This window comes from Petromyzon marinus, chromosome 22 (genome assembly GCF_048934315.1).
Source record: "Petromyzon marinus isolate PM22_M1 ecotype Great Lakes invasive population chromosome 22, UKy_Petmar_22M1.pri1.0, whole genome shotgun sequence".
NCBI lineage: Eukaryota > Metazoa > Chordata > Hyperoartia > Petromyzontiformes > Petromyzontidae > Petromyzon > Petromyzon marinus.
The window spans coordinates 1072280-1144368 of NC_133688.1; the positions used below are offsets into that span (position 1 = coordinate 1072280).

At 49.4% G+C, this 72089-nt stretch overlaps 1 pseudogene; it reads right to left on the reverse strand.

Annotated features, from left to right (window-relative positions):
• Positions 1 to 3421: 3421 nt before the first annotated feature.
• Positions 3422 to 35235, reverse strand: LOC142925652 (U3 small nucleolar ribonucleoprotein IMP4-like; annotated as a pseudogene).
• Positions 35236 to 72089: the final 36854 nt, after the last annotated feature.

The following is a 72089-nucleotide window of genomic DNA, read 5'->3' on the forward strand; positions in this document are numbered from 1 at the left end:
GGGACGTGAAAGACAACATGGAGAGACAAGAGGGCGCCACGTGTGTTCTTCCATGGCAGCAGCAGCATCATCGCAGGCAATGAGGTTCAAATGGGCACAGGAACTTTGAGGTGGACCCACGAGTGTTTGAGCCACAGCGGCGTGCAATCGGCGACCTCTATACGCTTGGCGCAATCCGCACCGTCATTTCACGGAGCCCTTGTCCACTCGACGAGTGCGACGACGCCGTCCCACCGTCATTCGGCGCCTCGTGGTGACATCACAACAGCAAAGCGACAGGTGTTGTTTATTCATTTCTTGAGGCAATTCGAGGGCCCGGTTACATCGCGTTGTGATACACGCACACACCGTCAACATATACTACACCGGTTATAAAAAAAAAGCAGGGGATAGAAAGGTGGGGGAGCGGACCCGACCACAGGTATTGTTTAAAAGACGTCAAGCGGACCGGGGGTTTTAAATGCAAGTCCATGCGGACACCAACATCCGAACGATTGTACCAATAAATCCTGAACCTTCTGGAAGATTTCAGCTCCCGCTGGTTTGGATCAGGGTGATGTTGGGGCAAATTCCATTAATTGGGAAAGGTGGCAATCTTGTGGGAATGTCCTCGCCAGAGAAGAAACTTGTCGCTTCCATGTTTTATTTTCATCCGACGTCCCATTAGCGAGATCCAGAGCGTGACGGACTCATATGGAGTCGGCCTCCTGTAATTTTTCTGGTCTCATTCTCACCACAGGTGAAGGCAGAGCCACACATCAACGTGCCAATGGGGCCACGGTTGAAGTGGTGGGGCCACGGTTGAAGTGGCGGTGGCCACGGGTCATGTGGCCTCTATGTATTTTCCATGTTGAAGGCCGATTGCCCCAAACATTGCCCGTCATATGCAGTGTCACTGAATAACGTGTGAAACATACTGTAGCATATACAAAATTGGATTTTCTTCATACATTAAATACAATAAACACAATAAACATGAAATGCGTATAGGACATTTATAACTCTCTCAATGACCAAACTTGTATTTTATGAACACACTTATACGAGCAAAATATGACAAAAGTGTTCCAGATTTCAGTTTCAATTGAGACTGAAATCCGGAATCATTACCCCCTACTGACAGACTAATAATACCCGCTCGCAGGCCAAGTGCTGATTCACCTTGGGGCCTCGCCTGGTATAGAGGTCGTGGGTTAAATCCCGACGCCTGTATATCTGGAGTTTGCATGTTCTCCCCGTGACCGCGTGGATTTTTCTCTGGGTCCTTCGGTTTTTCCCTCCACATTTAGAAACATGCGTTTAAAAGTATTTGGCTGCTATATATTTCTGCGTGACAAGCCACTTTATAGCGCTTTCATTTGTGGCCCGGTCGTTCCTGAAAGAGAGCTATACAGCTGAGTGGGCCTTACCTGGTAAAATAAAGAGATTAGTTTTGTTAGTTTATTTTGTGCCACAGGGGGACAGCTACAGGGGGGGGGGTGCCCATTAAAATGGTCGAGATGAGATGCAACTTAAGGTGCTTGTGACTTCCCAAAAATATTATTTATGGCAGGTTTTCACATCTAAACATCCCGGGTGGCATTGAAGCCAAGAGCTCCCACCCTAGGCGAGTAGCTACGAGAGCGGTGCTGTGCACGGCGACACGCCACTTTCTCCATCTGCCTGACTTGGTATTTTCTTTTTTGTTACTTAAATAAATGTTAATGTTTCGTTTTGTGTACGCGTGTATGTACACCGTTTGGGGAGCGGTGGTGCAGCAGTTAGCGCACTACGAACTCAGCCATCTGAGTACGTGGTGTGGGGTGTGTATAACATCGCAAAACTGGGGAGGACAAAGGCATCCAGACGTGGGGCTGGCCACACAACCACTTCTGTGCCATGCCGGCCATCATAGGTGCTACCCGTTAAGAGCACTTGCCCCAGCAATCTGTTAACGGCGATACGGAGTACCTTTGTCTTTTTGTGCAATTGTGTGCTTCTGTGTGCGACGCATGCGACGATGTGCATGTTTGTGTTTGATAAATGTACATCCGCAATGTGTGTGTGACGCGTATGATGCGCGTGTGTGACGACGGTTGGAACAGCGATTCACGCACTGCCCTATCCACGCGGCGACCTCTCCTCAACGTCTCGAGCCTCGGCGGAGAGCGCCGCGAGGTTCGACTCCAACTCCGGCTTTCCAGGGACAAACCCCCCCCCCAATGCCCCTCCCCCCAGGCCCATGGGGGGGGGGGAAGTCGCTCCCCTCCCTCACTCCACGCTCAGGAACTTCCTCTTCTTCGCCGTGTTCATGTACGGTCGCCAAGGCCACTCCACCTCGGCGGTGGCCGCGTTGTCCAGCGTGCCCAGTTTAATCTCATAGACTGCGCGACACACAAAAGCAAAGATCCCCCCCATGCAGCCTTTAACAGACGGCGTGGGAAAAGCGCTGTTCGTGTGTTAGCATGTAGGAAAGCCAGCACGGCACACCAAGGGGTGGGTGTGGGTGGCCAGCATTACGTCCGATCATCTTTGAATTTACACATCGCATCTGGGGTGGGGGAATGCGAGTCGGGTCACGGTACAGCGAATGCGACCAGAGCAGCGACCCCACCGACTCAAGTTCCGATCCGCTCTACAAGTCACCCGCGGGCCACCTAACCCGAGGCTAGACTCTTACATTCAGCCCATCATCCTCTCAGGGGTCGATAAAATTTACAACCACTTCGTAGGGAAGTCCACAAGGAATGTGGAATTTTCACCGCCTCTGCTGGGGTGTAAAGTGGAGACGAGTAACAATGTGTCAGGCAGACTTACGCTCCATCTCGAATCACGGTCCCACCTCCTTCAACTCGATGTCCTTGCCGTCGCGCTTGTAGACGTTGTGCCTGTTGGGAGGGGGGAAGGGGGGCACAGAAGTCACGGGAGGGGTCGCGGCAAGTCACACGGACGGCGCTGGACTCTCATTACGCGTCCTCGCAGACGTTTGCCAGTTAGAGGCCAGCGGCCACCCTGTTTAAAACTGCGGATGCATTAACAAATGAACAACATTACGCGCCTTCAGCTTCAGAGATGGCGTTAAATAAAAACTCTGTACTGTTGCTCGAAAACTAAAGTAAAACGAAACTATTTTTATTTTACCACTGAGCTATGTAGCTCTTTTTCACATAAAAATGTATAGCAGCAAAATACTCGAAATTCAAGTTTCTAAATGTGTAGGGAAAAACCCGGAGGACCCGGAGAAAAATCAAAGTGACCAGGAGGAGAACATGCAAACTCCGAATATACAGGCGGACACACAGCACCTGGCCCAAAAGTCTGCTCACTCTTTCCCATTCCGAGACATCTGCAAGTTGCCGGGTGGTAGGTGTCACGTTCACCGCTGAATCTCGGTACGCGCGAGCGGCTCGGCGTTAATTTTATTTATAGAGGCGTAGCGCTGCTGTTTTTAAAAGGCGTTGCCCTCACCGCAGAGAACCGTAGTGACACGACCGGCACTCTATGGAACAAAACTGTGCCACACGCCCTCCCGCATGGTCTTATGGGAGCCTCGGTATGTCTTCAGGTCAGAAGACGTACTTGAGTTTTTCTTACGGTTCCGTTTCGACGACGTATATGTACATCATGAAAATGAGAAAGGGTTATAGCCTATACGAGGGATCTTTGTGCTTTGGGGATGGGGGAGGAAGATGTGGGTGAGACTGGCACGGTGCCCGCACGCACCCTCTTTCCGAGTCGCGACGTGAAGTTGTGCATCACGAGGTGTGGGAATGCCTCGGACATCATGTCCACGTCCGGATGTCGTGCCGCATCACCACGCTCGAGAGTGTCAAGTACACCATGGCATCGTACCACGTGTCACATGAACAGCATGCCGGAAAGTTAGACACACCACAGGTGTCACACAGACTGTACTGGAGAGTTAAACACACTGCCCTTCCATCAGCGGCATCATACCATATCACACCACATACACAGTTAAGACACCACAATTCCCCGTCTGCAGCGTCATAATACACACCGCACATCGTACGCACAGCTAAATACACCTCCATCCCCCGTCTGTTGCACCGCATCACACACGTCACACCATGCATCACACCGGGGAGCGGAGTGGCTATCTCATTACACTACAAATCCGGTGACCTGACTTCGACTTCCGGTGTGTCCAAGCATCGACAGTGGGGAGACAAAAGGGGCCAGATGCGGTAATGACCACACCACCCACCCCGCCGTGTGCCCTGCCGGCCTTCGTAGGTCGCTCGACAAACAGCACTTGCCCTGACAGCCTGTTAAAGGCTACACGGGGGAGCTTTGTCGACTGCGGTGCGTGCGCGTGCCTGGCATACCGCGGTGCTCATGCAGGACGATGAAGTCGTTGACGGCGTTGGCGCAGCACGCCCACACCAGCGCCTGCAGCTTGTGGCCTCCGTGGTTCATCGGCTGAGCGTTCGGCAGGATCAGCTTCATCTCCTGCGGTGGTGGTGGGAGGGTGGTGGTGGTGTGGTAACATGACAGCAAGCGGTCACACGCCGAGTCCGCTCTTCCCACCGGCGTCCGTCCCGGCCACGCTGCTTTCGCCCCCCCCACTTCCCCGCCCCCCCACTGTATCCGACTCGGGTTGTGTTGTTTGTTTTTTCCATTGCGGAAGCCGAGCCGAGCCGTGCCGGTATACGGGGTAGCCAAACCCCGTGTTGGCACAACTGGGATGCACCATTGGAAAAACTTTACTATTTTTATTTTACCAGGTAAGGCCCACTGAGCTATGCAGCTCTTTTCCAGAAGCGACCTGGCCACAAATCATAGCTCAACTAAGTGGCTTATCGCCATGTGGAAATTTATAGCAGCCAAATACTCTTAAACGGACGTTGATTCTAAATGCGGAGGGAAAAACCGGAGGACCTGGAGAGAAATCCACGCGACTCCTCGGAAAGAGGCACGCAACTCCAAATATACAGCAGGCATCAGGGTCAGGATTGAACCTGCGACCTCCTGTATACCAGGTGAGGGAGTTAACATCTCGCCACAGTGGCGCCCCCAATGGTACATCTTTCCGTGACCACCGACCGTGCGTAGTGCTACAGTAGATACATTTTCGATGAATGGAAGGGATCGGTCATCGCGAAAATGCGGACTGAATCGCGAGGAATGAAGTTGACAAAAGCTGCATGCACCAAACCAAAGTGTCCAACGCTCCACCACTTACAACCCCCCCCCCCCACACAGCCTCCACCTTTCATCAACAACCAGATTTCTTCTGGTTAACTCAACGGATGCGAGTTGTCTCACACTGCACAAGCCCGATGATTGGTCGACACGACTCGTGTGAGGTGCAAGGAACTGATTCTAAAGCCGATAGAGAACACGTGTGTGTGTGCGGTAATTTAGCAGTTAGCATGCTGCCCCACAAACCTAGTGACCCGAGGTTTATTTCCGTTCATGGCCAACACCAGTGGCGATTATCTGAACTGGTCCTGGGCCTCCCCTAGATCAACTCAGCCTCAAACGAGTACCTAGTGCGGTGTTTAAACATCATTACCAGAGAGATAAAGGTGGCCAGTTGTGGTGCTAGCCACCTACACCCTCGCAAACAGCACCTGTCCCAAAAACCTGTTAAGGCTATATGGGGGACCTCTGTCTTTGCGCGCTTGTACACATGCAATACACGAGGACCCACATTCCTCGTGTGACCCCAAACCCTGTAGCCCCTGTGACCCCGTGCCCGCACCTTGATGAACTGCTTGAGGAGGGAGCTGGGGTCGCGTGAGGTCGTCGCCATGATGTGTGGGTCCTTCACGCCGGCTCAGCGGTACTCGTCATCCATGTGGCTGCTCACTCCTACTGACACGGGGGGGGGGGGGGGTGGATAGAAAGAGGTGGTAGATGGGGCAGGGGGGACGGAGAGGGTAGGTTATCATTTGCCATACTTCACCGTGCAGGTGAGTGAAGGTGTGTGTGTGGGTGGATGGATGGAAGGAGCGACCAGGAATGGTTGAGAATATCACTCTGCAGTGATCGCGTTGATTTTGTGTAGCGAGCTGAGCAATAATGAGACCTGGATGAGTCCCAATTGCAAGAGTGGGTGGGTGATATGGCAGGTGAGTGGGTAAATTGAGTAAAATGAGTGAGTGAATGAGTGCGTCAGTGCATGTTAAACCTCTTTGTTACAGCACGTAGCCAACCGTGGTAATCGGAAGTGTGACAAACTAACCACAAAAAGTAGTTCTCAAGAAATGAGTTTGTCAATCTAGACGATGATTTAAAAGTGCAAAGCTCCAGTGGCTTCCTAATATTGTAAGGAAGACCGCTCCAGAAGGAAGACTGCTCCAGAAGCACACGTTATGTGGTGACCACGGCCTTCATTTGACATTCCACCAAAATTTACGCCAGCCATCACACACACACGGCCGACTCTTTTTCCACGTTCACGCCACGGGATTTTTCAAAGTCCACTTGGGAAGCAATCGCCGTGCAGTATTTACGGTCAACGCAACTGCGGCATTAAACCCATTAAACCGGTGGGGGGGGGGGGGGGTTGAGGGCCCGCCGTTCTCGAACCGCGAACCTCCGCGGCAAAACACGGTGCCACCGCTTGGCAGGAAGGACCGACGGCGAGCCGGGGATGCGCGCCGACTCGGCGTGTCTAGCGGGCGGAGACGCGCGACGCTTATCCCTCTGCCTCGGGAGTCTCGCGGGAAGGAAGAGAGAGAGAGATGCGAGGAGACGTGATGGTGAGGGATGTGAGATCACCCTCCCCTCCCTGGTCGAACTCCACGGCCTTCTGGAGTTCAAGCGCCTCCCACCGCAGGTCCGTAGGCAGCACCAGGTTTTCTTCGGTGACGACGTCAGGGGGACAGGGGGCAGTGGGTGGGGGGCGGGCAGGGGAGAATTAACAAGGAAGAAAAATCATGCGCACGCATGGATTCATTCGGAAACGCTTTCCAACGCGCGGTTGTCTTCTCGCCTGTATTGTCAGACCGTCTTTTCCCATCTTAGTCCGTCTTGCGTGTCTCATTGTCTCTAGATCCGTCTCTAGTCTGTCTTGCGTGTCTCAACGTCTCTAGTCTGTCTCGCTGTCTCTCGTCTGTCTTGTCGTCGCGAGCCCATCTCTAGATCCGTCTCGCTGCCCGTTACCATCGAGCGCCCTCTTGAGCTGCGCCTTCTCCTCTACGAGGACCTTCTTGGCCTCCTGCGCCTTGCGGTAGAGGTACTCGCCGTGCAGTTGCGCCTCCTCAGCTGCACCACCAAACAAAGACAAAGATCCCCCATGTAGCCTTCGACAGGACTGTCGGGTGCAAGTGCTGTTAACGAGCAGCACCTTTGATACACGAAGGGGGGTAGGTGGCCAGCACCACATCCGGCCGCCTTAATTTCCCCAGTGGCGATGTTTACACAACGCACCAGGTACTCATTTGAGGCTGAGTTGACCAAGGGGAGGCCCAGGAACGGAATCGTCACCAGTGTTGGCCGTGAGCGGGAATTGAACTCGGGTCGCTGGGTTAGTAGTGCAGCGTAGTGCTAATCGCGAGACGACCATAAACAACAACCGCCATTCGCCACGAAGTGGTGGAGATGTCACCACGGCGCTCGTGCCAGGCTACGTGCAGGTTAAGGCCACATGAAGCGTCGAACGCCCGCTGGCAGCAGGAGGTCACAGACAGACAGACCCAGGTTGCCATTGGTTGCTTGACTGAGATGACTGGCCGATGCACCACCTGTGCCCCCTACTGTGCTACACTACCGCTCCAACCTACACAAACTCTCTTGTGCTATACTCTTTGGTTCTTTCGGTAAAGTCACATAGGCATAAAATATAAAATAAATTAAATCACGACGTTTCGGGCACAACACAAGCGTCCATCATCAGGTGGGACAAACCACAGCAAGAAACAATTGCCGACGTGGGCAAAAGAGCTGCTGTAAACAAGAGACTATATAGGTAAGAGAAGGGGGGAGGATCAGGGAGGAGAGATAGAGAGGGGGGGTATGAGGGGAGTGCTGAAGAGAGCGGGGCTGGGAGTGGGAAGCTTAAGAAATTAGAGATGCGGAAAGTTAAGGCAACACCATAAAGCAGTTAAGGTTTTACCTGGTTAATAACATTCTTCCAATGATTACTCAATTTGTATCCATCTTCTCGGTTGAAGTTATGTCTGTGTTTATATATCTGGATGGCTTGATGAACAAACCTTTGATAGTAGCCCGAAGGTTTGCAGAGCGGCACCACGATACTCCTAGCGACGTCGTTGATTAATGTCTGTAATTAATATCGATGGTGAATCTCTGTAATTAATATCGATGATTCGATTCCACGAGAACAGATTCCACAAGAATCGATTCCACAACTATTTTAGTAAAGCGAAGTACGCGATTCGATTCAAACGTGTTCGTTCCGGTCTCATCAGAATCGGTATTGATTCTGTGCTGGAGGAATCCAATGAGCTATAAAGCTCTTTGATCAAAGATGTGCCAGTAGGGGGCACGGGGTCATAACGTCACAACAAACAATACAAAAACGATAGGAGTGCAAAGGGAATGGTAGCAAACCACTAAAAATAGATGAAATAAACCATATAAGTTCATACTCTTTGGTTCTTTCGGTAAGAAGTCTCGCTCTCCGTTCCACCCACTACAACTGGCGTCAGAAGTAGCCAAATAGTAAGATGAATCGCTATAATGGAGACGCGAAGAAAAACTCGTACCAGGGCTCCAGTGGAAGAGGAGGACGACTCAACACCACTGGGGTTGGCAGCCCCGGAAGGGGGAGGAGAAGCGACGCCGGCCGAGCTGCTCACTGCCCGGCCGCCCGGCGGCTCACCACCGTCGGAGAGGGCGCTTCAGGTGGCTCACTCCCGCCTCGCCCAACTCCTGCACGCGGCGGCATCCATCCTCGACGAAATACATCGCGGGTTATAACCACAACAAATATAATCACAATCACTGCGACCATAATCGCCGTAACCACAAATATAATCATAACCACCAGCTACATAACCACAAGTATAAACACTACTGCCACAAATATAACCATAACCACCACAACCATAACAACCAACATAACCACCACAACAACCACAATGATGCTGATACACTCTCACACCATGTGGGTCCCCTTGTCTCCTTGTGTCTCCCTGTGGGTGAGTGGATGGGTTGGCGAGAGAGTCGGTGGGTTGGCAAGAGAGTCGGTGGGTTGGTGAGAGAGTGGGTGGGTGGCAGAGTGAGTGACCGGTGGCAGAGTGAGTGACCGGTGGCAGTGGGTGACCGGTGACTAAGTGGGTGGGTGGCAGTGGGTGACCGGTGACCAAGTGGGTGGGTGGCAGTGGGTGACCGGTGACGAAGTGGGTGAGAGAGTGGGTGGCCGAGTGGGTGGCTGAGTGAATTGGTGAGTGGATGAGTGCCAGAGTGGGTGGGTGAATGGCTGAGTGGGTGGGTGAGAATCAGTATGTTTTTGCTGGAGGAATCCGATGAGCTATGAAGCTCTTTTTCATAGATGCCCAGAGAGTGGCTGAGTGGGTGGCTGAGTGAGTGTCGGTGGGTGTGAGTGGGAATGAAATCTAACCTGCACCTCTGCATTGCAAATCCAGCGAGCTAACGCCCTGCGTGTGGTGGGGTAAAGTGTGGGCATGGCCACTTTGCTCCAACACGTCCGGACCAGCGTGGAAGAGTAGACCAAATACCTCTATATAGCGGCCTCTAGTGGATGCCTTTTCCAGCAGCAGGCGATTCGCCTCCACAACAAACCCGTCCCTCCAGGGATAAAAACACACGGCAGTCTGGGAGTGCCTCTCATCAGCTATGGCTCAACACGAGGGCCACTCTGGAGCCGGTTTCCACCGTCAGCGCCTCATCAGCAGCAGCAGCATGGCCGGGCTCTGCTTGAAGCAGCGCCGTGAACTCAGCAGGCGTCTAGGACGTGACGGCTGTGGGCCAGGCGCCTCCTCCTCTGTCTCCCCCCACCACCGCCGCCACTGCTGATGTGTGCACACCGCGCGAGGTTCTCACCTTCAGGCTGAGTCGACGTAGAGGAGGCCCAGCGAGCCGCCGCTTCAGAAGCTTTCGCGAGCCACTGACGGTGGCCGTGAGCGGGAAACCAAATCAGCCGCTCGCCACCCACAATCCACAGCGCGCGCCGCCTCCACTCGCCCCCTGCCTGACTGTAAGTAGCAGCGGGGGGAGGGGGGTGGGCAATGGGGGCGTGAGGGGGGGGGGTTTGAGGGGGAGCATGGGCGGGGGTTGCCAGGGGGGGCAAGGGGGGTCGCGAGGGGGGGGATGCTTGGGGGGGGGGGTTGTGAAGGGGGAGGGGCAGGGGGGGAAAGAGGGAGCATGGGGGAGGAGCTTAGGTGAGGGGGAGGAGCTAATGGCTATTACACCACGCCGCGTCTCGCGCCACGTGCTTCCCCTGGCAGTTTGGCCGTTATGCGTGGAACCGAGCTGTGGGTGAGTGGTGGCGGTGGTGGTGTGAGTCTTTCTACGTGAGTCTGTGTGTGAGTCTCTCTAAGTGAGTCTCTGTGTGAGTCTGTGTGCGTGTGTGTGGGTCTGTGTGAGTCTGTGTGTAGCAGTGACCCGGTCTCAAATGAGTACCTGGTGCGATGCGTAAACATCGCCACTGGGGAGACAAAGGCGGTCGGGCGTGGTGCTAACCACCCACCCCTTCGTTTACCGTGCCGGCCTTCATACGTACTGCTTGCTAACAGCACTTGCCCCTACAGCCTGTTAAGGCTCTATGAGGATCGTTGTCTTTGGTGTCCTGTATTAGCAGGAGGAGGAGTGGTGGTGTTAATGTTGGTGGTATTAGTGGTGGTGGTGTTAGTGATGGTGGTGTTAGTGGTGGTGTTTGTGGTCTTAATAATGGTGGTGTTGGTGTTAGTGATGGTGGTGTTAGTGGTGGTGGTTCGAGGTATTGTTGCTGGTGTTAGTGATGGTGGTGTTGGTGGTATTAGTGGTGGTCGTGTTAGTGATGGTGGTATTATTGGTGGTATTATTGGTGGTAGTGTTAGTGGTGGTGGTGTTAGTGGTGTTGGTGGTGGTGGAGTTGATGTTGGTGGTGGTGTTTTTAGGGTTCGTAGTGTTAGTGGTGGTGTTAGGAGTGGTGTTAGTGCTGGTGTTAGTTGTGGTGTTAGTTGAGGGGAGCGGTAGTGTAGCGGTTAACGTGCTGCGCTACAAACCTGGCGACCCGGGTTCGATTTCCGCTCACGGCCAACACCAGCAACGATTATCTGAACCGGTCCTGGGCCTCCCCTAGGTAAGCTCAGCCTCAAATGAATACCTGGTACGATGTGTAAACATCGCCGCTAGGGAGACAAAGGCGGCCAGGCGTGGTGTTAGCCACCCACCCCCTCGTGTGCCATGCCGACCTTTATAGGTGCTCGCTAGCAGAAATTGCCCCTACAGTATATTCAGGCTATACGGGGGATCTGTCTTTGTGAGTGATGGTGGTGTTAGTAGTGGTGTTAGTGGTGGTGCTAGTGGTGGTGTTTGTCGCGGTGTTGCTGGTGTCCGAACAAAGGAGCGACGCTCACAACAACGACCTTTGACCTGGGCGGCTGAAATGTAGCACGTTGGCAGTCATCTCAGTCAGTCAACTCTTGGCACCTGGGTCTGACCTGTGACCTGTCAGTGAGCCTTCAGCATTTCACGTGGTCTCAAAGTGCACCTGGCCTGGCATTTGCTGCTGCTTAGTGGCAAATGGCGGTCTTTGTTGTTTTTGTTGTGTTTCGTGTTGTGGGTGAGTGGTGAGGTTGTGAGTCTGTGATGATGATGATGTGAGTCCGTGTTGATGATGAGAGTCCGCATTGTGACATGACGCGTGTTTAGACATGAGTATTGTCGCACACCATCGGTTTTGTGTGACCCTCACCTGCGTCTCCCGCTCTCCACGCAGAGACCCGGACCGTGCGAGAAACGCAGTGAGCTCTGAGCACCCTACTCTGCAAGTTGCTGCCATGGAGGTACGTGTGGCTCTTCAACTCGTGTGGTAAAATATGGGTGGACGTGTGTTTTCCCCTCGACTTGTGCCTACCTGTCACCTACCTGTATACCTGGATGTGCTTCTCCTTGTCCGCCTGAGTATGTGTATGTCTATCAGAGTGTGTCTCCGAGATCCTGTTGGTGTGCCTGCCTGTCTACGCGTGAGCATTTACAGCACTATTATCTATCCACTGATGAATGAGAATGCCTTCCTCCCTGAGACCTTGCTACCCCTCAAATGCTGTGATGGAATAATCCGCCAAGCGCCGATTTTGTCGCACCATCTCTCTGGTGGCTCTCCTCTCCGATGTGTTTCCTTCCTTGGCTGCCGCTCCGTTATTATTCTTCACTATCAGCCATTGTTGTCCCTCCTTGCCATGGCTCGTCATGCCCGATCCCCAATCACTCTTTAACAATTTGAACAATCCCTGCGTGTGACCTCAAAATCCACGCATCTTTCATTGTTAATCCAAGCATGGCATCTGATATTGGCCAAATATTCCAATGCTGAGAAACGACAACATCTCGGCAGGACCCTCCTGAATGTGGAGCCCAGGATCTCAGAGATGCTGGCTCAGTGCTCGCCTTCTGCACTTGCTCCAACATCTTAATCAAGCCTATGTGGTGGACCTTTGTCTTTGTGTGTGTGTAGATGAGCCGAGCTGGAGAGGCTCGGAGTAACGACACGTCTTGCACCACGTGGAGTGCGCTGTCCTCAGACGGCACCGGCTCCATCTGTAGCAAATCGCCGAAAGGTAAGAACAGTAATGAGGGACGTCACAGTGGCCACGGTAAATAGTGGGACATCATGATGGCCATGTTGCATGGGGGACGTCACAGTGCCTTTGGTGTATGAGAGATTTTATGGTGATTGTATGGGTGATATCAAGATAGCAATGCTACATGGGGGACTTAATGGTAATCATGTTTTGATTTAAAGCTTTCGTGGCTGCAGGGATTCATATTCTTGGTTCTTTCGGTAAAATCACGTAGAAGGGCAACAATAAAATTATAAAAATATAAAACAATAAAAATCTCACAACGTTTCGACTGCAACACAAGTAATCATCATCAGGTGTGAAAACCACAGCAAGAACCACAGCAAGAAAAATTGAAATTTTCTTGCTGTGGTTTTCACACCTGATGATGATTGCTTGTGTTGCAGTCGAAACGTCGTGAGAATTGTATTATTTTATTATTTTATTGTTTCCCTTCTACGTGACTTTACCGAAAGAACCAAGAATATGGTAATCATGTTGCATTAGAGACTGCATCATGGTTGCCATGTTACATGGGGGACTTCATGGTGGCCATGTTGCATGGGGATAATTATCTGTGCTCTGGCCTCAGTACTGAAACAACATCAAACGCTTTCAGAATTGCTTCTGCGGCCATCTTGAATGCTCTTCCAATATTAGGAAACCACTGAAGCTATCCGCGTTTAAATCATCAAGTTTGACAACTAATATCTATACTCATTCGCTCTTTCGGTAATGTCACCTAGGTAGAAATAAAATAAAACAAATCACGACGTTTCTATCGCAACACAATCAATCTTCATCAGGTGGAACAACCACAGCAATAATAAAATGCTGAAGTAGGTGAGAGAGCTGCTGTGGCAAGAGGTTATCGGTAAGAAAGGGGGGAGGAGCAAGCGGGGGAGAGAGAGGGGAGCTGCGTGAGCGCTAGGGGGAGAAGAAGTGAGGCTGGGGGGGGACGTAGGCGGAGGTAGAAGTGGTAAGCTGAGTATGGGACATGGTGGGAAAGTAAATCTGAAAAATCTACTAGTACCTGGCGCGTGTGATGGAAACAACCACAACCAGTTAAGGCTTTACCTAGTTAATAACATCCATCGAATGATTGCTCAATTTGTATCCATCTTCTCGGTTGAAGTTATGTCTATGTTTGTATATCTGGATGGCTTCATGAAAAAACCTTTGATAGTTACCTGAAGGTTTGCAGAGTACCTTGGTCTCGGAAAAAAACAATATCACGCGAGCCCACAGCGTTATAACAATGGTCAGACACGGCAGAGGTATTGGTTCTGCGATGTTTCAGATCTGCCTTGTGTTCGCTAACACGGTCCGCGACATGTCAATTCGTTTTCCCAATGTAACTGCTACCGCAGGTACAACTCAGTTTGTCGACTCCAGGATATTGCATGTCAGGATGGGATTAGATCACGGATTTTGTGTACTGTATTGAATCGGACTTGGATCTTGTGTTTGTTTAAGATTTTGGAAATATTTTTGGTAACACCTGCTATGTATGGTAAAGTGATGGTCTTGATAGGCGTCTCAGTGGATTGTTTCTACATGGTTGGAGAAACAGCTTTGCGAATAATGCTGTCCCAGTACCCATTCATCTTAAGAGTCTGGTGTACGTGTTCCAGTTCACTGGCTTGGTGGTGTTGGTTGCAAATGCAGTGGCCCTATGGTGTAGTGGTTTGATGAGGGAATTCTTCTGCGCCGGATGGTGGTGGGAATTAGGTTTTAGATAGGTCTCTTCTCAAACAAAACATCCAGGAATTAGTAGCTTACCATCATTCTCCACTTCCATGGTGAATTTGATGGATGGGTGTATGGAATTTATGTTGTTGAGAAATTGATTCAATGTTGGCAGGCCATGTGGCCAAATGACGAAAGTGTGATCTACGTATCTCTTCCACAAGGAAGGACGTTGGGTGCATGTCTGGATGACATCAGTTTCAAATTTCTCCATGAAAACATTCGCTATCACTGGTGATAAGGGGGGACCCATGTGGGTACCTTCATTTTGTTTGTAGAAAGTACCATTCCTGGTGAAGTAAGTGCTGGTTCAGCGTTTCTACTGCTGCATGCATTTTTTTTCCGCCTGAGGACGACCGCTTGTGTTGCGATCGAAACGTCGTCATTTATTTTATTTTATCCATATGTGACTTTACCGAAAAAAACAAAGAGGAAGTGTTAGTAAGGCAGTTCCTAACCAAAGTTGGTACATCAGCATTCAGTCCATGTTGGACCAAGTCTTCAATTATTGCTAAGGTGTCAGGTACAGGAACCTTGGTGAACAGAAAGACTACATCAAAGCTGACGAGCAAATCATCTGGGGACAGTGAAATGCCTTTGATTAGAGAGATAAAGTGAGCTGAGTTTCATACTGCTGAGGTAGTCTTGCCCGTGAATGGAAGCAAGGTCTCAGACAGAAATTGGGCCAGTTTGTAGGGAGGTGAGTTGATAGTGGAAACGATGGGTCGAAGTGGAGTATCTTCTTTATGGATTTTTGGAAGACCATATAATCTGGGTGGTCTATTAGCAGAAGGTTTTAGGGAGAACTGCTTGAATGGTTCGATTAGAGAAGTCGAATTGGTAATGATATTGTTTGTTTTTAAAGCCAGGCAGTTGGTCGGATCTTTGTTGATTTTGGTGTAATTGCTATCATTAAGAAGGTCCTGGATTATGTTGCTGAATGTGGTTTTATCCATGACGACAGTAGCATTGCCCTTGTTGGCTGAGAGGATGACTTTGTCCTCTCTATTTTTTAATTTGGTGAGTTCAGAGCGCTCGTCCTTGCTGATGTTATTAATAGGATTCTTAGCATTTTTAAAGATGGTGGCAATTTTAAATCTTGCCACGTCTGTCGGGATGTGTCCCAAGCCTTTGAGGGCTACATCTACCTGGGTTTTTATATCATCCACTGGGATGTGTTTGAGGGTGACAGCAAAATTCAGCCCTCTAGCTAGTACCGATTTTAGGCTATCGGAGATTGTGCTGTTACTCTGATTAATAGCAGTCTTTTTTATGTGTGGATCTGGTTTCTTTTTTGACAAGTTATTGAATTTAGCAATAAGGTTAACCTTGCATTTGGAAGACATTGTTGTGGCAGAAGAAGCAGTCATGTTATCTACAAGGTTCCAATCAGATGCGGACATTTTATCTGTTAATGTTAAGTGTTATTGTAGGAGACATTTGTCTAAATTATCAAGTTCAAGCCGGAGTAGTTTTATCCTCTCTGAGATTAGAGAAAGGCTAGCTCTGAATAAGATCCGTTTAGAGTTGGGTTAAGTGACAGAAGCAGATGTGAGTTTAAATGTGGTCGGTATTATCTTGTTGTCACGGCATCTCTTCAGAAAGGTGAGTGACTCGATCATGTGAGCCTTCTTGTCTCGCAGTCTGTTAATGGTTCTAACAGATGTGTGGAACCTATTTGCGTGGTTAGTTTATTAACCTTCCCCCACACTGTTCATTAGCACCATTGGCTACATGCGGTGCAAAAGAATTTCAACATACATAGCTGGGATTGGCAAAAACATCCCAATCCTGAAATATTTACTCTATAAATTGCTCAAAAGTTTGGTTCACACACCTGTTGTTGTTATTCTCCTCGTGCCTACAGAAATCCTGGCTCACTTTGGCCCTCACTTGACCGACCGCGAAAAGCTGGAGCTCGCAGCCATGCAAGAAGTGTGGTACTTTGCACTCGACAACAAACCCAAGGGATGCAACAGGCATGGATATGATGACGACGAACGTAATTACATTCTGGTGAGGCTCACCACAAAACTACAGCCTTGGGGGCGGTCACAGGGCCCAGAGATAGCGGGGTTTGTGGCTTCTTATTATTGCACCTGAATTACCAACCAGGGCACACACCAACGCGCTTCAAAATCAGAATGTTTAATCCCGAGTAAAGCCCTTTTAGATAAGAAGCAATTTTTCAAGGGAATCTTCGCCAGCAGACAGTATCAAAGCATTCGACAATTACACCCACTCACACACTTACTCACCCACCCCCAGACGCACTCACTTGCTGACTCACTCACTCATTCACCCACTCAATCACTCACCGACCCACTCGCCCACTCACCAATGCACTCACCCGCACACATCTGAATCAGAAGTTTATTTCCCGAGTAAAGCCCATTGAGCTCAGAAGCTCTTTTTAAGGGTGACTCAGCCAGCAGACATCTGAGCATTCCAAATTATGGTTAAAATAACTTCATAATTCCAAGCAAATGTTTTTGTTAAAATTACATTCTCACTTCTTAAACGTTGTGATTTTAACAATAGTCAGTTTAAATGATTGTACCTTTTGTTCAGTTCCGACATGATCACCTCCACTACCGCTATGAGGTGCTCAAGATGATTGGGGAAGGAGGTCAAGGCCAGGTGATCCAGTGCCTTGACCACAAGAGGAACACCCTGGTAGCTGTAAAGATCCTGGTGTCACCGTCGAGGTAAGACTTCAGAGACGTGCCATCACGAGGCCGACGTTGTTAAGTCCATTGCCATGCAATGCGGTGGTGACACTCATGCTTCACAGCGAGAAGGGGGGCCTTGGTTCGGCTCCTGACTCGGGCACCATCGTGTGTGGAGTGTGTACCTTCTACCCCTGTTCTGCATCGGTTCCTTCTAGGTACTCTGGTTTTTCGTCTCTAAAGCTTAAAATACATACACACACAGTGTGAACTGGTATCGGCCAAAACATCCCATTGCTACAAGATTACCTCCACATTACAGTAAGTCATCATTTAATGCTGTAGATACATTCATGAAAAGTTCCGCGTTAAGCGAAAAAGCATTGAGCGAAAAGAATCTCTCCATAAATAATGTAACAATAAAGTTTGGCGAGATGCAATGTATGCATACACTGTGAGATGATGAGACCAATAACTGAGGCTATGCTATAGTAATAGGTTTTACCCTTTTAACTGGCACAAAAACTGACACCTTCTTTGGTTCTTTCGGTAATGTCACGTAGAATGAGAATAAAATAATAAAATAATACAATAAAATTCTCACGACGTTTCGGCCACAATGCAAGCGGCCGTCTTCAGGTGAAAGTTACAGACCTGTCGGGACGACAGAGCTCAACACACCCGAGACGGCTTTTCTTAGAGCTTAGTCTCCACTGGTGTTGGACCAGAAGAGTGGAGACTAGGCTCTAAGAAAAGCCGTCTCGGGTGTGGACCAATCAAATTCAAGGACAGTGCATATTATTATCAGAGTTGTCTCTTTTGTTTGCATTTTAACTGCTTGTGTTGTGGTTATTGCAAACATGATGCCTTGAATAAAGGTGTCAGTTTTTGTGCCAGTTAAAAGGGTAAAACCTATTACTATATCTTGTTACTGGCAAAGGAGGTCTCATAATGAGGCTATGCTGTCACGTTACTTTTATCATTCCGAGTACTGTATCATACCGCTCAACAGTGCAGCTCAAAAAAGTATTTTGTTGTCGACTACTCACAAACCACGTCATGATGGGCTTATTCCGTGTTATAATGGGTGCGTATCTTCTTAGAATGTGCGTGTTCCATGTTGTAATGGTCGCGTTTCTTGTTACAACGGACACATTCTGCATTGTGTAAAAAGTGTTGAAGAACCACGTTATAACGAAAACGCGTTGTTTTAACGGGCGTTTGCATTTAGTTTTCCCGAATGACCAATCCGATTTGAATGGCTCTTCACCTTCAAATCCTATTGGGTACCCTACGCCAGCTCCTGCGCCCCGTATGGTACCAATGAGAGTCGAGAACGCTACTCTAGCTCACAATGCCGTTAGACCTGGTGAAAGTATATTTAATTATTAATTCTGAATAGCATTTGCCTCTGGGTGTCCCTTAAGCAAGTGTAAGTTATTAATTTGTGGACTTCCTCTGCGCAGCTCCAAGGAAGAAACATTGCAGAGGATGGAGCTCCAGATAGCTCTGGAACTTCAGAGTGAGGACAGCAATGAAGATTACAACGTCATCAAAGTCCTAAACAGCTTTGATTTCAGGGGACACCACTGCCTTGTCCTGGAGCTGTTGAAGTATGTACCGCGTGTTCCATCTCCCCCTCCCTCCGCTAATAGCGTGGTTAACTGATTAACTAAACAAACTTTTTTTGTTTTCGTGGGAAAGTCCACTGACCTATTAGTTATTTTTTTGTTTAAGCGACCTGCCCACAAATGATAGCTTAACAAAGTAACTTATCACGTGGAAATGTATAGCAGCCAAATACTACGAATGCATGTCGATTCGAAATGTGGAGGGGAAAACCAGAGGACCTACAGAATAATCCACATGATCACAGGGAGAACATGCAAACTCCAAATGTACATGCGTCAGGTTCGGGATCAAACCCCACGACCTTACCAGGCGGAGTTGTTATCTTCTCCCCATGGATAACCCTCTACCACCTGGCAAAAATTCCAATGAAATCAAGTTGTCAAGTGGGCAAATGAGCCAACTAATTTGGTTTATCGACAAACCAACGACCTGAACCTACACTGAACTATGACTCTGAATATTGGTCGTGAACATGCACGAACAATATTAAGATTGTTGTTAGCAGAATCAGCACAGCATTTAAGGAGATGACACTGACACTGTGTTGGTGTTGTTTCTGCTTTTGTCTCTCTCACAGGGAGAGCCTTTATGATGTGATGAGAGAATCGGGGTTCCGGTTGGACATGGAAATGGTGAAAAGTTATACCAGGGGAATCCTCATGTTCCTGTCCCACATCTCTTCCAGGAACATAGTTCACGCGGACATCAAGCCAGTGAGTGGACACAGCATTCAGTATGATTTTGTTGCAGAGGCGTATTGTTAGTAGGGAATCGTTCCACGGAGAAAACCGGCCACATTAGTCACAAGGTCTATGCGTTCGCTGTTTCCATCTAACTGGAAGGAGGCAGGGTCATTGTACCCCTGGTGAAGATAATGCAGTATGAATTAAACTGTAGTGTAGAGTCGTGTCGGTATTGGGGACTCACCATAGACAAAACCGGCAACGTTGATCACAGCGTTGCCCCAGTCCTTCGGAGACAGAAACTGGAGCAAATAAAGACTATTTCCTAAGTGTGCCAAACGTGTATTTTGACCTGACAGCTGCCCGTTGTCGGCTTCCACACTGCGAATGGAAAACTTCCGAAGACAAACGCGCGGTGGATAGCGTCATGGAATACGCGAGCTCTCATGTGTAGCTTTTGGTCCGTAACCCGTTAAAGGGCACTCTTGCAGCTGTGAGCTCAATGCACTCTCCTGTCAGAGGAACCATGATCAGTTGTCAATAGAGCTGCCCTCCTTTACTTCGATGGTCCCTTAGAGTGCTTTGAACATGAGCCTCAAATCAAATCTCTTTTCTAGATGCAATTGAAAGGGGCAACCCCCAGTAATAGCTGTCAACAAACATCAAATGTTGCACTTGACTGACGCTCGTTGACGGCACTACGCCTCGTCTAGTTCCCCTGTTTAGCGTAGGTGGTGGTACGGTGATCGTTCCACTGCTGGCTGAATGTTATCGGCATAACCTCTGCATTTGAATTCATTCTGCCCCTTCTCCTGCAGGAAAATGTTCTCATCAAGGACACCGTGACCGGCACTGTGAGGGTCACGGACTTTGGCACGAGCTTTTTTGTGGAAAGTCAACGTGAGTGACCTCTCCTGGGTGTGTGAGCGTCTGCGTGTGGGTGTTTGTCTGATTGTGGATATGTGTGAGTATCTGCATCTCTGTACATGTGACTGTTCATGTGTGTGATGAAGATGCTGTTTAAGAAACAGTGAGTACACAAACACATATATGTGTTGTTCTTGTGATTGGTGTGCAGCTATGAATGTTGGTGGGACTCTGGAATACTCGGCTCCGGAGCTGCACTTGGGCTACAGCTTGACCTGTGGCGTAGACATGTGGGCGCTGGGTTGCACGGTGGCGGAGTTGGCGACGGGCAGGCAATTATTTCAGTCCGACAGTGACAAAGATTACCTCCCGCGCTGCATTGAGGTATTTCCCACTGGGCGTCCATCCGCTCGTGATGCCCCTCTCTTTCCTTGGAGTCGTGGGTTTTGGGGGTGGCAGGAGGGGAGGTGGCCACTTAGTGATCTGGCGAATAGCGGCCGTCGTATGTTGTGTATGAGTGTACACGTGTCCATCTTGTACGTGTGAGGGGAGCAGTAGTGTAGCGGTTAGCATGCTGCGCTCATGGCCCACACTAGTGATGATTATCTGAACCGGTCCTGGGCCTCCCTTAGTTAGACTCAGCCTTAAATGAGTACCTAGTGCAGTGTGTAAAATACCTGGGTCAATGTGGCCCACCACCCCCTGTCTCTATGTGCCATAATGCTTGCCCTCAACAAGCGCTGCTGCTGTTGTTACGCTATACTAACAGCACTTGCCCCTACAGTCAGCTGAGGATACACGGGTGACCTTTGTCTTTGTCTCAACCATGTGCAGATTCTGGGAATGCCTCCACGATACATGGTGAATTCAGCTCCCGACAGAAGGCAGTTTTTTGGTGAGTTAAAGGGTGGTGCGAGTGACGGACCGGATTCAGTTTTAAGAAGAGGCCTGCGGCTGTTGTTATTTTTTTGGTGGGAGGGGGGGGGGAATGGCCTCTTTTTATTTTAAATTCCTTGGGTGAGTGGGTGGGTAAGTCGGTGTGTGGGCAAGTAGGTTGTAGGGTAAGTGGGCGAATTGGTCAGTGGGTAAGCGGGTGGGCGGGTGAGTGGGAGGTGGTTCGGTGATTGGGTAGGTGAGTGAGTGATTGTGTAGGTGGAAGAGTGGGTGGGTGGGTGAGTAGGTTGATGGATGGGTCGGTAAGTGGGTAAGTAGGTGACGTGGTGGTTGGTGACTGCATCTGTCCCGCTGTGCATGGCTCCCGCAGACCGTCAAGGGAAGATGTTGTGCCCAGGCAAGAAAAGGGTACCGGGGAGCTTCCCACTTGAAAGTGTGCTCAAAAGCCACGACCCGGCGTTTGTGGAATTCGTCAGCTTCTGTCTGCGGTAAGACACACCCACCACCCCCTCCCAATGAGGATCCCCCCCCCTCCAATTGATCGGTGATCACTCTCCACCGATCGCCAGGAAAATGTGGAGCTGAGTGGGACTGCCGATGTGCAGTACCACCGGTGTCAAGATCGCCCTCTGTGGAGGATGGGGAGGTCCGTGCAAGATGCTGCTGGCCAATGCGATGCTCGGGGCATTTTTAGTCTACTGGGCATCAGAGGATTGCCACTGTTCCTGCTGCTTCCGCTGCTGCCGTGCATTCCTGACCTTGTAGGAGAAGGGAAGCAACTTCAATGCTCTCACCACACTTCTCTCACTACGTGTGGCGCGTGTGTCTCCCACGCGTCTCTCAACAGATGGGTTCCGGATTCTCGTATGACGCCAGCGCAGGCGCTGGATCACAGCTGGCTCCGGACCGCGGCCACCAGCACCACCAGCAATGCCACCACCACTGCTACTCCTGGCCGTGTCCAGTGCTTTGGAGCTGCTGAACGACGGTAACCCACATTCTGCTGACCAATTTTCAAGGCAGTCCATAGAGAGGTGTGGGGCCCAGGGCAAGTCACAACTCCCACATGGAGAAAGTGGCCCAAGTATGGGCATCAAACCCAGGTCCCTCTTTGGCTGTGAGTTCCAGCCCTGCCGCCCACAAACTAACACACGGAGAGTTCAAATCTCACCTGTACATTCGGTTATATACGGATGTATTTTTATAATTGCTTTCTGGGTGAGGACAAATAATGAAGTGGCCATATCTTTGCCATGTAGGTAACCCTTCATCCACTGTGACATCGCCAGCTCCCCCCCTCCCCCCCGATGGTGGGGGAGGGGATGGCTGCGATCTCTGCTGCAGCAGTAAGTTGGAACAATGTCGTGCGCATATCTTCACAGAGCGGAGCCGGCGCTGCCCCCATTCTCTTTGCTCGCCTGGGCCTCTGATTGGAGGCTGAAGGTTGTGGAGGAAGAGGAAACCCAGGTGGAGGAGCTGGTGTTGCAGGAGGAAGAGACCCTGGTGGAGGAGCTGGTGGTGCAAGAGGAGGAGACTCTGGTGGAAGAGCTGGTGGTGCAGGAGGAGGAGACCTTGGTTGAGGAGCTGGTTTTGCAGGAGGAGGAGGCCTTGGTGGAGGAGCTGGTTTTGCAGGAGGAGGAGACCTTAGTGGAGGAGCTGGTTTTGCCAGAGGAGGAGACTCTGGTGGAGGAGCTGGTGGTGCAGGAGGAGGACACCCTGGTGGAGGAGATCGTTGTGGAAGAGATGGTGGTGGAGGAGAAGGAGAAAACAAGGAAAGAGGATCAAGTGATGGTGATGCAGGAGAAGAGGAAGCCAGGGGGCCTGGCCCGCATGGGGAGAGTCATCCGCTCACTCCTCCGACGCGTGCTGCTGTGTGGTGGCCGGTCCACCGCACAGTAGAGATGGAGGTGGTCGTTGATCGGTCTGATCCATGACCACTATCACCACACCTACCACACACACCCTGTACCCACCCACCCCGTGACACCCACCACACTCCACACACACCCTGCACCCACCCACCCCGTGACACCCACCATCCACCACACTCCACACACACCCTGCACCCACCCCATGACACCCGCCACACTCCACACACACCCTGCACCTACCCACACTGTGACACCCACCACCCACCACACTCCACACACACCCTGCACCCACCCACCCCGTGACACCCACCATCCACCACACTCCACACACACACCCTGCACCCACCCACCCCGTGACACCCGCCACCCACCACACTCCACACACACACCCTGCACCCACCCACCCCGTGGCACCAACCACCCATCACACACCACACACACCCTGCACCCATCCACCCCGTGACACCCACCATCCACCACATTCCACACACACCCTGCACCCACCCACACCGTGACACCCATCACCCACCACACACCCTGCACCCACCCACCCCGTGACACCCACCACACTCCACACACCCTGCAACCACCCACACCGTTACACCCACCACACACCACACTCCACACACCCTGCACCCACCCACCCCGTGACACCCACCACACTCCACACACCACACACCCTGCACCCACCCACCCCGTGACACCCGCCACCCACCACACTCCACACACACACCCTGCACCCACCCACCCCGTGGCACCAACCACCCATCACACACCACTCACACCCTGCACCCATCCACCCCGTGACACCCACCATCCACCACATTCCACACACACCCTGCACCCACCCACCCCGTGACACCCATCACCCACCACACACCCTGCACCCACCCACCCCGTGACACCCACCACACTCCACACACCCTGTACCCACCCACGCCGTGACACCCACCACACACCACACTCCAAACACCCTGCACCCACCCACCCCGTGACACCCACCACACTCCACACACCACACACCCTGCAACCACCCACCCCGTGACACCCACCACACACCACACACCCTGCACCCACCCACCCCATGACACCCACCACCCACCACACTCCACACACACCCTGCACCCACCCACCCCGTGACACCCATCACCCACCACATACCCTGCACCCACCCACCCCGTGACACGCACCACCCACCACACTCCACACACCCTGCACCCACTCACCCTGTGACACCAACCACACTCCACACACACCCTGCACCCACCCCGTGACACCCACCAGCCACCACACTCCACACACCCCCTGCACCCACCCACTCCGTGACACCCACCACCCACCACACTCCACACACACCCTGCACCCACCTACCCCGTGACAACCACCACACACCACACTCCACACAAAGGGTTAAGGGTTTTGAGGGTTACGTGTTTAAAGGATTAGGGGTGGAGAGATCTAGGGGTTTATAGAATTATGGTTTTAACAGTAAAGGGGTATAGAGTGTTAGGGGGTTTGGGATTTTTTGTTGTATTTGGGTTATCGTTTCAAAAGGTGAGGAGTTTAGATGGATAGGGTTTTATGGGTAAATCGGTTTAAAGGGTTAGGGATTTAGAGGATTATAAGTTAAGGGTTTAGAGGTTTACAGGGTGATGGGTTTAGGGGTTTAGAGGGTTAGGTATTTAGAGGGTGTGTGGTTTAGAGGTTTAGGGGTTTAGAGGCTGAGGGTTTTAAGGGTAAAATGTTTTAGAGGTTTAGCGGTTTAGAAGGTGATTAGCTTAGAGGGTTAGGGTTTTAGAGGGGTACAGTTTAGAAGGTTATGGGTTTATAGGGTTATAATTGTAAGGAGTTTGGTGTCCTGAGGTTTAGACGGTTTATGGGTTTCGATTGTTAAAGGGTTAGTGGTTTAGAGGGCTTGGAGTTTATAAGGTTACGTGTTAAGGGTTTAGAGGTTTTTTAGGGGATAAGCGTCTTCGATGTTAAGGGGGTTTCTAGGGTTATGGTGTTTAGGGGTTGAGCGTTTTAGGGGTTGAGGATTTTAAGGGTTAGGGGTTTAGAGGGTTGGTGTTTAGAGGGTTAGGGGTGCAGAGATCTAGGGCTTTTGAGAATTCGGATTTTAACGGTAAAGCGGTTTAGAGTGTTAGGGGGTTTGGGGTTTCAGGGTATTTGGGTTCTGGTTTCAAAGGGTGAGGAGTTTAGAAAGGATTTGATTTAATGGGTAAAGGCGTTTAGAGGGTTTGGAATTTAGAGGATTATAAGTTGAGCCGTTTAGAGGTTTACAGGGTTATGGGTTTAGGGGTTTAGAGGTTTAGGGGGTTAGAGGGTGAAGGTTTTAAGGATAAAGGGGTTTAGAGTGTTATGGGTTTCGAGAAGTAGCTGTTTAATGGGTTTATGGGTTTCGATTGTTATAGGTTAAGTGGTTTAGAGGGTTAGGAGCTTAGAAGTTTCGGGGTGTTTCGGTGATAAGGGGTTTCGTGGTTTATAGACTTCGAGGGTTTAGGGGTTGAGAGTGTTAGCGCTTGAGGGGATTCAAGGGTTAGGGGTTTAGAGGGTTAGGGTTTTAAGGTTAAAGGGCTTTATAGTGTTAGGTGTTTAGAGGATTGGGCTATTAGTGGTGTAGGAGTTTAGAGGGTGAGGGGTTTAGCAGGTTAGGTGCCGAGAGGGTTACGGTTTTAGGGGTTGCGGAGTTTAGAGGGTTTGGTGTTTAGACAGTTAGAGTTTTGGGGGTTTATGGGTGGGGTTTTCGAGGGAGAGGTTTTTAGACAGTTAGGGTTTTAAGGGTAAGGTCGTTTAGAGGATTAGGTGTTTAGAATGTTAGAGTTTAGAAGATTTTGGGGTAAAGAGGGTTGGGGGTTTAGAGAGTTAGGTGTTTAGAGATGTATGGGTTTCGATTGTTAGAGGTTGAATGGTTTAGATGGTTAGGAGTTTAGGAGGTTATAATTGTATGTGTTTAGGGGTTTAGAGGTATGGGGGTTTTGAGGGTTAGGGGTTTATAGGGTAATGGGGTTTAGCGGTTTAGAGGGTTATGGGTTTTGGGATTTGGGAGTTTAGAGGGTTTAACACCAAGACTTTGACAACTAATATTATCCATACTAAAGGTGTTTTGGATTTCTCTCCGACACTTAATGGCACTTTTTTATTGTCATGACAAACTTTACTAATTGGCTGTGTCGGGTGGTGTCTGGTTTAACGACACATTTATATTTACACGATCTAACCCGAAAATATATTTATTATGGATTTAGAGGGTTAGGGGCTTAGAGTGTTATGTGTTTAGAGGGTTAGCGTTTTAGGGGTATAGGTGTTTTAAGGGTTAGGTGTCTTGAGGGTTAGTTCTTTAGAGGGTATGGGTGTTAAATGTAGATTTGAAGTTTTCGTGACTGCAGGGATCCATATTCTTTGGTTCTTTCGGTAAAGTGACATAGATAGAAATAAAATAAAACAAATCGCGACGTTTTCATCGCAACACAAGCGATCTTCATCAGGTGGGACAAAACACAAGCGATCTTCATCAGGTGGGACAACCACAGCAAGAAATGCTGAAGTCGGCGGGAGAGCTGCCATGGCAAGAGGTTATATAGTTAAGAGAGAGGGGAAGAGGCAAGGGGACAGAGAGAAAAGGGGGGGGTGTGGGGTAGGAAAAGGGGGGGGGCACGTAAGCGCTAGGGGAAGAGGACGTTAGGCTGGTGGGGGGACATGGGCGGGGCAGCAGTAAAACCGGCAGGTAATGATGGAAACAACAACACAAGTTAAGGCATTACCTGATTGATAACATCCTTCCAGTGATTGTTTAATTTGTATCCATCTTCTCGGTTGAAGTTTTGTCTATACCCTGGAGTCTACAAACTGAGTTGTAACTTCGGCCGCAGTTACGTTGGAGAAATAAAACGACACGTCTCGGACCGTGTTCGCGAACACAAGGCGGATCTGAAACATGGCAAACCAATACCTCTGCCGTAGTGGCCATTGTTATAACGCTGTGGGCTCGCATGATATTGTTATTTTCGGAGGCCAAGGACAAAACTTCAATCGAGAAGATGGATACAAATTAAACAATCACTGGAAGGATGTTATCAACCAGGTAATGCCTTAACTTGTGTTGTTGTTTCCATCGTTACCTGCCGATTACTGCTAGCCCCGCCCACGTCCCCCCACCCCAGCCTCACGTCCTCTTCTCCTAGCGCTCACGCGGCCCCCCTTCCTCTCCCTACCCCACACTCTCCCCTCTCTCTCTCCCCCCTTGCCTCCGCCCCCATCTCATACCTGTATAACCTCTTGCCACGGCAGCTCTCCCGCCGACTTCAGCATTTTCTTGCTGTGGTTGTCCCACCTGAAAATATCACTTATGTTGCGATCGAAACGTCGTGATTTGTTTAATTTTATTTAATTTATACCTACGTGACTTTACTGAAAGAACCAAAGAGTATGGATTCCTGCAGTCACGAAAGCTTCAAATAAAGATTAAAATAGTTTAGTTTAATTTGTTTATTTTTGAACAGTTTGTCTTTCCTGTCATTTTTTGTATTTTTTTAGTTATGTTCTGACCTGCCCGATTGGACAGCTGTGAAAACAGATCTTTGTAGCTCATCGATTTCATCCAGTGTAAATAAATATTCAGATTTAAATTTTATTGACCTCTGTGCGAGTCTATGGATTTCTGAGTTTGTGGGCCTCTGTGAGTGTATGGGTCTCTGTCTGAGTCTATGGATCCCTGTGTCAGTATATAGGGTCGCCGTATGAGTCTGAGTGTCTGAAGGAATGTATGGGTCTCTGTTGGAGTCTATGGGTTTCTGGTTCTGGGTCTGAGTGGGAATCTATGGTTCTCTGAGTATGGTTGTTTGTGCGAGTCTTAAGTGCACAAACTGAACTTAAAAAGGGCATTGAGGGGTGCGGAATCCAAGTTGACTATTAAGCTCCCCGCAGTGCAAGCCAGCTCTCTAGTCGTGTCATCATACAGCCCCTGTAATTCTTTATAATAATAATTAGACTTACTCCAGGAAAGCCACGCTGAGTCATAGTAAGGTCCTGAATTTGTTTTTTATTGTAAGATCTTTTCAATCAATGAATAACGAATTCTTACACAAGTGGGGGGAAACCGGAGCACCCGGAGAAAACAAACGTATGTGAAGGGGCAGCAGGCAGCATTTTAAACCGTACAAGTGACGATGGCGATGATCCCACTTGCTATAATGCCTTCTCCTGGCCAGTCAGATGCTTTCTCCTGGCCAGCCAGGAGAAGGCACCTCAATGTCCACGGGAAGGGGGTTTCACAATATTTACTGTGTGATCCACCAACCCTTGCTGACTTCTACAGTGCTGGATCGCAGGCTTGCGTCACCACCTTCTGGCGAGTATTTGTAGTTATTATTTAAAGCTATATAGCACTCACAAGAACGACTCAAGAGGCGCGAGGAGCCACAGACATGCAGGAAGGAAGCCACGTGGTGAGCCAGCACCAACGATTGTCCAGGCTCTACGGTACTCTATGTATGGAGGCATTATTGGCTAATTAATAACGAGTGTTTGTACAAGTGGGGGAAATCGGATCACCCAGAGAAAAGCCACGTGTGTGAAGGGCAGCATTTTAAACCGTACAGGTGACGATGGCGATGAGTCCACTTGCTGTACTGCCTTCTCCTGGCGAGGCAGGTTATGCACCTCGACGCCCACGGGAAGAGGATTTCACAACATCATTGTGCGGTGATTTACGAACCCTCGCTGCCTTCCCCAGTGCTGGATTTGAGACGTGCACCACTAACACCAGGCGAATGATAACAACAACAACAATAACTATACTTATTACTTGGTAGCAACAGGCGAAAGAAAACAACAGGCAAATTATAACAGTCCAATTAAAACAGGCGAATGATAACAGGCAAATGAAAACAGGCGAATGATAACAGGTGAATGATAACAACAGGCGTATGTTTAGAACAGGCGAGTAGTAACAACAACAATTATTATTTACACTTAGAACTTGATAACAACAATATTTATACTTATAACGTGATCAAGCATGCCTCAGAGGTGCGAGGAACCACAGACAATCAGGAAAGAAGCCACTTGGTAAGCTGGCACCAACGATTGCCCAAGCTCTGTGACCCTATTGATACGTTTTTATCGACCAGATAGGGAGCGTTACGTGTGGGGGGGAAACCGCCCCCTTCGGTGCCTCCATGGTCCAATAGCTGGTCTTCTTGGCGCCACGGTCCCGAGCCCCCTAAAAGTTCCTCATGGAGCAAATCAACGGGTGGGCCATTGCCTTGTCAGGGCTCATTCATTGCTCCGGATCCCACCTGAAAATGCCAGGCGCAGATCCCCACATCATTAAAGCCACGGGTGCATTTATCCCAGATATAAACAATCGCAAACTATTTGACTATTTTTTTTTACTTTAACCAGGCAAGGCCCACTGAGCTATACAGCTCTCTTTCAGAAGCGGCCACACAACTACAGCTCAACAAATTGGCTTATTACGTGGACATTAGTAGCCAAATACTCTAAACATGTGTTAATAAATGTGGAGGGAAAACCCGGAGGATCCGGAGAAAAATACACGCGACCACGGGGAGATAACATACAAACTCCAAATACAAAGGTGTCAGGGTAAGGATTGAATACACGACCTCCTGTATACCCTACAAAATAGTTAACATCTCGCCACCGTGGCGCCCAATTCTGATCACATGACATAGCAAAACGAACGTCGCGGTGCATAGCAATAATTCAATTGGGCAATTACTGAGCGTTCATAAACGTGAGGGGATACAGGAGTACCCAGAGAAAACCCACTCGTGCAAGGGGGCAACCCTCTATCCCATGCAGACAGAGATGGTGCTTATCCCACTTGCTGTACTGCCTTCTCCTGGCCAGCCAGGATATGCCACCTCAACACCCACTACACCATGAACTTTGTGAACCGAGTTCAATGATAGTGATGGTGTCACCATCGCTATCATTGAAGACCTGGTTCATCAAGGACTGCATACTGATGTACCCCCCCTGGTGAGACATTGCTTAACCAACACTTACTTCACCTGGAATGGAACTTTCTACAAACAAACTGAGGGCACCCCAATGGTCTCCCCCCTATCTCCGGTTGTAGCCAACGTATTCATGGAAAAATTTGAAACTGACGCCATCCAGACTGCCACTCTACGCCCGACCTTATGGAAGAGGTACGTTGATGACACCTTTGTCATCTGGCCACATGGCCAGCCTGCTCTAGACCAATTCCGCGACCACATCAATTCCATACACCCAGCCATCAGATTTACCATGGAGGTCGAAAAAGATGGCAAACTACCCTTTTTGGATGTCTTAATTAAAAGAAGACATGATGGTTCAATGAGCCACTCTGTCTACAGGAAAGCTACCCATACAGATGCTTACTTGAAACCGGATTCCCACCACCATCCATCCCAAAAAAACTCCCTCATCAAGACTCTATACCATAGAGCCCAATGCATTTCCGACCAGGAACACATTACCAGTGAACTCAAGCACGTACACCAGGCTCTCAGGGCTAATGGCTACTCCGACTACACAATCCGCAAAGCCATCACTCCAGTCATGAAGAAGGATCCTCTTTTGGAGCCACTCAAAACCATCACCTTACCCTACATTGCAGGGGTCACTAAAAAGATCTCCAAAATCCTGAACAAACACAAGATCCAGGTCCGATTCAACACAGTACATAAAATCCGTGATTTAGTTCCATCTGTAAAAGATGCTGTTCCAGACATACAGTACCCAGGCGTTTACAAACTAAAGTGCCTCTGTGGTAGTAGCTACATTGGAGAAACCAAAAGACATATCTCGGACCGCATCCGCGAACACAAAGCAGACTTGAAACACGGTAGGACGAACTCCTCTGCCGTGGCAGATCACTGTTATAATTCAGTGGGCTCACATGACATTGACTTCTCCAAGACGGAGGTTCTTTGCAAACCAACCGGCTACCATGAGAGATTCGTTCATGAGGCCATTCACATATACAAGCACAGAGACAATTTCAACCGAGAAGATGGATTCAGGCTTAGTAACCACTGGAAAGATGTTTTAAATCATTTCTGTTCTTAATTAATTGTATTTTTACGATGACCTTCAGACCGCAGCTCTTTCGCCAGCATTGCCTCTTAATACCTCTCACACCACGGTTAATGGTATAGTTTTACAATATGGAGCATACTAGGGCCTCGCAGCTGTCTCTCTCCCCCTCCTCTGTTCCGACCATGGACGAACTCGTCCGTCTGAACGGGACCCGTAGCTATCCGTGGGGCTGAAATTTGAGGGTAAGAATCCACCCATTTTTTCGCCATATAGCATTGTGATATATAACGACTTATTGTTGGTAGCTTAGCTGATTGGAGAATATAGAGTTTATTGATAACATGAAGGTAATTTATATTTTAGTTTTTATTGGTTCACTATATAGTACTGTGAATAGCTCAGATGTGTAGTCATTTCTGTGACCAGTCACTAGCTAATCACTCAGTTGTTTCAATGCTGGATTCGCCTAGTTATTTCAATGCTAAATTCTCCTGTTTGATTTGTACTAAGGGCCTCGGTGAATGTGTATGCTCTGACTTTAACGTAGCTATTTCTGCAGCAGGTACAAGCTAACCACTCAGCTATCTCAATGCTAAATTCTATGCTAATTCCATTGTCAAGATGTGTATGCCTTAACTTAGCTATTTCAATGCTAAATTCTATGCTAATCCCTTTAACAATGGGTGCCTCTGCGGGTGTGTATGCTTTAACTTTTAACATAGCTATTTCTGTGACCAGTCACAAGCTAATCATTCAGCCATTTCAATGCTAAAATCTATGCTAATTCCTTTGTCAAGGCGCTTTGTTCCTCTCACACAGCTTAAAGGCCGTATCTGAACGTGGCTCTTTCACTCCAGCGCTGTCATACCAGACAGTCTCGCTCCCTTCACCTGATGAAAGCCGCTTGTGTTGTGGCCGAAACGTCGTGAGAATATTATTGTGTTATTTTATTTTATCAATTTATTATTTTATTATCATTCTACGTGACTTTACCGAAAGAACCAAAGAAGATGAATCATTGCAGTCACGAAAGCTTTAAATCGAAACTCTAAACATGTGTTAATAAATGTGGAGGGAAAACCCGGAGGATCTGGAGAAAAATACACGCGACCACGGGGAGATAACATACAAACTCCAAATACAAAGGTGTCAGGGTAAGGATTGAATACACGACCTCCTGTATACCCTACAAAATAGTTAACATCTCGCCACCGTGGCGCCCAATTCTGATCACATGACATAGCAAAACGAACGTCGCGGTGCATAGCAATAATTCAATTGGGCAATTACTGAGCGTTCATAAACGTGAGGGGATACAGGAGTACCCAGAGAAAACCCACTCGTGCAAGGGGGCAACCCTCTATCCCATGCAGACAGAGATGGTGCTTATCCCACTTGCTGTACTGCCTTCTCCTGGCCAGCCAGGATATGCCACCTCAACACCCACTACACCATGAACTTTGTGAACCGAGTTTAAATTTCTGGCCACGGCGAACATCAGTGGCTATCTCCCTCTTCCTCTCTCGTCCCTGCTATTATCTCCCTCTTCTTCCCGCGTCCCTCCCACTATCTACCTCTCCAATCCGTCCCACCATCTTCCTCCCTCGTCCCTCCCACCATCTCCCACTTCCTCCCCAGTACCTTCCACTATCTCCCTCTTCCTCCCACTTGGCTCTACTATCTCCCTCTTCTCCCGTCCCTCGCACCATCTCCCTTTTCTTCCCCCATCCTTCCCACTATCTCCCTCTGCATCTCCAATCCCTCGCACTCTCTCCCTCTTCCTTCCCCTTCCTTCCCACTATCACCTTCTTACTCTAACCGATCTGCCTAATTCTCCCAAATCACTCCCACTATCTCCCTCTACTTCCCCAGTCGCTCCAACTATCTCCCTCTTCATTCCCCTTTCCTGCCACTATCTCCCTCTTCCACTCCCTTCCCTCCCACTATCTCCCTCTTCCTCTGCCGTCCCCCCCGCTATCTCCTTCTTTCTCTCCCATCCCTCCCACTTTCTTCCTCCCCCGTCCCTCCCACTATCTTCTCATCCTCCCCCATCCATCCCACGATCTTCCTCATCCTCTCCCGTACCTTCCGCACCTTCCTTATTTAACACCATCAGGTTCACAGACTCGCCCTCGCGTCTCCCAAGTCAAATAGCCTAGCTTAGACACAACCCTCACCATGTTACACTGACGGCATCGACCGAGACAGCCAACAACTATCCGGCCGCCCAATTATCTAGTGAAGACGGCAGCGACCAAGTCGGCAAAGACAGTGCCAACGAGACGACTCCACTTCCCAGAACCTGCAACCACGAGCTCTCGCTCTCCGCTGCTTTTATCCGACTCGGCGCGGCCTGGCTCCGCCCTGGCCGCGCCTCCCTTCTCCAACCCACGAGCGGGTTCCAGGGTCTTCCAGACAGGGTCTCTGTGATCCTTGCCCCAGTGCCTCCGCCCTGCTGACAAACACGCGTGAGGCTCACTGGCGTGTGTACTCCCCGTCCACCGCAGTTGCCGCTGCTGGACAACAACTATTACTCTACAGTTGTACTGCCCTTCTGTACCGTGCCCCCGAGCCATCAACACGGACTCACAGCATCAACACAGACTCACATGATCAACAGACTCCCACGATCAACACTCACAGCATCAATACGGACTCACACCATCAACACGGAAACACAGGGTCAGTGAGCGAGATGGCGGATGGTTTGGATCAGGGTGATGTTGGGGCAAATTCCATTAATTGGGAAAGGTGGCAATCTTGTGGGAATGTCCTCGCCAGAGAAGAAACTTGTCGCTTCCATGTTTTATTTTCATCCAACGTCCCATTAGCGAGATCCAGAGCGTGACGGACTCATATGGTGTCGGCCTCCTGTAATTTTTCTGGTCTCATTCTCACCACAGGTGAAAGCAGAGCCACACATCAACGTGCCAATGGGGCCACGGTTGAAGTGGTGGGGCCACGGTTGAAGTGGCGGTGGCCACGGGTCATGTGGCCTCGATGTATTTTCCATGTTGAAGGCCGATTGCCCCAAACATTGCCCGTCATATGCAGTGTCACTGAATAACGTGTGAAACATACTGTAGCATATACAAAATTTTATTTTCTTCATACATTAAATACAATAAACACAATAAACATGAAATGCATATAGGACATTTATAACTCTCTCAATGACCAAACTTGTATTTTATGAACACACTTATACAAGCAAAATATGACAAAAGTGTTCCAGATTACAGTTTCAATTGAGACTGAAATCCGGAATCATTACCCCCTACTGACAGACTAATAATACCCGCTCGCAGGCCAAGTGCTGATTCACCTTGGGGCCTCGCCTGGTATAGAGGTCGTGGGTTAAATCCCAACGCCTGTATATCTGGAGTTTGCATGTTCTCCCCGTGACCACGTGGATTTTTCTCTGGGTCCTTCGGTTTTTCCCTCCACATTTAGAAACATGCGTTTAAAAGTATTTGGCTGCTATATATTTCTGCGTGACAAGCCACTTTATAGCACTTTCATTTGTGGCCCGGTCGTTCCTGAAAGAGAGCTATACAGCTGAGTGGGCCTTACCTGGTAAAATAAAAATAGATTAGTTTTGTTAGTTTATTTTGTGCCACAGGGGGACAGCTACAGGGGGGGGGGTGCCCATTAAAATGGTCGAGATGAGATGCAACTTAAGGCGCTTGTGACTTCCCAAAAATATTATTTATGGCAGGTTTTCACATCTAAACATCCCGGGTGGCATTGAAGCCAAGAGCTCCCACCCTAGGCGAGTAGCTACGAGAGCGGTGCTGTGCACGGCGACACGCCACTTTCTCCATCTGCCTGACTTGGTATTTTCTTTTTTGTTACTTAAATAAATGTTAATGTTTCGTTTTGTGTATGCATGTATGTACACCGTTTGGGGAGCGGTGGTGCAGCAGTTAGCGCACTACGAACTCAGACATCTGAGTACATCGTGTGGTGTGTATAACATCGCAAAACTGGGGAGGACAAAGGCAGCCAGACGTGGGGCTGGCCACACAACCACTTCTGTGCCATGCCGGCCATCATAGGTGCTACCCGTTAAAAGCACTTGCCCCAGCAATCTGTTAACGGCGATACGGAGTACCATTGTCTTTTTGGGGCAATTGTGTGCTTCTGTGTGCCACGCATGCGACGATGTAAATGTTTGTGTTTGATAAATGTACATCCGCAATGTGTGTGTGACGCGTATAATGCACGTGTGTGACGACGGTTGGAACAGCGATTCACGCACTGCCCTATCCACGCGGCGACCTCTCCTCAACGTCTCGAGCCTCGGCGGAGAGCGCCGCGAGGTTCGACTCCAACTCCGGCTTTCCAGGGACAAACCCCCCCCCCCAATGCCCCACCCCCCAGGCCCATGGGGGGGGGGGGAAGTCGCTCCCCTCCCTCACTCCACGCTCAGGAACTTCCTCTTCTTCGCCGTGTTCATGTACGGTCGCCAAGGCCACTCCACCTCGGCGGTGGCCGCGTTGTCCAGCGTGCCCAGTTTAATCTCATAGACTGCGCGACACACAAAAGCAAAGATCCCCCCCATGCAGCCTTTAACAGACGGCGTGGGAAAAGCGCTGTTCGTGTGTTAGCATGTAGGAAAGCCAGCACGGCACACCAAGGGGTGGGTGTGGGTGGCCAGCATTACGTCCGATCATCTTTGAATTTACACATCGCATCTGGGGTGGGGGAATGCGAGTCGGGTCACGGTACAGCGAATGCGACCAGAGCAGCGACCCCACCGACTCAAGTTCCGATCCGCTCTACAAGTCACCCGCGGGCCACCTAGCCCGAGGTTAGACTCTTACATTCAGCCCATCATCCTCTCAGGGGTCGATAAAATTTACAACCACTTCGTAGGGAAGTCCACAAGGAATGTGGAATTTCCACCGCCTCTGCTGGGGTGTAAAGTGGAGACGAGTAACAATGTGTCAGGCAGACTTACGCTCCATCTCGAATCACGGTCCCACCTCCTTCAACTCGATGTCCTTGCCGTCGCGCTTGTAGACGTTGTGCCTGTTGGGAGGGGGGAAGGGGGGCACAGAAGTCACGGGAGGGGTCGCGGCAAGTCACACGGACGGCGCTGGACTCTCATTACGCGTCCTCGCAGACGTTTGCCAGTTAGAGGCCAGCGGCCACCCTGTTTAAAACTGCGGATGCATTAACAAATGAACAACATTACGCGCCTTCAGCTTCAGAGATGGCGTTAAATAAAAACTCTGTACTGTTGCTCAAAAACTAAAGTAAAACGAAACTATTTTTATTTTACCACTGAGCTATGTAGCTCTTTTTCACATAAAAATGTATAGCAGCAAAATACTCGAAATTCAAGATTCTAAATGTGTAGGGAAAAACCCGGAGGACCCGGAGAAAAATCAAAGTGACCAGGAGGAGAACATGCAAACTCCGAATATACAGGCGGACACACAGCACCTGGCCCAAAAGTCTGCTCACTCTTTCCCATTCCGAGACATCTGCAAGTTGCCGGGTGGTAGGTGTCACGTTCACCGCTGAATCTCGGTACGCGCGAGCGGCTCGGCGTTAATTTTATTTATAGAGGCGTAGCGCTGCTGTTTTTAAAAGGCGTTGCCCTCACCGCAGAGAACCGTAGTGACACGACCGGCACTCTATGGAACAAAACTGTGCCACACGCCCTCCCGCATGGTCTTATGGGAGCCTCGGTATGTCTTCAGGTCAGAAGACGTACTTGAGTTTTTCTTACGGTTCCGTTTCGACGACGTATATGTACATCATGAAAATGAGAAAGGGTTATAGCCTATACGAGGGATCTTTGTGCTTTGGGGATGGGGGAGGAAGATGTGGGTGAGACTGGCACGGTGCCCGCACGCACCCTCTTTCCGAGTCGCGACGTGAAGTTGTGCATCACGAGGTGTGGGAATGCATCGGACATCATGTCCACGTCCGGATGTCGTGCCGCATCACCACGCTCGAGAGTGTCAAGTACACCGTGGCATCGTACCACGTGTCACATGAACAGCATGCCGGAAAGTTAGACACACCACAGGTGTCACACAGACTGTACTGGAGAGTTAAACACACTGCCCTTCCATCAGCGGCATCATACCATATCACACCACATACACAGTTAAGACACCACAATTCCATGTCTGCAGCGTCATACTACACACCGCACATCGTACGCACAGCTAAATACACCTCCATCCCCCGTCTGTTGCACCGCATCACACACGTCACACCATGCATCACACCGGGGAGCGGAGTGGCTATCTCATTACACTACAAATCCGGTGACCTGACTTCGACTTCCGGTGTGTCCAAGCATCGACAGTGGGGAGACAAAAGGGGCGAGATGCGGTAATGACCACACCACCCACCCCGCCGTGTGCCCTGCCGGCCTTCGTAGGTCGCTCGACAAACAGCACTTGCCCTGACAGCCTGTTAAAGGCTACACGGGGGAGCTTTGTCGACTGTGGTGCATGCGCGTGCCTGGCATACCGCGGTGCTCATGCAGGACGATGAAGTCGTTGACGGCGTTGGCGCAGCACGCCCACACCAGCGCCTGCAGCTTGTGGCCTCCGTGGTTCATCGGCTGAGCGTTCGGCAGGATCAGCTTCATCTCCTGCGGTGGTGGTGGGATGGTGGTGGTGGTGTGGTAACATGACAGCAACCGGTCACACGCCAAGTCCGCTCTTCCCACCGGCGTCCGTCCCGGCCACGCTGCGTTCGCCCCCCCACCTCCCCGCCCTCCCACTGTATCCGACTCGGGTTGTGTTGTTTGTTTTTTCCATTGCGGAAGCCGAGCCGAGCCGTACCGGTATACGGGGTCGCCAAACCCCGTGTTGGCACAACTGGGATGCACCATTGGAAAAACTTTACTATTTTTATTTTACCAGGTAAGGCCCACTGAGCTATGCAGCTCTTTTCCAGAAGCAACCTGGCCACAAATCATAGCTCAACTAAGTGGCTTATCGTCATGTGGAAATTTATAGCAGCCAAATACTCTTAAACGGACGTCGATTCTAAATGCGGAGGGAAAAACCGGAGGACCTGGAGAGAAATCCACGCGACTCCTCGGAAAGAGGCACGCAACTCCAAATATACAGCAGGCATCAGGGTCAGGATTGAACCTGCGACCTCCTGGATACCAGGTGAGGGAGTTAACATCTCGCCACAGTGGCGCCCCCAATGGTACATCTTTCCGTGACCACCGACCGTGCGTAGTGCTACAGTAGATACATTTTCGATGAATGGAAGGGATCGGTCATCGGGAAAAGGCGGACTGAATCGCGAGGAATGAAGTTGGCAAAAGCTGCATGCACCAAACCAAAGTGTCCAACGCTCCACCACTTACGACCCCCCCCCCCCACACAGCCTCCACGTTTCATCAACAACCAGATTTCTTCTGGTTAACTCAACGGATGCGAGTTGTCTCACACCGCACAAGCCCGATGATTGGTCGACACGGCTCGTGTGAGGTGAAAGGAACTGATTCTAAAGCCGATAGAGAACACGTGTGTGTGTGCGGTAATTTAGCAGTTAGCATGCTGCCCCACAAACCTAGTGACCCGAGGTTGATTTCCGTTCATGGCCAACACCAGTGGCGATTATCTGAACTGGTCCTGGGCCTCCCCTAGATCAACTCAGCCTCAAATGAGTACCTAGTGCGGTGTGTAAACATCATTACCAGAGAGATAAAGGTGGCCAGTTGTGGTGCTAGCCACCTACACCCTCGCAAACAGCACCTGTCCCAAAAGCCTGTTAAGGCTATATGGGGGACCTCTGTCTTTGCGCGCTTGTACACATGCAATACACGAGGACCCACATTCCTCGTGTGACCCCAAACCCTGTAGCCCCTGTGACCCCGTGCCCGCACCTTGATGAACTGCTTGAGGAGGGAGCTGGGGTCGCGTGAGGTCATCGCCATGATGTGTGGGTCCTTCACGCCGGCTCAGCGGTACTCGTCATCCATGTGGCTGCTCACTCCTACTGACACGGGGGGGGGGGGGGTGGATAGAAAGAGGTGGTAGATGGGGCAGGGGGGACGGAGAGGGTAGGTTATCATTTGCCATACTTCCCCGTGCAGGTGAGTGAAGGTGTGTGTGTGGGTGGATGGAAGGAAGGAGCGACCAGGAATGGTTGAGAATATCACTCTGCAGTGATCGCGTTGATTTTGTGTAGCGAGCTGAGCAATAATGAGACCTGGATGAGTCCCAATTGCAAGAGTGGGTGGGTGATATGGCAGGTGAGTGGGTAAATTGAGTAAAATGATGAGTGAGTGAATGAGTGCGTCAGTGCATGTTAAACCTCTTTGTTACAGCACGTAGCCAACCGTGGTAATCGGAAGTGTGACAAACTAACCACAAAAAGTAGTTCTCAAGAAATGAGTTTGTCAATCTAGACGATGATTTAAAAGTGCAAAGCTCCAGTGGCTTCCTAATATTGTAAGGAAGACCGCTCCAGAAGGAAGACTGCTCCAGAAGCACACGTTATGTGGTGACCACGGCCTTCATTTGACATTCCACCAAAATTTACGCCAGCCATCACACACACACGGCCGACTCTTTTTCCACGTTCACGCCACGGGATTTTTCAAAGTCCACTTGGGAAGCAATCGCCGTGCAGTATTTACGGTCAACGCAACTGCGGCATTAAACCCATTAAACCGGTGGGGGGGGGGGGGGGTTGAGGGCCCGCCGTTCTCGAACCGCGAACCTCCGCGGCAAAACACGGTGCCACCGCTTGGCAGGAAGGACCGACGGCGAGCCGGGGATGCGCGCCGACTCGGCGTGTCTAGCGGGCGGAGACGCGCGACGCTTATCCCTCTGCCTCGGGAGTCTCGCGGGAAGGAAGAGAGAGAGAGATGCGAGGAGACGTGATGGTGAGGGATGTGAGATCACCCTCCCCTCCCTGGTCGAACTCCACGGCCTTCTGGAGTTCAAGCGCCTCCCACCGCAGGTCCGTAGGCAGCACCAGGTTTTCTTCGGTGACGACGTCAGGGGGACAGGGGGCAGTGGGTGGGGGGCGGGCAGGGGAGAATTAACAAGGAAGAAAAATCATGCGCACGCATGGATTCATTCGGAAACGCTTTCCAACGCGCGGTTGTCTTCTCGCCTGTATTGTCAGACCGTCTTTTCCCATCTTAGTCCGTCTTGCGTGTCTCATTGTCTCTAGATCCGTCTCTAGTCTGTCTTGCGTGTCTCAACGTCTCTAGTCTGTCTCGCTGTCTCTCGTCTGTCTTGTCGTCGCGAGCCCATCTCTAGATCCGTCTCGCTGCCCGTTACCATCGAGCGCCCTCTTGAGCTGCGCCTTCTCCTCTACGAGGACCTTCTTGGCCTCCTGCGCCTTGCGGTAGAGGTACTCGCCGTGCAGTTGCGCCTCCTCAGCTGCACCACCAAACAAAGACAAAGATCCCCCATGTAGCCTTCGACAGGACTGTCGGGTGCAAGTGCTGTTAACGAGCAGCACCTTTGATACACGAAGGGGGGTAGGTGGCCAGCACCACATCCGGCCGCCTTAATTTCCCCAGTGGCGATGTTTACACAACGCACCAGGTACTCATTTGAGGCTGAGTTGACCAAGGGGAGGCCCAGGAACGGAATCGTCACCAGTGTTGGCCGTGAGCGGGAATTGAACTCGGGTCGCTGGGTTAGTAGTGCAGCGTAGTGCTAATCGCGAGACGACCATAAACAACAACCGCCATTCGCCACGAAGTGGTGGAGATGTCACCACGGCGCTCGTGCCAGGCTACGTGCAGGTTAAGGCCACATGAAGCGTCGAACGCCCGCTGGCAGCAGGAGGTCACAGACAGACAGACCCAGGTTGCCATTGGTTGCTTGACTGAGATGACTGGCCGATGCACCACCTGTGCCCCCTACTGTGCTACACTACCGCTCCAACCTACACAAACTCTCTTGTGCTATACTCTTTGGTTCTTTCGGTAAAGTCACATAGGCATAAAATATAAAATAAATTAAATCACGACGTTTCGGGCACAACACAAGCGTCCATCATCAGGTGGGACAAACCACAGCAAGAAACAATTGCCGACGTGGGCAAAAGAGCTGCTGTAAACAAGAGACTATATAGGTAAGAGAAGGGGGGAGGATCAGGGAGGAGAGATAGAGAGGGGGGGTATGAGGGGAGTGCTGAAGAGAGCGGGGCTGGGAGTGGGAAGCTTAAGAAATTAGAGATGCGGAAAGTTAAGGCAACACCATAAAGCAGTTAAGGTTTTACCTGGTTAATAACATTCTTCCAATGATTACTCAATTTGTATCCATCTTCTCGGTTGAAGTTATGTCTGTGTTTATATATCTGGATGGCTTGATGAACAAACCTTTGATAGTAGCCCGAAGGTTTGCAGAGCGGCACCACGATACTCCTAGCGACGTCGTTGATTAATGTCTGTAATTAATATCGATGGTGAATCTCTGTAATTAATATCGATGATTCGATTCCACGAGAACAGATTCCACAAGAATCGATTCCACAACTATTTTAGTAAAGCGAAGTACGCGATTCGATTCAAACGTGTTCGTTCCGGTCTCATCAGAATCGGTATTGATTCTGTGCTGGAGGAATCCAATGAGCTATAAAGCTCTTTGATCAAAGATGTGCCAGTAGGGGGCACGGGGTCATAACGTCACAACAAACAATACAAAAACGATAGGAGTGCAAAGGGAATGGTAGCAAACCACTAAAAATAGATGAAATAAACCATATAAGTTCATACTCTTTGGTTCTTTCGGTAAGAAGTCTCGCTCTCCGTTCCACCCACTACAACTGGCGTCAGAAGTAGCCAAATAGTAAGATGAATCGCTATAATGGAGACGCGAAGAAAAACTCGTACCAGGGCTCCAGTGGAAGAGGAGGACGACTCAACACCACTGGGGTTGGCAGCCCCGGAAGGGGGAGGAGAAGCGACGCCGGCCGAGCTGCTCACTGCCCGGCCGCCCGGCGGCTCACCACCGTCGGAGAGGGCGCTTCAGGTGGCTCACTCCCGCCTCGCCCAACTCCTGCACGCGGCGGCATCCATCCTCGACGAAATACATCGCGGGTTATAACCACAACAAATATAATCACAATCACTGCGACCATAATCGCCGTAACCACAAATATAATCATAACCACCAGCTACATAACCACAAGTATAAACACTACTGCCACAAATATAACCATAACCACCACAACCATAACAACCAACATAACCACCACAACAACCACAATGATGCTGATACACTCTCACACCATGTGGGTCCCCTTGTCTCCTTGTGTCTCCCTGTGGGTGAGTGGATGGGTTGGCGAGAGAGTCGGTGGGTTGGCAAGAGAGTCGGTGGGTTGGTGAGAGAGTGGGTGGGTGGCAGAGTGAGTGACCGGTGGCAGAGTGAGTGACCGGTGGCAGTGGGTGACCGGTGACTAAGTGGGTGGGTGGCAGTGGGTGACCGGTGACCAAGTGGGTGGGTGGCAGTGGGTGACCGGTGACGAAGTGGGTGAGAGAGTGGGTGGCCGAGTGGGTGGCTGAGTGAATTGGTGAGTGGATGAGTGCCAGAGTGGGTGGGTGAATGGCTGAGTGGGTGGGTGAGAATCAGTATGTTTTTGCTGGAGGAATCCGATGAGCTATGAAGCTCTTTTTCATAGATGCCCAGAGAGTGGCTGAGTGGGTGGCTGAGTGAGTGTCGGTGGGTGTGAGTGGGAATGAAATCTAACCTGCACCTCTGCATTGCAAATCCAGCGAGCTAACGCCCTGCGTGTGGTGGGGTAAAGTGTGGGCATGGCCACTTTGCTCCAACACGTCCGGACCAGCGTGGAAGAGTAGACCAAATACCTCTATATAGCGGCCTCTAGTGGATGCCTTTTCCAGCAGCAGGCGATTCGCCTCCACAACAAACCCGTCCCTCCAGGGATAAAAACACACGGCAGTCTGGGAGTGCCTCTCATCAGCTATGGCTCAACACGAGGGCCACTCTGGAGCCGGTTTCCACCGTCAGCGCCTCATCAGCAGCAGCAGCATGGCCGGGCTCTGCTTGAAGCAGCGCCGTGAACTCAGCAGGCGTCTAGGACGTGACGGCTGTGGGCCAGGCGCCTCCTCCTCTGTCTCCCCCCACCACCGCCGCCACTGCTGATGTGTGCACACCGCGCGAGGTTCTCACCTTCAGGCTGAGTCGACGTAGAGGAGGCCCAGCGAGCCGCCGCTTCAGAAGCTTTCGCGAGCCACTGACGGTGGCCGTGAGCGGGAAACCAAATCAGCCGCTCGCCACCCACAATCCACAGCGCGCGCCGCCTCCACTCGCCCCCTGCCTGACTGTAAGTAGCAGCGGGGGGAGGGGGGTGGGCAATGGGGGCGTGAGGGGGGGGGGTTTGAGGGGGAGCATGGGCGGGGGTTGCCAGGGGGGGCAAGGGGGGTCGCGAGGGGGGGGATGCTTGGGGGGGGGGTTGTGAAGGGGGAGGGGCAGGGGGGGAAAGAGGGAGCATGGGGGAGGAGCTTAGGTGAGGGGGAGGAGCTAATGGCTATTACACCACGCCGCGTCTCGCGCCACGTGCTTCCCCTGGCAGTTTGGCCGTTAGGCGTGGAACCGAGCTGTGGGTGAGTGGTGGCGGTGGTGGTGTGAGTCTTTCTATGTGAGTCTGTGTGTGAGTCTCTCTAAGTGAGTCTCTGTGTGAGTCTGTGTGCGTGTGTGTGGGTCTGTGTGAGTCTGTGTGTAGCAGTGACCCGGTCTCAAATGAGTACCTGGTGCGATGCGTAAACATCGCCACTGGGGAGACAAAGGCGGTCGGGCGTGGTGCTAACCACCCACCCCTTCGTTTACCGTGCCGGCCTTCATACGTACTGCTTGCTAACAGCACTTGCCCCTACAGCCTGTTAAGGCTCTATGAGGATCGTTGTCTTTGGTGTCCTGTATTAGCAGGAGGAGGAGTGGTGGTGTTAATGTTGGTGGTATTAGTGGTGGTGGTGTTAGTGATGGTGGTGTTAGTGGTGGTGTTTGTGGTCTTAATAATGGTGGTGTTGGTGTTAGTGATGGTGGTGTTAGTGGTGGTGGTTCGAGGTATTGTTGCTGGTGTTAGTGATGGTGGTGTTGGTGGTATTAGTGGTGGTCGTGTTAGTGATGGTGGTATTATTGGTGGTATTATTGGTGGTAGTGTTAGTGGTGGTGGTGTTAGTGGTGTTGGTGGTGGTGGAGTTGATGTTGGTGGTGGTGTTTTTAGGGTTCGTAGTGTTAGTGGTGGTGTTAGGAGTGGTGTTAGTGCTGGTGTTAGTTGTGGTGTTAGTTGAGGGGAGCGGTAGTGTAGCGGTTAACGTGCTGCGCTACAAACCTGGCGACCCGGGTTCGATTTCCGCTCACGGCCAACACCAGCAACGATTATCTGAACCGGTCCTGGGCCTCCCCTAGGTAAGCTCAGCCTCAAATGAATACCTGGTACGATGTGTAAACATCGCCGCTAGGGAGACAAAGGCGGCCAGGCGTGGTGTTAGCCACCCACCCCCTCGTGTGCCATGCCGACCTTTATAGGTGCTCGCTAGCAGAAATTGCCCCTACAGTATATTCAGGCTATACGGGGGATCTGTCTTTGTGAGTGATGGTGGTGTTAGTAGTGGTGTTAGTGGTGGTGCTAGTGGTGGTGTTTGTCGCGGTGTTGCTGGTGTCCGAACAAAGGAGCGACGCTCACAACAACGACCTTTGACCTGGGCGGCTGAAATGTAGCACGTTGGCAGTCATCTCAGTCAGTCAACTCTTGGCACCTGGGTCTGACCTGTGACCTGTCAGTGAGCCTTCAGCATTTCACGTGGTCTCAAAGTGCACCTGGCCTGGCATTTGCTGCTGCTTAGTGGCAAATGGCGGTCTTTGTTGTTTTTGTTGTGTTTCGTGTTGTGGGTGAGTGGTGAGGTTGTGAGTCTGTGATGATGATGATGTGAGTCCGTGTTGATGATGAGAGTCCGCATTGTGACATGACGCGTGTTTAGACATGAGTATTGTCGCACACCATCGGTTTTGTGTGACCCTCACCTGCGTCTCCCGCTCTCCACGCAGAGACCCGGACCGTGCGAGAAACGCAGTGAGCTCTGAGCACCCTACTCTGCAAGTTGCTGCCATGGAGGTACGTGTGGCTCTTCAACTCGTGTGGTAAAATATGGGTGGACGTGTGTTTTCCCCTCGACTTGTGCCTACCTGTCACCTACCTGTATACCTGGATGTGCTTCTCCTTGTCCGCCTGAGTATGTGTATGTCTATCAGAGTGTGTCTCCGAGATCCTGTTGGTGTGCCTGCCTGTCTACGCGTGAGCATTTACAGCACTATTATCTATCCACTGATGAATGAGAATGCCTTCCTCCCTGAGACCTTGCTACCCCTCAAATGCTGTGATGGAATAATCCGCCAAGCGCCGATTTTGTCGCACCATCTCTCTGGTGGCTCTCCTCTCCGATGTGTTTCCTTCCTTGGCTGCCGCTCCGTTATTATTCTTCACTATCAGCCATTGTTGTCCCTCCTTGCCATGGCTCGTCATGCCCGATCCCCAATCACTCTTTAACAATTTGAACAATCCCTGCGTGTGACCTCAAAATCCACGCATCTTTCATTGTTAATCCAAGCATGGCATCTGATATTGGCCAAATATTCCAATGCTGAGAAACGACAACATCTCGGCAGGACCCTCCTGAATGTGGAGCCCAGGATCTCAGAGATGCTGGCTCAGTGCTCGCCTTCTGCACTTGCTCCAACATCTTAATCAAGCCTATGTGGTGGACCTTTGTCTTTGTGTGTGTGTAGATGAGCCGAGCTGGAGAGGCTCGGAGTAACGACACGTCTTGCACCACGTGGAGTGCGCTGTCCTCAGACGGCACCGGCTCCATCTGTAGCAAATCGCCGAAAGGTAAGAACAGTAATGAGGGACGTCACAGTGGCCACGGTAAATAGTGGGACATCATGATGGCCATGTTGCATGGGGGACGTCACAGTGCCTTTGGTGTATGAGAGATTTTATGGTGATTGTATGGGTGATATCAAGATAGCAATGCTACATGGGGGACTTAATGGTAATCATGTTTTGATTTAAAGCTTTCGTGGCTGCAGGGATTCATATTCTTGGTTCTTTCGGTAAAATCACGTAGAAGGGCAACAATAAAATTATAAAAATATAAAACAATAAAAATCTCACAACGTTTCGACTGCAACACAAGTAATCATCATCAGGTGTGAAAACCACAGCAAGAACCACAGCAAGAAAAATTGAAATTTTCTTGCTGTGGTTTTCACACCTGATGATGATTGCTTGTGTTGCAGTCGAAACGTCGTGAGAATTGTATTATTTTATTATTTTATTGTTTCCCTTCTACGTGACTTTACCGAAAGAACCAAGAATATGGTAATCATGTTGCATTAGAGACTGCATCATGGTTGCCATGTTACATGGGGGACTTCATGGTGGCCATGTTGCATGGGGATAATTATCTGTGCTCTGGCCTCAGTACTGAAACAACATCAAACGCTTTCAGAATTGCTTCTGCGGCCATCTTGAATGCTCTTCCAATATTAGGAAACCACTGAAGCTATCCGCGTTTAAATCATCAAGTTTGACAACTAATATCTATACTCATTCGCTCTTTCGGTAATGTCACCTAGGTAGAAATAAAATAAAACAAATCACGACGTTTCTATCGCAACACAATCAATCTTCATCAGGTGGAACAACCACAGCAATAATAAAATGCTGAAGTAGGTGAGAGAGCTGCTGTGGCAAGAGGTTATCGGTAAGAAAGGGGGGAGGAGCAAGCGGGGGAGAGAGAGGGGAGCTGCGTGAGCGCTAGGGGGAGAAGAAGTGAGGCTGGGGGGGGACGTAGGCGGAGGTAGAAGTGGTAAGCTGAGTATGGGACATGGTGGGAAAGTAAATCTGAAAAATCTACTAGTACCTGGCGCGTGTGATGGAAACAACCACAACCAGTTAAGGCTTTACCTAGTTAATAACATCCATCGAATGATTGCTCAATTTGTATCCATCTTCTCGGTTGAAGTTATGTCTATGTTTGTATATCTGGATGGCTTCATGAAAAAACCTTTGATAGTTACCTGAAGGTTTGCAGAGTACCTTGGTCTCGGAAAAAAACAATATCACGCGAGCCCACAGCGTTATAACAATGGTCAGACACGGCAGAGGTATTGGTTCTGCGATGTTTCAGATCTGCCTTGTGTTCGCTAACACGGTCCGCGACATGTCAATTCGTTTTCCCAATGTAACTGCTACCGCAGGTACAACTCAGTTTGTCGACTCCAGGATATTGCATGTCAGGATGGGATTAGATCACGGATTTTGTGTACTGTATTGAATCGGACTTGGATCTTGTGTTTGTTTAAGATTTTGGAAATATTTTTGGTAACACCTGCTATGTATGGTAAAGTGATGGTCTTGATAGGCGTCTCAGTGGATTGTTTCTACATGGTTGGAGAAACAGCTTTGCGAATAATGCTGTCCCAGTACCCATTCATCTTAAGAGTCTGGTGTACGTGTTCCAGTTCACTGGCTTGGTGGTGTTGGTTGCAAATGCAGTGGCCCTATGGTGTAGTGGTTTGATGAGGGAATTCTTCTGCGCCGGATGGTGGTGGGAATTAGGTTTTAGATAGGTCTCTTCTCAAACAAAACATCCAGGAATTAGTAGCTTACCATCATTCTCCACTTCCATGGTGAATTTGATGGATGCGTGTATGGAATTTATGTTGTTGAGAAATTGATTCAATGTTGGCAGGCCATGTGGCCAAATGACGAAAGTGTGATCTACGTATCTCTTCCACAAGGAAGGACGTTGGGTGCATGTCTGGATGACATCAGTTTCAAATTTCTCCATGAAAACATTCGCTATCACTGGTGATAAGGGGGGACCCATGTGGGCACCTTCATTTTGTTTGTAGAAAGTACCATTCCTGGTGAAGTAAGTGCTGGTTCAGCGTTTCTACTGCTGCATGCATTTTTTTTCCGCCTGAGGACGACCGCTTGTGTTGCGATCGAAACGTCGTCATTTATTTTATTTTATCCATATGTGACTTTACCGAAAAAAACAAAGAGGAAGTGTTAGTAAGGCAGTTCCTAACCAAAGTTGGTACATCAGCATTCAGTCCATGTTGGACCAAGTCTTCAATTATTGCTAAGGTGTCAGGTACAGGAACCTTGGTGAACAGAAAGACTACATCAAAGCTGACGAGCAAATCATCTGGGGACAGTGAAATGCCTTTGATTAGAGAGATAAAGTGAGCTGAGTTTCATACTGCTGAGGTAGTCTTGCCCGTGAATGGAAGCAAGGTCTCAGACAGAAATTGGGCCAGTTTGTAGGGAGGTGAGTTGATAGTGGAAACGATGGGTCGAAGTGGAGTATCTTCTTTATGGATTTTTGGAAGACCATATAATCTGGGTGGTCTATTAGCAGAAGGTTTTAGGGAGAACTGCTTGAATGGTTCGATTAGAGAAGTCGAATTGGTAATGATATTGTTTGTTTTTAAAGCCAGGCAGTTGGTCGGATCTTTGTTGATTTTGGTGTAATTGCTATCATTAAGAAGGTCCTGGATTATGTTGCTGAATGTGGTTTTATCCATGACGACAGTAGCATTGCCCTTGTTGGCTGAGAGGATGACTTTGTCCTCTCTATTTTTTAATTTGGTGAGTTCAGAGCGCTCGTCCTTGCTGATGTTATTAATAGGATTCTTAGCATTTTTAAAGATGGTGGCAATTTTAAATCTTGCCACGTCTGTCGGGATGTGTCCCAAGCCTTTGAGGGCTACATCTACCTGGGTTTTTATATCATCCACTGGGATGTGTTTGAGGGTGACAGCAAAATTCAGCCCTCTAGCTAGTACCGATTTTAGGCTATCGGAGATTGTGCTGTTACTCTGATTAATAGCAGTCTTTTTTATGTGTGGATCTGGTTTCTTTTTTGACAAGTTATTGAATTTAGCAATAAGGTTAACCTTGCATTTGGAAGACATTGTTGTGGCAGAAGAAGCAGTCATGTTATCTACAAGGTTCCAATCAGATGCGGACATTTTATCTGTTAATGTTAAGTGTTATTGTAGGAGACATTTGTCTAAATTATCAAGTTCAAGCCGGAGTAGTTTTATCCTCTCTGAGATTAGAGAAAGGCTAGCTCTGAATAAGATCCGTTTAGAGTTGGGTTAAGTGACAGAAGCAGATGTGAGTTTAAATGTGGTCGGTATTATCTTGTTGTCGCGGCATCTCTTCAGAAAGGTGAGTGACTCGATCATGTGAGCCTTCTTGTCTCGCAGTCTGTTAATGGTTCTAACAGATGTGTGGAACCTATTTGCGTGGTTAGTTTATTAACCTTCCCCCACACTGTTCATTAGCACCATTGGCTACATGCGGTGCAAAAGAATTTCAACATACATAGCTGGGATTGGCAAAAACATCCCAATCCTGAAATATTTACTCTATAAATTGCTCAAAAGTTTGGTTCACACACCTGTTGTTGTTATTCTCCTCGTGCCTACAGAAATCCTGGCTCACTTTGGCCCTCACTTGACCGACCGCGAAAAGCTGGAGCTCGCAGCCATGCAAGAAGTGTGGTACTTTGCACTCGACAACAAACCCAAGGGATGCAACAGGCATGGATATGATGACGACGAACGTAATTACATTCTGGTGAGGCTCACCACAAAACTACAGCCTTGGGGGCGGTCACAGGGCCCAGAGATAGCGGGGTTTGTGGCTTCTTATTATTGCACCTGAATTACCAACCAGGGCACACACCAACGCGCTTCAAAATCAGAATGTTTAATCCCGAGTAAAGCCCTTTTAGATAAGAAGCAATTTTTCAAGGGAATCTTCGCCAGCAGACAGTATCAAAGCATTCGACAATTACACCCACTCACACACTTACTCACCCACCCCCAGACGCACTCACTTGCTGACTCACTCACTCATTCACCCACTCAATCACTCACCGACCCACTCGCCCACTCACCAATGCACTCACCCGCACACATCTGAATCAGAAGTTTATTTCCCGAGTAAAGCCCATTGAGCTCAGAAGCTCTTTTTAAGGGTGACTCAGCCAGCAGACATCTGAGCATTCCAAATTATGGTTAAAATAACTTCATAATTCCAAGCAAATGTTTTTGTTAAAATTACATTCTCACTTCTTAAACGTTGTGATTTTAACAATAGTCAGTTTAAATGATTGTACCTTTTGTTCAGTTCCGACATGATCACCTCCACTACCGCTATGAGGTGCTCAAGATGATTGGGGAAGGAGGTCAAGGCCAGGTGATCCAGTGCCTTGACCACAAGAGGAACACCCTGGTAGCTGTAAAGATCCTGGTGTCACCGTCGAGGTAAGACTTCAGAGACGTGCCATCACGAGGCCGACGTTGTTAAGTCCATTGCCATGCAATGCGGTGGTGACACTCATGCTTCACAGCGAGAAGGGGGGCCTTGGTTCGGCTCCTGACTCGGGCACCATCGTGTGTGGAGTGTGTACCTTCTACCCCTGTTCTGCATCGGTTCCTTCTAGGTACTCTGGTTTTTCGTCTCTAAAGCTTAAAATACATACACACACAGTGTGAACTGGTATCGGCCAAAACATCCCATTGCTACAAGATTACCTCCACATTACAGTAAGTCATCATTTAATGCTGTAGATACATTCATGAAAAGTTCCGCGTTAAGCGAAAAAGCATTGAGCGAAAAGAATCTCTCCATAAATAATGTAACAATAAAGTTTGGCGAGATGCAATGTATGCATACACTGTGAGATGATGAGACCAATAACTGAGGCTATGCTATAGTAATAGGTTTTACCCTTTTAACTGGCACAAAAACTGACACCTTCTTTGGTTCTTTCGGTAATGTCACGTAGAATGAGAATAAAATAATAAAATAATACAATAAAATTCTCACGACGTTTCGGCCACAATGCAAGCGGCCGTCTTCAGGTGAAAGTTACAGACCTGTCGGGACGACAGAGCTCAACACACCCGAGACGGCTTTTCTTAGAGCTTAGTCTCCACTGGTGTTGGACCAGAAGAGTGGAGACTAGGCTCTAAGAAAAGCCGTCTCGGGTGTGGACCAATCAAATTCAAGGACAGTGCATATTATTATCAGAGTTGTCTCTTTTGTTTGCATTTTAACTGCTTGTGTTGTGGTTATTGCAAACATGATGCCTTGAATAAAGGTGTCAGTTTTTGTGCCAGTTAAAAGGGTAAAACCTATTACTATATCTTGTTACTGGCAAAGGAGGTCTCATAATGAGGCTATGCTGTCACGTTACTTTTATCATTCCGAGTACTGTATCATACCGCTCAACAGTGCAGCTCAAAAAAGTATTTTGTTGTCGACTACTCACAAACCACGTCATGATGGGCTTATTCCGTGTTATAATGGGTGCGTATCTTCTTAGAATGTGCGTGTTCCATGTTGTAATGGTCGCGTTTCTTGTTACAACGGACACATTCTGCATTGTGTAAAAAGTGTTGAAGAACCACGTTATAACGAAAACGCGTTGTTTTAACGGGCGTTTGCATTTAGTTTTCCCGAATGACCAATCCGATTTGAATGGCTCTTCACCTTCAAATCCTATTGGGTACCCTACGCCAGCTCCTGCGCCCCGTATGGTACCAATGAGAGTCGAGAACGCTACTCTAGCTCACAATGCCGTTAGACCTGGTGAAAGTATATTTAATTATTAATTCTGAATAGCATTTGCCTCTGGGTGTCCCTTAAGCAAGTGTAAGTTATTAATTTGTGGACTTCCTCTGCGCAGCTCCAAGGAAGAAACATTGCAGAGGATGGAGCTCCAGATAGCTCTGGAACTTCAGAGTGAGGACAGCAATGAAGATTACAACGTCATCAAAGTCCTAAACAGCTTTGATTTCAGGGGACACCACTGCCTTGTCCTGGAGCTGTTGAAGTATGTACCGCGTGTTCCATCTCCCCCTCCCTCCGCTAATAGCGTGGTTAACTGATTAACTAAACAAACTTTTTTTGTTTTCGTGGGAAAGTCCACTGACCTATTAGTTATTTTTTTGTTTAAGCGACCTGCCCACAAATGATAGCTTAACAAAGTAACTTATCACGTGGAAATGTATAGCAGCCAAATACTACGAATGCATGTCGATTCGAAATGTGGAGGGGAAAACCAGAGGACCTACAGAATAATCCACATGATCACAGGGAGAACATGCAAACTCCAAATGTACATGCGTCAGGTTCGGGATCAAACCCCACGACCTTACCAGGCGGAGTTGTTATCTTCTCCCCATGGATAACCCTCTACCACCTGGCAAAAATTCCAATGAAATCAAGTTGTCAAGTGGGCAAATGAGCCAACTAATTTGGTTTATCGACAAACCAACGACCTGAACCTACACTGAACTATGACTCTGAATATTGGTCGTGAACATGCACGAACAATATTAAGATTGTTAGCAGAATCAGCACAGCATTTAAGGAGATGACACTGACACTGTGTTGGTGTTGTTTCTGCTTTTGTCTCTCTCACAGGGAGAGCCTTTATGATGTGATGAGAGAATCGGGGTTCCGGTTGGACATGGAAATGGTGAAAAGTTATACCAGGGGAATCCTCATGTTCCTGTCCCACATCTCTTCCAGGAACATAGTTCACGCGGACATCAAGCCAGTGAGTGGACACAGCATTCAGTATGATTTTGTTGCAGAGGCGTATTGTTAGTAGGGAATCGTTCCACGGAGAAAACCGGCCACATTAGTCACAAGGTCTATGCGTTCGCTGTTTCCATCTAACTGGAAGGAGGCAGGGTCATTGTACCCCTGGTGAAGATAATGCAGTATGAATTAAACTGTAGTGTAGAGTCGTGTCGGTATTGGGGACTCACCATAGACAAAACCGGCAACGTTGATCACAGCGTTGCCCCAGTCCTTCGGAGACAGAAACTGGAGCAAATAAAGACTATTTCCTAAGTGTGCCAAACGTGTATTTTGACCTGACAGCTGCCCGTTGTCGGCTTCCACACTGCGAATGGAAAACTTCCGAAGACAAACGCGCGGTGGATAGCGTCATGGAATACGCGAGCTCTCATGTGTAGCTTTTGGTCCGTAACCCGTTAAAGGGCACTCTTGCAGCTGTGAGCTCAATGCACTCTCCTGTCAGAGGAACCATGATCAGTTGTCAATAGAGCTGCCCTCCTTTACTTCGATGGTCCCTTAGAGTGCTTTGAACATGAGCCTCAAATCAAATCTCTTTTCTAGATGCAATTGAAAGGGGCAACCCCCAGTAATAGCTGTCAACAAACATCAAATGTTGCACTTGACTGACGCTCGTTGACGGCACTACGCCTCGTCTAGTTCCCCTGTTTAGCGTAGGTGGTGGTACGGTGATCGTTCCACTGCTGGCTGAATGTTATCGGCATAACCTCTGCATTTGAATTCATTCTGCCCCTTCTCCTGCAGGAAAATGTTCTCATCAAGGACACCGTGACCGGCACTGTGAGGGTCACGGACTTTGGCACGAGCTTTTTTGTGGAAAGTCAACGTGAGTGACCTCTCCTGGGTGTGTGAGCGTCTGCGTGTGGGTGTTTGTCTGATTGTGGATATGTGTGAGTATCTGCATCTCTGTACATGTGACTGTTCATGTGTGTGATGAAGATGCTGTTTAAGAAACAGTGAGTACACAAACACATATATGTGTTGTTCTTGTGATTGGTGTGCAGCTATGAATGTTGGTGGGACTCTGGAATACTCGGCTCCGGAGCTGCACTTGGGCTACAGCTTGACCTGTGGCGTAGACATGTGGGTGCTGGGTTGCACGGTGGCGGAGTTGGCGACGGGCAGGCAATTATTTCAGTCCGACAGTGACAAAGATTACCTCCCGCGCTGCATTGAGGTATTTCCCACTGGGCGTCCATCCGCTCGTGATGCCCCTCTCTTTCCTTGGAGTCGTGGGTTTTGGGGGTGGCAGGAGGGGAGGTGGCCACTTAGTGATCTGGCGAATAGCGGCCGTCGTATGTTGTGTATGAGTGTACACGTGTCCATCTTGTACGTGTGAGGGGAGCAGTAGTGTAGCGGTTAGCATGCTGCGCTCATGGCCCACACTAGTGATGATTATCTGAACCGGTCCTGGGCCTCCCTTAGTTAGACTCAGCCTTAAATGAGTACCTAGTGCAGTGTGTAAAATACCTGGGTCAATGTGGCCCACCACCCCCTGTCTCTATGTGCCATAATGCTTGCCCTCAACAAGCGCTGCTGCTGTTGTTACGCTATACTAACAGCACTTGCCCCTACAGTCAGCTGAGGATACACGGGTGACCTTTGTCTTTGTCTCAACCATGTGCAGATTCTGGGAATGCCTCCACGATACATGGTGAATTCAGCTCCCGACAGAAGGCAGTTTTTTGGTGAGTTAAAGGGTGGTGCGAGTGACGGACCGGATTCAGTTTTAAGAAGAGGCCTGCGGCTGTTGTTATTTTTTTGGTGGGAGGGGGGGGGGAATGGCCTCTTTTTATTTTAAATTCCTTGGGTGAGTGGGTGGGTAAGTCGGTGTGTGGGCAAGTAGGTTGTAGGGTAAGTGGGCGAATTGGTCAGTGGGTAAGCGGGTGGGCGGGTGAGTGGGAGGTGGTTCGGTGATTGGGTAGGTGAGTGAGTGATTGTGTAGGTGGAAGAGTGGGTGGGTGGGTGAGTAGGTTGATGGATGGGTCGGTAAGTGGGTAAGTAGGTGACGTGGTGGTTGGTGACTGCATCTGTCCCGCTGTGCATGGCTCCCGCAGACCGTCAAGGGAAGATGTTGTGCCCAGGCAAGAAAAGGGTACCGGGGAGCTTCCCACTTGAAAGTGTGCTCAAAAGCCACGACCCGGCGTTTGTGGAATTCGTCAGCTTCTGTCTGCGGTAAGACACACCCACCACCCCCTCCCAATGAGGATCCCCCCCCCTCCAATTGATCGGTGATCACTCTCCACCGATCGCCAGGAAAATGTGGAGCTGAGTGGGACTGCCGATGTGCAGTACCACCGGTGTCAAGATCGCCCTCTGTGGAGGATGGGGAGGTCCGTGCAAGATGCTGCTGGCCAATGCGATGCTCGGGGCATTTTTAGTCTACTGGGCATCAGAGGATTGCCACTGTTCCTGCTGCTTCCGCTGCTGCCGTGCATTCCTGACCTTGTAGGAGAAGGGAAGCAACTTCAATGCTCTCACCACACTTCTCTCACTACGTGTGGCGCGTGTGTCTCCCACGCGTCTCTCAACAGATGGGTTCCGGATTCTCGTATGACGCCAGCGCAGGCGCTGGATCACAGCTGGCTCCGGACCGCGGCCACCAGCACCACCAGCAATGCCACCACCACTGCTACTCCTGGCCGTGTCCAGTGCTTTGGAGCTGCTGAACGACGGTAACCCACATTCTGCTGACCAATTTTCAAGGCAGTCCATAGAGAGGTGTGGGGCCCAGGGCAAGTCACAACTCCCACATGGAGAAAGTGGCCCAAGTATGGGCATCAAACCCAGGTCCCTCTTTGGCTGTGAGTTCCAGCCCTGCCGCCCACAAACTAACACACGGAGAGTTCAAATCTCACCTGTACATTCGGTTATATACGGATGTATTTTTATAATTGCTTTCTGGGTGAGGACAAATAATGAAGTGGCCATATCTTTGCCATGTAGGTAACCCTTCATCCACTGTGACATCGCCAGCTCCCCCCCTCCCCCCCGATGGTGGGGGAGGGGATGGCTGCGATCTCTGCTGCAGCAGTAAGTTGGAACAATGTCGTGCGCATATCTTCACAGAGCGGAGCCGGCGCTGCCCCCATTCTCTTTGCTCGCCTGGGCCTCTGATTGGAGGCTGAAGGTTGTGGAGGAAGAGGAAACCCAGGTGGAGGAGCTGGTGTTGCAGGAGGAAGAGACCCTGGTGGAGGAGCTGGTGGTGCAAGAGGAGGAGACTCTGGTGGAAGAGCTGGTGGTGCAGGAGGAGGAGACCTTGGTTGAGGAGCTGGTTTTGCAGGAGGAGGAGGCCTTGGTGGAGGAGCTGGTTTTGCAGGAGGAGGAGACCTTAGTGGAGGAGCTGGTTTTGCCAGAGGAGGAGACTCTGGTGGAGGAGCTGGTGGTGCAGGAGGAGGACACCCTGGTGGAGGAGATCGTTGTGGAAGAGATGGTGGTGGAGGAGAAGGAGAAAACAAGGAAAGAGGATCAAGTGATGGTGATGCAGGAGAAGAGGAAGCCAGGGGGCCTGGCCCGCATGGGGAGAGTCATCCGCTCACTCCTCCGACGCGTGCTGCTGTGTGGTGGCCGGTCCACCGCACAGTAGAGATGGAGGTGGTCGTTGATCGGTCTGATCCATGACCACTATCACCACACCTACCACACACACCCTGTACCCACCCACCCCGTGACACCCACCACACTCCACACACACCCTGCACCCACCCACCCCGTGACACCCACCATCCACCACACTCCACACACACCCTGCACCCACCCCATGACACCCGCCACACTCCACACACACCCTGCACCTACCCACACTGTGACACCCACCACCCACCACACTCCACACACACCCTGCACCCACCCACCCCGTGACACCCACCATCCACCACACTCCACACACACACCCTGCACCCACCCACCCCGTGACACCCGCCACCCACCACACTCCACACACACACCCTGCACCCACCCACCCCGTGGCACCAACCACCCATCACACACCACACACACCCTGCACCCATCCACCCCGTGACACCCACCATCCACCACATTCCACACACACCCTGCACCCACCCACACCGTGACACCCATCACCCACCACACACCCTGCACCCACCCACCCCGTGACACCCACCACACTCCACACACCCTGCAACCACCCACACCGTTACACCCACCACACACCACACTCCACACACCCTGCACCCACCCACCCCGTGACACCCACCACACTCCACACACCACACACCCTGCACCCACCCACCCCGTGACACCCGCCACCCACCACACTCCACACACACACCCTGCACCCACCCACCCCGTGGCACCAACCACCCATCACACACCACTCACACCCTGCACCCATCCACCCCGTGACACCCACCATCCACCACATTCCACACACACCCTGCACCCACCCACCCCGTGACACCCATCACCCACCACACACCCTGCACCCACCCACCCCGTGACACCCACCACACTCCACACACCCTGTACCCACCCACGCCGTGACACCCACCACACACCACACTCCAAACACCCTGCACCCACCCACCCCGTGACACCCACCACACTCCACACACCACACACCCTGCAACCACCCACCCCGTGACACCCACCACACACCACACACCCTGCACCCACCCACCCCATGACACCCACCACCCACCACACTCCACACACACCCTGCACCCACCCACCCCGTGACACCCATCACCCACCACATACCCTGCACCCACCCACCCCGTGACACGCACCACCCACCACACTCCACACACCCTGCACCCACTCACCCTGTGACACCAACCACACTCCACACACACCCTGCACCCACCCCGTGACACCCACCAGCCACCACACTCCACACACCCCCTGCACCCACCCACTCCGTGACACCCACCACCCACCACACTCCACACACACCCTGCACCCACCTACCCCGTGACAACCACCACACACCACACTCCACACAAAGGGTTAAGGGTTTTGAGGGTTATGTGTTTAAAGGATTAGGGGTGGAGAGATCTAGGGGTTTATAGAATTATGGTTTTAACAGTAAAGGGGTATAGAGTGTTAGGGGGTTTGGGATTTTTTGTTGTATTTGGGTTATCGTTTCAAAAGGTGAGGAGTTTAGATGGATAGGGTTTTATGGGTAAATCGGTTTAAAGGGTTAGGGATTTAGAGGATTATAAGTTAAGGGTTTAGAGGTTTACAGGGTGATGGGTTTAGGGGTTTAGAGGGTTAGGTATTTAGAGGGTGTGTGGTTTAGAGGTTTAGGGGTTTAGAGGCTGAGGGTTTTAAGGGTAAAATGTTTTAGAGGTTTAGCGGTTTAGAAGGTGATTAGCTTAGAGGGTTAGGGTTTTAGAGGGGTACAGTTTAGAAGGTTATGGGTTTATAGGGTTATAATTGTAAGGAGTTTGGTGTCCTGAGGTTTAGACGGTTTATGGGTTTCGATTGTTAAAGGGTTAGTGGTTTAGAGGGCTTGGAGTTTATAAGGTTACGTGTTAAGGGTTTAGAGGTTTTTTAGGGGATAAGCGTCTTCGATGTTAAGGGGGTTTCTAGGGTTATGGTGTTTAGGGGTTGAGCGTTTTAGGGGTTGAGGATTTTAAGGGTTAGGGGTTTAGAGGGTTGGTGTTTAGAGGGTTAGGGGTGCAGAGATCTAGGGCTTTTGAGAATTCGGATTTTAACGGTAAAGCGGTTTAGAGTGTTAGGGGGTTTGGGGTTTCAGGGTATTTGGGTTCTGGTTTCAAAGGGTGAGGAGTTTAGAAAGGATTTGATTTAATGGGTAAAGGCGTTTAGAGGGTTTGGAATTTAGAGGATTATAAGTTGAGCCGTTTAGAGGTTTACAGGGTTATGGGTTTAGGGGTTTAGAGGTTTAGGGGGTTAGAGGGTGAAGGTTTTAAGGATAAAGGGGTTTAGAGTGTTATGGGTTTCGAGAAGTAGCTGTTTAATGGGTTTATGGGTTTCGATTGTTATAGGTTAAGTGGTTTAGAGGGTTAGGAGCTTAGAAGTTTCGGGGTGTTTCGGTGATAAGGGGTTTCGTGGTTTATAGACTTCGAGGGTTTAGGGGTTGAGAGTGTTAGCGCTTGAGGGGATTCAAGGGTTAGGGGTTTAGAGGGTTAGGGTTTTAAGGTTAAAGGGCTTTATAGTGTTAGGTGTTTAGAGGATTGGGCTATTAGTGGTGTAGGAGTTTAGAGGGTGAGGGGTTTAGCAGGTTAGGTGCCGAGAGGGTTACGGTTTTAGGGGTTGCGGAGTTTAGAGGGTTTGGTGTTTAGACAGTTAGAGTTTTGGGGGTTTATGGGTGGGGTTTTCGAGGGAGAGGTTTTTAGACAGTTAGGGTTTTAAGGGTAAGGTCGTTTAGAGGATTAGGTGTTTAGAATGTTAGAGTTTAGAAGATTTTGGGGTAAAGAGGGTTGGGGTTTAGAGAGTTAGGTGTTTAGAGATGTATGGGTTTCGATTGTTAGAGGTTGAATGGTTTAGATGGTTAGGAGTTTAGGAGGTTATAATTGTATGTGTTTAGGGGTTTAGAGGTATGGGGGTTTTGAGGGTTAGGGGTTTATAGGGTAATGGGGTTTAGCGGTTTAGAGGGTTATGGGTTTTGGGATTTGGGAGTTTAGAGGGTTTAACACCAAGACTTTGACAACTAATATTATCCATACTAAAGGTGTTTTGGATTTCTCTCCGACACTTAATGGCACTTTTTTATTGTCATGACAAACTTTACTAATTGGCTGTGTCGGGTGGTGTCTGGTTTAACGACACATTTATATTTACACGATCTAACCCGAAAATATATTTATTATGGATTTAGAGGGTTAGGGGCTTAGAGTGTTATGTGTTTAGAGGGTTAGCGTTTTAGGGGTATAGGTGTTTTAAGGGTTAGGTGTCTTGAGGGTTAGTTCTTTAGAGGGTATGGGTGTTAAATGTAGATTTGAAGTTTTCGTGACTGCAGGGATCCATATTCTTTGGTTCTTTCGGTAAAGTGACATAGATAGAAATAAAATAAAACAAATCGCGACGTTTTCATCGCAACACAAGCGATCTTCATCAGGTGGGACAAAACACAAGCGATCTTCATCAGGTGGGACAACCACAGCAAGAAATGCTGAAGTCGGCGGGAGAGCTGCCATGGCAAGAGGTTATATAGTTAAGAGAGAGGGGAAGAGGCAAGGGGACAGAGAGAAAAGGGGGGGGTGTGGGGTAGGAAAAGGGGGGGGGCACGTAAGCGCTAGGGGAAGAGGACGTTAGGCTGGTGGGGGGACATGGGCGGGGCAGCAGTAAAACCGGCAGGTAATGATGGAAACAACAACACAAGTTAAGGCATTACCTGATTGATAACATCCTTCCAGTGATTGTTTAATTTGTATCCATCTTCTCGGTTGAAGTTTTGTCTATACCCTGGAGTCTACAAACTGAGTTGTAACTTCGGCCGCAGTTACGTTGGAGAAATAAAACGACACGTCTCGGACCGTGTTCGCGAACACAAGGCGGATCTGAAACATGGCAAACCAATACCTCTGCCGTAGTGGCCATTGTTATAACGCTGTGGGCTCGCATGATATTGTTATTTTCGGAGGCCAAGGACAAAACTTCAATCGAGAAGATGGATACAAATTAAACAATCACTGGAAGGATGTTATCAACCAGGTAATGCCTTAACTTGTGTTGTTGTTTCCATCGTTACCTGCCGATTACTGCTAGCCCCGCCCACGTCCCCCCACCCCAGCCTCACGTCCTCTTCTCCTAGCGCTCACGCGGCCCCCCTTCCTCTCCCTACCCCACACTCTCCCCTCTCTCTCTCCCCCCTTGCCTCCGCCCCCATCTCATACCTGTATAACCTCTTGCCACGGCAGCTCTCCCGCCGACTTCAGCATTTTCTTGCTGTGGTTGTCCCACCTGAAAATATCACTTATGTTGCGATCGAAACGTCGTGATTTGTTTAATTTTATTTAATTTATACCTACGTGACTTTACTGAAAGAACCAAAGAGTATGGATTCCTGCAGTCACGAAAGCTTCAAATAAAGATTAAAATAGTTTAGTTTAATTTGTTTATTTTTGAACAGTTTGTCTTTCCTGTCATTTTTTGTATTTTTTTAGTTATGTTCTGACCTGCCCGATTGGACAGCTGTGAAAACAGATCTTTGTAGCTCATCGATTTCATCCAGTGTAAATAAATATTCAGATTTAAATTTTATTGACCTCTGTGCGAGTCTATGGATTTCTGAGTTTGTGGGCCTCTGTGAGTGTATGGGTCTCTGTCTGAGTCTATGGATCCCTGTGTCAGTATATAGGGTCGCCGTATGAGTCTGAGTGTCTGAAGGAATGTATGGGTCTCTGTTGGAGTCTATGGGTTTCTGGTTCTGGGTCTGAGTGGGAATCTATGGTTCTCTGAGCATGGTTGTTTGTGCGAGTCTTAAGTGCACAAACTGAACTTAAAAAGGGCATTGAGGGGTGCGGAATCCAAGTTGACTATTAAGCTCCCCGCAGTGCAAGCCAGCTCTCTAGTCGTGTCATCATACAGCCCCTGTAATTCTTTATAATAATAATTAGACTTACTCCAGGAAAGCCACGCTGAGTCATAGTAAGGTCCTGAATTTGTTTTTTATTGTAAGATCTTTTCAATCAATGAATAACGAATTCTTACACAAGTGGGGGGAAACCGGAGCACCCGGAGAAAACAAACGTATGTGAAGGGGCAGCAGGCAGCATTTTAAACCGTACAAGTGACGATGGCGATGATCCCACTTGCTATAATGCCTTCTCCTGGCCAGTCAGATGCTTTCTCCTGGCCAGCCAGGAGAAGGCACCTCAATGTCCACGGGAAGGGGGTTTCACAATATTTACTGTGTGATCCACCAACCCTTGCTGCCTTCTACAGTGCTGGATCGCAGGCTTGCGTCACCACCTTCTGGCGAGTATTTGTAGTTATTATTTAAAGCTATATAGCACTCACAAGAACGACTCAAGAGGCACGAGGAGCCACAGACATGCAGGAAGGAAGCCACGTGGTGAGCCAGCACCAACGATTGTCCAGGCTCTACGGTACTCTATGTATGGAGGCATTATTGGCTAATTAATAACGAGTGTTTGTACAAGTGGGGGAAATCGGAGCACCCAGAGAAAAGCCACGTGTGTGAAGGGCAGCATTTTAAACCGTACAGGTGACGATGGCGATGAGTCCACTTGCTGTACTGCCTTCTCCTGGCGAGGCAGGTTATGCACCTCGACGCCCACGGGAAGAGGATTTCACAACATCATTGTGCGGTGATTTACGAACCCTCGCTGCCTTCCCCAGTGCTGGATTTGAGACGTGCACCACTAACACCAGGCGAATGATAACAACAACAACAATAACTATACTTATTACTTGGTAGCAACAGGCGAAAGAAAACAACAGGCAAATTATAACAGTCCAATTAAAACAGGCGAATGATAACAGGCAAATGAAAACAGGCGAATGATAACAGGCGAATGATAACAACAGGCGTATGTTTAGAACAGGCGAGTAGTAACAACAACAATTATTATTTACACTTAGAACTTGATAACAACAATATTTATACTTATAACGTGATCAAGCATGCCTCAGAGGTGCGAGGAACCACAGACAATCAGGAAAGAAGCCACTTGGTAAGCTGGCACCAACGATTGCCCAAGCTCTGTGACCCTATTGATACGTTTTTATCGACCAGATAGGGAGCGTTACGTGTGGGGGGGAAACCGCCCCCTTCGGTGCCTCCATGGTCCAATAGCTGGTCTTCTTGGCGCCACGGTCCCGAGCCCCCTAAAAGTTCCTCATGGAGCAAATCAACGGGTGGGCCATTGCCTTGTCAGGGCTCATTCATTGCTCCGGATCCCACCTGAAAATGCCAGGCGCAGATCCCCACATCATTAAAGCCACGGGTGCATTTATCCCAGATATAAACAATCGCAAACTATTTGACTATTTTTTTTTACTTTAACCAGGCAAGGCCCACTGAGCTATACAGCTCTCTTTCAGAAGCGGCCACACAACTACAGCTCAACAAATTGGCTTATTACGTGGACATTAGTAGCCAAATACTCTAAACATGTGTTAATAAATGTGGAGGGAAAACCCGGAGGATCCGGAGAAAAATACACGCGACCACGGGGAGATAACATACAAACTCCAAATACAAAGGTGTCAGGGTAAGGATTGAATACACGACCTCCTGTATACCCTACAAAATAGTTAACATCTCGCCACCGTGGCGCCCAATTCTGATCACATGACATAGCAAAACGAACGTCGCGGTGCATAGCAATAATTCAATTGGGCAATTACTGAGCGTTCATAAACGTGAGGGGATACAGGAGTACCCAGAGAAAACCCACTCGTGCAAGGGGGCAACCCTCTATCCCATGCAGACAGAGATGGTGCTTATCCCACTTGCTGTACTGCCTTCTCCTGGCCAGCCAGGATATGCCACCTCAACACCCACTACACCATGAACTTTGTGAACCGAGTTCAATGATAGTGATGGTGTCACCATCGCTATCATTGAAGACCTGGTTCATCAAGGACTGCATACTGATGTACCCCCCCTGGTGAGACATTGCTTAACCAACACTTACTTCACCTGGAATGGAACTTTCTACAAACAAACTGAGGGCACCCCAATGGTCTCCCCCCTATCTCCGGTTGTAGCCAACGTATTCATGGAAAAATTTGAAACTGACGCCATCCAGACTGCCACTCTACGCCCGACCTTATGGAAGAGGTACGTTGATGACACCTTTGTCATCTGGCCACATGGCCAGCCTGCTCTAGACCAATTCCGCGACCACATCAATTCCATACACCCAGCCATCAGATTTACCATGGAGGTCGAAAAAGATGGCAAACTACCCTTTTTGGATGTCTTAATTAAAAGAAGACATGATGGTTCAATGAGCCACTCTGTCTACAGGAAAGCTACCCATACAGATGCTTACTTGAAACCGGATTCCCACCACCATCCATCCCAAAAAAACTCCCTCATCAAGACTCTATACCATAGAGCCCAATGCATTTCCGACCAGGAACACATTACCAGTGAACTCAAGCACGTACACCAGGCTCTCAGGGCTAATGGCTACTCCGACTACACAATCCGCAAAGCCATCACTCCAGTCATGAAGAAGGATCCTCTTTTGGAGCCACTCAAAACCATCACCTTACCCTACATTGCAGGGGTCACTAAAAAGATCTCCAAAATCCTGAACAAACACAAGATCCAGGTCCGATTCAACACAGTACATAAAATCCGTGATTTAGTTCCATCTGTAAAAGATGCTGTTCCAGACATACAGTACCCAGGCGTTTACAAACTAAAGTGCCTCTGTGGTAGTAGCTACATTGGAGAAACCAAAAGACATATCTCGGACCGCATCCGCGAACACAAAGCAGACTTGAAACACGGTAGGACGAACTCCTCTGCCGTGGCAGATCACTGTTATAATTCAGTGGGCTCACATGACATTGACTTCTCCAAGACGGAGGTTCTTTGCAAACCAACCGGCTACCATGAGAGATTCGTTCATGAGGCCATTCACATATACAAGCACAGAGACAATTTCAACCGAGAAGATGGATTCAGGCTTAGTAACCACTGGAAAGATGTTTTAAATCATTTCTGTTCTTAATTAATTGTATTTTTACGATGACCTTCAGACCGCAGCTCTTTCGCCAGCATTGCCTCTTAATACCTCTCACACCACGGTTAATGGTATAGTTTTACAATATGGAGCATACTAGGGCCTCGCAGCTGTCTCTCTCCCCCTCCTCTGTTCCGACCATGGACGAACTCGTCCGTCTGAACGGGACCCGTAGCTATCCGTGGGGCTGAAATTTGAGGGTAAGAATCCACCCATTTTTTCGCCATATAGCATTGTGATATATAACGACTTATTGTTGGTAGCTTAGCTGATTGGAGAATATAGAGTTTATTGATAACATGAAGGTAATTTATATTTTAGTTTTTATTGGTTCACTATATAGTACTGTGAATAGCTCAGATGTGTAGTCATTTCTGTGACCAGTCACTAGCTAATCACTCAGTTGTTTCAATGCTGGATTCGCCTAGTTATTTCAATGCTAAATTCTCCTGTTTGATTTGTACTAAGGGCCTCGGTGAATGTGTATGCTCTGACTTTAACGTAGCTATTTCTGCAGCAGGTACAAGCTAACCACTCAGCTATCTCAATGCTAAATTCTATGCTAATTCCATTGTCAAGATGTGTATGCCTTAACTTAGCTATTTCAATGCTAAATTCTATGCTAATCCCTTTAACAATGGGTGCCTCTGCGGGTGTGTATGCTTTAACTTTTAACATAGCTATTTCTGTGACCAGTCACAAGCTAATCATTCAGCCATTTCAATGCTAAAATCTATGCTAATTCCTTTGTCAAGGCGCTTTGTTCCTCTCACACAGCTTAAAGGCCGTATCTGAACGTGGCTCTTTCACTCCAGCGCTGTCATACCAGACAGTCTCGCTCCCTTCACCTGATGAAAGCCGCTTGTGTTGTGGCCGAAACGTCGTGAGAATATTATTGTGTTATTTTATTTTATCAATTTATTATTTTATTATCATTCTACGTGACTTTACCGAAAGAACCAAAGAAGATGAATCATTGCAGTCACGAAAGCTTTAAATCGAAACTCTAAACATGTGTTAATAAATGTGGAGGGAAAACCCGGAGGATCTGGAGAAAAATACACGCGACCACGGGGAGATAACATACAAACTCCAAATACAAAGGTGTCAGGGTAAGGATTGAATACACGACCTCCTGTATACCCTACAAAATAGTTAACATCTCGCCACCGTGGCGCCCAATTCTGATCACATGACATAGCAAAACGAACGTCGCGGTGCATAGCAATAATTCAATTGGGCAATTACTGAGCGTTCATAAACGTGAGGGGATACAGGAGTACCCAGAGAAAACCCACTCGTGCAAGGGGGCAACCCTCTATCCCATGCAGACAGAGATGGTGCTTATCCCACTTGCTGTACTGCCTTCTCCTGGCCAGCCAGGATATGCCACCTCAACACCCACTACACCATGAACTTTGTGAACCGAGTTCAATGATAGTGATGGTGTCACCATCGCTATCATTGAAGACCTGGTTCATCAAGGACTGCATACTGATGTACCCCCCCTGGTGAGACATTGCTTAACCAACACTTACTTCACCTGGAATGGAACTTTCTACAAACAAACTGAGGGCACCCCAATGGTCTCCCCCCTATCTCCGGTTGTAGCCAACGTATTCATGGAAAAATTTGAAACTGACGCCATCCAGACTGCCACTCTACGCCCGACCTTATGGAAGAGGTACGTTGATGACACCTTTGTCATCTGGCCACATGGCCAGCCTGCTCTAGACCAATTCCGCGACCACATCAATTCCATACACCCAGCCATCAGATTTACCATGGAGGTCGAAAAAGATGGCAAACTACCCTTTTTGGATGTCTTAATTAAAAGAAGACATGATGGTTCAATGAGCCACTCTGTCTACAGGAAAGCTACCCATACAGATGCTTACTTGAAACCGGATTCCCACCACCATCCATCCCAAAAAAACTCCCTCATCAAGACTCTATACCATAGAGCCCAATGCATTTCCGACCAGGAACACATTACCAGTGAACTCAAGCACGTACACCAGGCTCTCAGGGCTAATGGCTACTCCGACTACACAATCCGCAAAGCCATCACTCCAGTCATGAAGAAGGATCCTCTTTTGGAGCCACTCAAAACCATCACCTTACCCTACATTGCAGGGGTCACTAAAAAGATCTCCAAAATCCTGAACAAACACAAGATCCAGGTCCGATTCAACACAGTACATAAAATCCGTGATTTAGTTCCATCTGTAAAAGATGCTGTTCCAGACATACAGTACCCAGGCGTTTACAAACTAAAGTGCCTCTGTGGTAGTAGCTACATTGGAGAAACCAAAAGACATATCTCGGACCGCATCCGCGAACACAAAGCAGACTTGAAACACGGTAGGACGAACTCCTCTGCCGTGGCAGATCACTGTTATAATTCAGTGGGCTCACATGACATTGACTTCTCCAAGACGGAGGTTCTTTGCAAACCAACCGGCTACCATGAGAGATTCGTTCATGAGGCCATTCACATATACAAGCACAGAGACAATTTCAACCGAGAAGATGGATTCAGGCTTAGTAACCACTGGAAAGATGTTTTAAATCATTTCTGTTCTTAATTAATTGTATTTTTACGATGACCTTCAGACCGCAGCTCTTTCGCCAGCATTGCCTCTTAATACCTCTCACACCACGGTTAATGGTATAGTTTTACAATATGGAGCATACTAGGGCCTCGCAGCTGTCTCTCTCCCCCTCCTCTGTTCCGACCATGGACGAACTCGTCCGTCTGAACGGGACCCGTAGCTATCCGTGGGGCTGAAATTTGAGGGTAAGAATCCACCCATTTTTTCGCCATATAGCATTGTGATATATAACGACTTATTGTTGGTAGCTTAGCTGATTGGAGAATATAGAGTTTATTGATAACATGAAGGTAATTTATATTTTAGTTTTTATTGGTTCACTATATAGTACTGTGAATAGCTCAGATGTGTAGTCATTTCTGTGACCAGTCACTAGCTAATCACTCAGTTGTTTCAATGCTGGATTCGCCTAGTTATTTCAATGCTAAATTCTCCTGTTTGATTTGTACTAAGGGCCTCGGTGAATGTGTATGCTCTGACTTTAACGTAGCTATTTCTGCAGCAGGTACAAGCTAACCACTCAGCTATCTCAATGCTAAATTCTATGCTAATTCCATTGTCAAGATGTGTATGCCTTAACTTAGCTATTTCAATGCTAAATTCTATGCTAATCCCTTTAACAATGGGTGCCTCTGCGGGTGTGTATGCTTTAACTTTTAACATAGCTATTTCTGTGACCAGTCACAAGCTAATCATTCAGCCATTTCAATGCTAAAATCTATGCTAATTCCTTTGTCAAGGCGCTTTGTTCCTCTCACACAGCTTAAAGGCCGTATCTGAACGTGGCTCTTTCACTCCAGCGCTGTCATACCAGACAGTCTCGCTCCCTTCACCTGATGAAAGCCGCTTGTGTTGTGGCCGAAACGTCGTGAGAATATTATTGTGTTATTTTATTTTATCAATTTATTATTTTATTATCATTCTACGTGACTTTACCGAAAGAACCAAAGAAGATGAATCATTGCAGTCACGAAAGCTTTAAATCGAAACTCTAAACATGTGTTAATAAATGTGGAGGGAAAACCCGGAGGATCTGGAGAAAAATACACGCGACCACGGGGAGATAACATACAAACTCCAAATACAAAGGTGTCAGGGTAAGGATTGAATACACGACCTCCTGTATACCCTACAAAATAGTTAACATCTCGCCACCGTGGCGCCCAATTCTGATCACATGACATAGCAAAACGAACGTCGCGGTGCATAGCAATAATTCAATTGGGCAATTACTGAGCGTTCATAAACGTGAGGGGATACAGGAGTACCCAGAGAAAACCCACTCGTGCAAGGGGGCAACCCTCTATCCCATGCAGACAGAGATGGTGCTTATCCCACTTGCTGTACTGCCTTCTCCTGGCCAGCCAGGATATGCCACCTCAACACCCACTACACCATGAACTTTGTGAACCGAGTTTAAATTTCTGGCCACGGCGAACATCAGTGGCTATCTCCCTCTTCCTCTCTCGTCCCTGCTATTATCTCCCTCTTCTTCCCGCGTCCCTCCCACTATCTACCTCTCCAATCCGTCCCACCATCTTCCTCCCTCGTCCCTCCCACCATCTCCCACTTCCTCCCCAGTACCTTCCACTATCTCCCTCTTCCTCCCACTTGGCTCTACTATCTCCCTCTTCTCCCGTCCCTCGCACCATCTCCCTTTTCTTCCCCCATCCTTCCCACTATCTCCCTCTGCATCTCCAATCCCTCGCACTCTCTCCCTCTTCCTTCCCCTTCCTTCCCACTATCACCTTTTTACTCTAACCGATCTGCCTAATTCTCCCAAATCACTCCCACTATCTCCCTCTACTTCCCCAGTCGCTCCAACTATCTCCCTCTTCATTCCCCTTTCCTGCCACTATCTCCCTCTTCCACTCCCTTCCCTCCCACTATCTCCCTCTTCCTCTGCCGTCCCCCCCGCTATCTCCTTCTTTCTCTCCCATCCCTCCCACTTTCTTCCTCCCCCGTCCCTCCCACTATCTTCTCATCCTCCCCCATCCATCCCACGATCTTCCTCATCCTCTCCCGTACCTTCCGCACCTTCCTTATTTAACACCATCAGGTTCACAGACTCGCCCTCGCGTCTCCCAAGTCAAATAGCCTAGCTTAGACACAACCCTCACCATGTTACACTGACGGCATCGACCGAGACAGCCAACAACTATCCGGCCGCCCAATTATCTAGTGAAGACGGCAGCGACCAAGTCGGCAAAGACAGTGCCAACGAGACGACTCCACTTCCCAGAACCTGCAACCACGAGCTCTCGCTCTCCGCTGCTTTTATCCGACTCGGCGCGGCCTGGCTCCGCCCTGGCCGCGCCTCCCTTCTCCAACCCACGAGCGGGTTCCAGGGTCTTCCAGACAGGGTCTCTGTGATCCTTGCCCCAGTGCCTCCGCCCTGCTGACAAACACGCGTGAGGCTCACTGGCGTGTGTACTCCCCGTCCACCGCAGTTGCCGCTGCTGGACAACAACTATTACTCTACAGTTGTACTGCCCTTCTGTACCGTGCCCCCGAGCCATCAACACGGACTCACAGCATCAACACAGACTCACATGATCAACAGACTCCCACGATCAACACTCACAGCATCAATACGGACTCACACCATCAACACGGAAACACAGGGTCAGTGAGCGAGATGGCGGATGGTTTGGATCAGGGTGATGTTGGGGCAAATTCCATTAATTGGGAAAGGTGGCAATCTTGTGGGAATGTCCTCGCCAGAGAAGAAACTTGTCGCTTCCATGTTTTATTTTCATCCAACGTCCCATTAGCGAGATCCAGAGCGTGACGGACTCATATGGTGTCGGCCTCCTGTAATTTTTCTGGTCTCATTCTCACCACAGGTGAAAGCAGAGCCACACATCAACGTGCCAATGGGGCCACGGTTGAAGTGGTGGGGCCACGGTTGAAGTGGCGGTGGCCACGGGTCATGTGGCCTCGATGTATTTTCCATGTTGAAGGCCGATTGCCCCAAACATTGCCCGTCATATGCAGTGTCACTGAATAACGTGTGAAACATACTGTAGCATATACAAAATTTTATTTTCTTCATACATTAAATACAATAAACACAATAAACATGAAATGCATATAGGACATTTATAACTCTCTCAATGACCAAACTTGTATTTTATGAACACACTTATACAAGCAAAATATGACAAAAGTGTTCCAGATTACAGTTTCAATTGAGACTGAAATCCGGAATCATTACCCCCTACTGACAGACTAATAATACCCGCTCGCAGGCCAAGTGCTGATTCACCTTGGGGCCTCGCCTGGTATAGAGGTCGTGGGTTAAATCCCAACGCCTGTATATCTGGAGTTTGCATGTTCTCCCCGTGACCACGTGGATTTTTCTCTGGGTCCTTCGGTTTTTCCCTCCACATTTAGAAACATGCGTTTAAAAGTATTTGGCTGCTATATATTTCTGCGTGACAAGCCACTTTATAGCACTTTCATTTGTGGCCCGGTCGTTCCTGAAAGAGAGCTATACAGCTGAGTGGGCCTTACCTGGTAAAATAAAAATAGATTAGTTTTGTTAGTTTATTTTGTGCCACAGGGGGACAGCTACAGGGGGGGGGGGTGCCCATTAAAATGGTCGAGATGAGATGCAACTTAAGGCGCTTGTGACTTCCCAAAAATATTATTTATGGCAGGTTTTCACATCTAAACATCCCGGGTGGCATTGAAGCCAAGAGCTCCCACCCTAGGCGAGTAGCTACGAGAGCGGTGCTGTGCACGGCGACACGCCACTTTCTCCATCTGCCTGACTTGGTATTTTCTTTTTTGTTACTTAAATAAATGTTAATGTTTCGTTTTGTGTATGCATGTATGTACACCGTTTGGGGAGCGGTGGTGCAGCAGTTAGCGCACTACGAACTCAGACATCTGAGTACATCGTGTGGTGTGTATAACATCGCAAAACTGGGGAGGACAAAGGCAGCCAGACGTGGGGCTGGCCACACAACCACTTCTGTGCCATGCCGGCCATCATAGGTGCTACCCGTTAAAAGCACTTGCCCCAGCAATCTGTTAACGGCGATACGGAGTACCATTGTCTTTTTGGGGCAATTGTGTGCTTCTGTGTGCCACGCATGCGACGATGTAAATGTTTGTGTTTGATAAATGTACATCCGCAATGTGTGTGTGACGCGTATAATGCACGTGTGTGACGACGGTTGGAACAGCGATTCACGCACTGCCCTATCCACGCGGCGACCTCTCCTCAACGTCTCGAGCCTCGGCGGAGAGCGCCGCGAGGTTCGACTCCAACTCCGGCTTTCCAGGGACAAACCCCCCCCCCCAATGCCCCACCCCCCAGGCCCATGGGGGGGGGGGAAGTCGCTCCCCTCCCTCACTCCACGCTCAGGAACTTCCTCTTCTTCGCCGTGTTCATGTACGGTCGCCAAGGCCACTCCACCTCGGCGGTGGCCGCGTTGTCCAGCGTGCCCAGTTTAATCTCATAGACTGCGCGACACACAAAAGCAAAGATCCCCCCCATGCAGCCTTTAACAGACGGCGTGGGAAAAGCGCTGTTCGTGTGTTAGCATGTAGGAAAGCCAGCACGGCACACCAAGGGGTGGGTGTGGGTGGCCAGCATTACGTCCGATCATCTTTGAATTTACACATCGCATCTGGGGTGGGGGAATGCGAGTCGGGTCACGGTACAGCGAATGCGACCAGAGCAGCGACCCCACCGACTCAAGTTCCGATCCGCTCTACAAGTCACCCGCGGGCCACCTAGCCCGAGGTTAGACTCTTACATTCAGCCCATCATCCTCTCAGGGGTCGATAAAATTTACAACCACTTCGTAGGGAAGTCCACAAGGAATGTGGAATTTCCACCGCCTCTGCTGGGGTGTAAAGTGGAGACGAGTAACAATGTGTCAGGCAGACTTACGCTCCATCTCGAATCACGGTCCCACCTCCTTCAACTCGATGTCCTTGCCGTCGCGCTTGTAGACGTTGTGCCTGTTGGGAGGGGGGAAGGGGGGCACAGAAGTCACGGGAGGGGTCGCGGCAAGTCA